Raw genomic sequence first — 72,089 nt, 5'->3', positions numbered from 1 at the left:
TATCTGAATCTTCTTGCCTATCAATGCTCTGAGCATGAGGCTGCATACCCCTTTTAAAAAAGAGTAATAGCAAGTGTTAAAGAATATTAAAAACTTGAGATAATCTAAATCAGACTCTCTTCTCGAAAGGTAAATGAGAAGGAGATAAATATTTTTCTCATTATGTGAGTGAATGTTACGGTATCTCCTATAGTCATCTGATGTCTTGCCATCAGTAAGAGGATGACTTTCTGAAAATGCAGGTGGGAGCTAGGTATTGCAAGGCCAAGACTGATGATAGTTCATATCCTTAACTTTCTAGGCACTTCAAACAGAAATTTTATCAAGTTCTGATATGACTCAGCTTAGCCTACCAGGTCTCCCCAAGTTGAGGTGGAGTCTGTTCAGAACTTAACACAAGAGGCACAACAAGTTATATCCTCCAAACACTCTGCTCTGCATTTGTCCTTGTCATTCCTTTCTCCTGATATGCTGTTCTCTCACCATGTTGGCTCCAAGGCAATTGGTTGTTAACATACACTAGCTATTATATGAGACTCAGAGCAACTAAGGGGTATAAATTAAGTGCAATTAAGAAGATTTGGCAGAAATGTGAAGTTTGGAGCATGCTGTTGTTTCCAAGTTTACTTACAACCAGTGCTAGGTTGAAGTCAGAGTGGTGATTTTGTTTTCTCCTCAGTTTTATCAATCATTGAACATTTAAAATCCATTTTTTGTTTGCCTCCAAAGTCTGCCACTGATCAACCTATAATTCCGTTTCTAGAAACAAATGATAAAACTTGAAAAAATAAATTATGCCAAAGCGCATCAGGACTGTGGTCAATTAACATCACTTGGCTGAACATAATCCATTTAAATCTCTGAGATTCATATCAAAAGCTTATCCTCTTCCTTTAGTTCTTTGATAAGAACTTTACTTCCTTAATTTCATCCTCTTTTTTATTACTAATAGTTCACCTACTTTTCATTTCTGTATTCCCCTCTGGTGCCTATCATAGTGTTTTTGTACTTAAAAACCAAATAAATCTTTCTTGAATCAGTTTGGGGAAGAATAACTAGGGAGTGATTCTATTCACATAGCCCCTATTACAGCCCTCACAAATAATATGTTAATTTTGTAAAGAGGGTATCTATTGCTTCTTGCATAACAATATGTTGAATCTCTAATAAAAATGAGCTTTGAAATATAATATTTGGGAGGTTAACTTCGTATTTTAAAATCCAATGGGTAGAATTTTGCCATGCATGATAATGCTCAGTCTGAGGCACTCCCTTCTTCCCCAAGAATGGAGAAAGTCATACTTTTATCCTTATTTCATTTAATAGAAATACAAATCAGCCCTCAGAGAATTTATTTCACCAAAGGTTTATTTTTATAAATTTAAACTACCACAACAATGTCACATAATAGCAACTTATATTCAAATGTAGGGGCTAAAGATTTTAGAGTTGTTTCATAAAAACAGAACCAGCAGACTCTTTTAAAATGTTTATACTTTTGACCTAACTATAATTTATTACTGAATAAGGCATGAATCAAAGTTAACCATTCTCCATATTTTTATTGTTTTAAAAATGTGTCTGAAATGGTGAATTATTTCCTCATTGGAATTTTAATCCATTACACATGTTCTATTTCATAAATTATTCAGCAAATAATTAATCTGCTCTTATGTGTTAGGCATTTCAAGTATATAATGATTAATCAGTTTTTGTCCATTCTGTTTAGTTGGGGCTCTTTGGTTTCAAGTAAAAGAAACACATTACAGCTGGCTACAGATTAGAACAATTATGGAGAAGGAATGTGAGAGTGAACTTATTAAACTATAAAGAATGGCTCATAGACAGCCAAGGGCAAAAGCTCAAGGGAATAGAGGTAACAACCACTGGGAACCCTGGATTTCTTACCCCAGGGTGGGGTTTCTTTTCCTTGCTTCGGATCCCTGATTTAAAATGGAGTAAATGACACAACCACACACTTCACTTCATAGGAAACCTTGATATATGCTGTGACTTCTGCTCTTGATGTTGCCTCATTTTCTTAGTGACCCAAGCTTTTTATATTTTTATATTTTTTTAATTTTTTAAAAAGATTTTATTTATTTATTTGAGAGAGAAAGAGAGACCACAAGCAGATGGGTGGGGGGGGGGGTTAGAGGAGAAGGAGAAGCAGGCTCCCCACTGAGCAGGGAGCCCACCTGGGACTCTATCCCAGGACTCTGGGATCATGACCTGAGCAGAAGGCAGACACTTAATCGTCTGAGCTACCCAGGCGCCCCTGACCCAAGCTTTTTATAGAGAAATCTGATTGTTGGGCATACTTTTCCAAACCAGGCCATTTGAGCGATAGGTCAGATCAGGAACTGCTACCCCTTTTCCCACAGAAAAAGGGCTCACTTGCTCAGCAGGGCCTGGAGGTGAGCAGGGTCTCCTAAGTGTGAGTAGGCTTTCTCATCCATTTCCCTCCAAAAGCTTATGATTTTGTTGAGGTAGGTAAGCCTGTTATCCAAAGCCTTCTCTGCATATTCAGAGGTAAAATCTAATTTTATCCATTTGTTTCTTCAAATATATGTTGACATAATAAAAACATTTTTCTATGTCACTTTCCAAGTAAAAATCTTAGCAGGTTACAGACTTAATTCTATTTTCTGAGATATTTTTCAACACTCTAGATAAGAATTTTTAAAACTCTTTCCTAAGATTTTATTTCAGCTTTGTGTATCTATCTTCATAATATGCTGGTACTGATATTTGCCTTTTAGTTTTGCTCTGGTCAAGACTGGGAGAAAAAACACATTTTTTATTTTTGCTCAAAGAAACCAGCAATAAACCATACTTTTAAATCTGGAGAAGTATTCAACACTAAAAATTTTTGAAAAATTCCATGAAGTTTATTTCTGAAGTTGTTTCCTTTTTGCCATTAATTCCTCCTGTATTGTTCCCTTCATGTTCTCTATTTGATACTGTCACTTTTACTATTTTATATTTTTAAGTAGTTTTCCATTTCCATTTATTTGGAAATAAAAATTTTATTTTATTTAAATATAGTATTTCAACTGTTTAATGGATAATCTCTCTTTCGTTCTTATTTTATTTAATGACACATCATATCTGTCTTTCATTACTTAAGCTGGTACTTTGACTATTTGGAAATTCAAATAACTGATTTCATTTAGATTTCAATTTTATTTACTTCTCTTTTCAATATTTCCCCCTCTGGGTTCCTTTTTGGCTCCGTAGGTGGAGACTTAGTGGCAGTGGATGCATCTTGGTTGGTTTACAAATGTAGACATTTAGGTAAATACATTACCCATAAGGAAGATCTGGTGACAAGGCATACCTTTTGTGAAAGATTATGTCGTGTTTTTTCAGTTTTTTGTCCTTTCATTTCCAACACTTAATATAAACATTTTCTTTCTTTTTTTTTTTTTTTTAAGATTTATTTATGTATTTGAGAGCGTGTGCAAGCAGTGGGGAGAGACAGAGGGAGAGAATCCTTCAAGCAGACAATCCCCCCCCCCCCCCCGCTGAATGTGGAACTAAAATCAAGAGTCAGACTCTTAACCCACCCAGGCACCCCATAAACATTTCCAAATATACCAAACAGTTGAAAGAAATTCAAAGGGAATACTCATATACCCACCACCTAGATTTAAACAGTTCACATCTCATTACACCTGATTCATTAGCTCTCTCTTCATTTACGTGTTCTCTCTCCATCAACCCAACTTATTCTTTCATGCATTTCAAAATTGCAGACATCAGTACTTTCCATCCCTAAACATTTTAGTATGTACTTCACTAACCCAAATATAGTAGTTATTATTGCTTCTGGTTTCTTTGAGGCAAAATTTACATATAATGAAATGCACAAATCTTAAATATATCATCCATGGAATACCAACAAACACATACCTGGCTGAATCCTACCCCTATCAAGATATAGAATATCACCATCACCCCCCATAAGTTCCCTTATGCCCCTTCTCCAGTAAATCTCAGCCCCACAGCCAGAGAAGGAACCATTGTTCGATTTTTTTTCACAATAGATTTGTATATGTAGTTGTAAGAAATCTTTTAAAATGCTTGTTTTTAGATTTTTATGAATGAAAAGAAACTTATTTTGCTTTATTACCATCAAGCTGTTTTTCTCTGTCAAGCCGGTCAATGTATTAATTGATCAGATTAATTTTATAATCTATTGTTTATACAAGCTTCAGTATTCTAGAAGTGGAATGCTAAGCAAACTGATTATTATATTTCTATTTTTCTTTCTTTTAATTTAGTTATCTCATTGTACAGTTGATTCCTATGGTATTTGAAACTATGATATCAATCAAATTGTGAAGTTATAATTTTACCAATTTCACTATTTTTATAAGCTCCATGCAAAACCATTATACCATTCAACCTATTTCTTATTAGTTCTCATATTGACTTCCTATATTGAGTAATTGTATAATTACAGAATTCTAAGCTTATCTGAAAAATAACATGTATCCTTCGGTTTCTGGTGTGTGTCTTCAGAGGTTTTAAAATAATTTTATTTAACTATTTTATAGGTTAATCAATTCACAGTAAATAAATGTGTATTATTCTTTATTATCCTGAACATTTGGCTTTGATGTACACTTTTTAATATTAAGTTTTACCTTAATGAAATGAAATTTATGTATTTAGAGAATGCACTGCAACAATATGGTAGATACCGAATGGAGATCTAACAAAAATTATGATCTAATTTTGTAGGGATGATGAAAGAAGATAATTGTGTTTAATTTATATAAAGCTGTATCTACTTATCTTTTAAAAGGAAGTCAAAAGATAATACCTAAAATTGGGAAATCAAGAAATATCAATATACTATAGGCTGTCTAACTGAATATAATAAAAAAAGAAGTATCTATATAGTCACCAAATTTAGAATAAAAGAAATAAAATTCTAGTGTTCTCTCACCTATAAGTACTATAAACTTACTTATAGTCTTATTAAAACATATTTTGAAATAGTATTTATGCCAAACATTCTGCAGTCCATGGCAACTAATGGGCAACTAATGTATAAGATATGGTCTTTAGCATCAAAAGTTTCTATTTCCACGTAGTTATCAATTGCCACAAACTCAGATTTTGGGGGATACTATCTTACAGTTATATTTAGATGTCTGTATTAGTGCTACTAACATATGCTGGGAATTTAGTGGCAGAAGATATCTTCTCCAGCTGATTTTACAAAGTAAGTAGGATTTGATTTGGAACTTGAAAAATAGGTAGAATTTTGACAGGAGGTATTCCAAGAAGAGGAGTATCATGAATTAAAGAAAAAAAGAGTGTGCCATCTAATGTGTAGTAGTAATGAAGTTTGCATAGACTAACACATTGAACTACAAGGATAAAGTGGGATGTGTTGGTTAGGCTTCTTGAATTGGAAATTAGGGGGTTTAGATTTGAACCCATAGGGTGGGTAGCTGCTGAAAGTTTATGAGTAGAGGAATATTTTGATAAAAAGAGTTGCTTACCACTCAGCTATTTTGAAGAATAATTGAACTAGAAATAAGAATCTTGTGAAATTATTCTAATGATTTAAGTATGAGAAAACAAAAATCAAAATTAGAAAAGAAGAAAAAGAAAGTGTGTGTGTGTGTTTGTGCACACATGTGCATGTGCATGAGACAAAGATAGAGGGAGAGAGAGAGAGAGATTCTTTCAAAATGCAAATGTGATTATGATTCCGTCATTTCCAACATTTCAATTGTTCCCTCTGCCTTCACGATATATGAATATTATCTTTGATCTTAACCTGGCCCACATGATTTTGCTGCACTGTATATTTCATTTTTTTTTCTGTTCCAGTTTCACTGGTCTCCTCTCACTTCCATGATGTTCCCCCTAGACATAAAGCCCAGATTCCCTGCAATCCTCACCCACACTTTACTCGTTGACACAAATTGCATTCTTTACCCTGTTTATGCCCATCACAACGAGAAACCCAGGCTTCCCAATACTATATATATCTCGGACTCTAAACTACTCAGGGCTCTGAATGTTGTCTTATCTTACCTTATCTCCCACTTTCTCCTTCTCGAATCTTTCTATTGTTCCCTCAAGAAATCATGGCTTATTAATAGTAAAATCTCCTTTACCTCAAACCTCAAACTTGCTCTGAAAGTTTCTTATTTTCCTGCTCTTATTAAAACCTCTTTCACCGTGGGCTGATTCTCCCATAGCCCTTGAAGTGCTTCCCTTATACTAATGCACCTAAAAATGAGGGAAGCATCCTGTGGTTCTTCACTGCCTCTTCCAGGCCATTCTCCCTCTCTTCTTTAAAACTCTCAGCATTGAAGCCCCTGTTTCCAAACTATAAGCACCCACTATCCCTCCTTATTGCTGTCGTGTATGGACTCATATATAGACTTCTGAGCCACTACCTATTTTTCCTTGCAGATTTCAGCTCCTGGACTACTGATAATTCTATCCACACTCTCCATTCAGAATTGGGATTGCAATATCTACCTAGGTGATCCTTTCAATATTCTTTCAGCTTAGGCTTTTTGTCCTCCTCTCTTACAGTGGTATGTCCTACATCAGGTCTCAGCCACTCATACTTGTGATTGGCTACACCCTAGATTTTGTCATTACCAGTAATTGCTTTTTCTTCATAAACTCAATTTCTGATACTCCACTACCTGACTGCTCTCTTCTGTCTTTCAGATCATTCCTTGTTGATATCCCAACTTGAACACTTTTTCAAACTTACAAGGATATTAAGCCATGAGAATCGATTTCAGTTATTGTTTATTTTTCCTCTCTCACTAATTAATGCCCTTACATCTTTGTTCTCCCAGCTTAGATTCCATGGTCTATCATTTTAGTCCTTTCATTGTAAGAACTCTAAAGTGCTTGTCCCTCCCTCTCCCACACTTACCTGGCACAATCTTAATTGTAGTTAAATCCAACTCTGCCTCCACACTCACAGCCAAATGAGCCTGGAGAAAAGCAAACAATTGTGCTGACTCTTAGCAACTAAAACCAAGTGGACTCTTAAAACTACACAGAAATCCCACACTTTTCCCTATTGCATTGGCATTGCCTTGAACATACACACCTACTTCACACCTTTTCTTGTCTCCTCAGATCTCTGACACACACTTCTCTTCACTATAATAGACCACCTATTTCACTGAAGCAAATGAAAGAGGATTTCTCAACATTCCCTGCTACCTTGTTTACCAGCATATCTACATTATTTGCAAACACTCTACCTTTTACTTTGTAACTATGTGTTCTTACATAAAACTGAGCCTTCTATAGATTCTATCCCCTCTTGTCTAACAAAGCCATTGCTCTGAAACACTGCATTAATAAACCTTTCCTTCTCTACTGAATTTTCCTCCTCAATATTCAAACATTATTAGTTCTTCCATTAAAAGGAAGGAAGGAAGGAAGGAAGGAAGGAAGGAAGGAAGGAAGGAAGGAAGGAAAGAGAGAGAAAGAAAGAAAGAAGAAAGAAAGAAAGAAAGAAAGAATTAGAAAAGAGAAGAGAAGAGAAAAAAAGGAAGGAGGGAATGAAGAAAGAAAGAAAGAAAGAAAGAAAGAAAGAAAGAAAGAAAGAAAGAAGAAGAAGAAGAAAGAAAGAAAGAAAGAAAGAAAGAAAGAAAGAAAGAAAGAAAAAGAAAGAAAGAAACCCTTGCAGTAGACCATGTTGTCTTCCAGCTACCACCACAATTCTGTTTTCCTTTAAAGGAAATTCTCAAAAGTGTTAATACTAGGCCCCAATTCCTCTCCATTTATCCTCTCTTATATCCACTGCAATTTGTGTATTACCCCACAAGTCCATTAAAATACTCCTGAGTGTGTCACAGATGGCCTCATACTGCTAAATGTAGCAGGGAATTCAGCCAACTGTATCTTACTTGTCTTATTGGTAGGAATTGTATCAGTTGATGATCTGCTTTTGGAATGTGGAACTTAATACTCAGACTTACCGTTCTGGCTTTCTCAGTCTCCTTTGCTCGCCATTTCTCCATTCCTCAACTTTTGAGTGTTGGCACACCTCAGCGTTCAGTCCATGATCTGTCCTTTTTAGTCCTTGGCTGATCTTTCATTCCCCCTAGCTTTATTGAGACATGATTGACATACAATTGTGTAAGTTTAAGGTGTACGACATAATGATTTGATATATGTATATATTGCAAAATGTTTACCACAATAAGATTAGTTGACATATATATCACCTCACATAGTTACAATTTTGTGTGTGTGTGTGTGTGTGTGTGTGTGTGAGATGAGGACTTTTAAAATCTACTCTCGGAAACTTAAAATATGCAATATAGTATTGTCGACATGCTGTACATTACATCCCCAAAACTGATTCATCTTATAACTGGAAGTTTGAATTCTTTCACCACTTTCACTCATTTCCCCCATTCCCCATCCCTTGTCCCTGCTAGCCACCAATCTGTTCTTTATTATTATGAGTTCAGTTTTTTCAGATTCCACATGTAAGTGATATCATACAGTATTTGTCTTTCTTTGCCTGACTTATTTCACTTAGCATAATGCCCTGAAGATTCATCCATGTTGTTGTAAATGGTAGGATTTCCTTATTTTTTATGGCTGAATTATCTATGTGTATATATGTATACATATATCCCATTTTCTTTATCTATTTATCTGTTACTGGACACTTAGGTTGTTTCCACGTCTTAGCTATTATAAATAATGCTGCAATTAACATAGGAGTGCAGATATCCCTTCAAGATAGTCATTTCATTTCCTTTGGATATATATCCAGAAGTGGAATTGCCGGATCACATGGTAGTTCACTTAGATGATCTTTTAAGATGGCTTTACTTACCATCTATGTTTCGGTGGCTTCAGATTTGTATGTCCCACTTATTTCTATATTTCCCACCTGTTTCTCTCTCCTGAGTCCCAGAAACATATGTACAATTGGCAATTTGACATATCTAGTAGGCAATCAAATACAACAAGATCAAAAACAGCTGTTCCTATAGTCTTTCAAACTATGTGGAATTTTTTCCTTCCAGTTACTTAGGCCAAAAATCTTGTATTAATCTTTTCTTCCTCTTTCCCTTACATCTCACATCTATTTCATCAGTAAATCCAGTTGGCTACACTTTCAAAATTATCCCCGTAATCCCAAAAATATTTCTCATAATTCTTTCACTACCAATCTGGTAGAAGCCACCATCATCCTCATTGCAATAATCTCTGATAAACTGCTATATTTTGGGGAGTGAATTAAAAATTGGTATTTTTTAAACATAATTTGTTATTTCTTATAGTCAGCCACTATAAAACAAGACAAATAGAAACAAATTTGTTTTTAATTAAGGAATTAAGTAGGATATTTACCAAATAATTTAAATATGTTATTTTTTTTACCACAGAAATGAAACTCAGCACAAAATTTGCTTAGAATGCTGTTATAGTTGATACAAAATGTTTGGGTCAAGGTTTCCCTTCTTATTTTTTTTTTTTTTTTAGAATCAATAAAAAATGTGGAATGCTTTAAAATCAATGAGATTTGCTGACATATATCAAATGTTCCTTAGAACTCCTAATGAATATACCCTAGAGTTTAATTCTAAAACTTTTAAGAACAAAGGACAATATTTTTAAAAATATGAAAAAGGAAAATAAGCGTAAGATTCAATCAGTGTAATAGTGCTTCCCTTTAATTCACGAAACATTTATTGAACTCTAATTATGTGCTCTTCCTATGAGAAGTACTCTAGAACCTTAACAGTGAAAACAATAAACTGAGTATACTTATACATCAGAATGTGTTATGCGCCCTAACAAAATTATAAAAAAAAAAAAATGCTAGGGAAGGCTATGTTTCGAATTGATTAGAAGTAAGAAAGGTTAAGAGCACAGTACAAAATTGTGGCCAATAAAGCAAATTACATTTTTTTCTAGAAAATAAGTAGCAGAGATCACAAGTCAAGGTCCTATAATGTTGAATGGAAGACATTTTTTACACATACACTCCCAACTCTCTGTAAATATATTGCTGGAAAACGAATCAGAAAGTGGGACACTTTAAAACGGTTTATAGATTTCTAAATACACCTGACCAAGAAGCAACATCAAATAAATTACAGCATTGGCCATCAAAGTCACAAGAACAGATATACAGTAATTAGATGCTTATTATTCAAGTTAAGTTAGCAATTTACACTCTTTCTTACCTACACACTCATATACACAAACATACGCATGAAGACACTGGAGCACACAATTACCATGAACCAATATTTGTAAAGAATAAAGACTGCTCAATTCTAAATATTGAGGAAAATATTGCAGCAATTAATCAAATCTGAAATAGGGCCTGAGATGGATAAAGAAAAAAAGATAAATTACAACAAAACCAAAATGACAGAAGGAAACAATAGATTCAATTCCCTGCTCCTATACCCCAAATTTTTTTAAAATATGGGAAAGAGTAATAGGTCATGCTTCTTTCTTTATATTTTATTTCTAGGTAATAGTACTCATGAGTTTGCTTAAGTAAGGCTAGATGTATTTTAACTTGTCATTTCAACACCCCATAATGCAGAGGCCCGAGCACTGAACTGAGCCAGGCATTCTGGGTACCAGGGATGATAAGGAATCCTGGCTGGAAAAGGGAATGGAGTCAAGAAATAATTCAGACATAAGAGGTGAATAGTCATCATTTTATCAGTATCCAGTTAGCTCCCTGGCTATTGATTAAGGTAGGAATTAATAAGTAACTTACCCATTAAAGGATTAACATTAGGGGTAAAATAACTGCAGCAAGTCCAACTTTCCCTGACTATCCTGGTTACAAATACTCTAATCTCCTGTTAGATGAGGACAAGGATATTTCCAGAGTCAGAGTGCCTATGCTAAAAACCCACTTCTGTCTTTTACTACGTAGGTCACTTTAAATAAGTTACTTAGCTGCTCTAAGTTTCTGCCTCTTCATCTATAAAATAAGTCTCTGTTTCTTCATCTATAAAATATGTATACTATATTAAATTTTTATTTTTTCTGAAATTGAATGAAAATAATATATATAAAGTTCCAGCAAGTGAATGTCACTTGTATCATAAAATCAGTGTATCATCAGCTGTTAAGAACTGATTGGGTATGTGGAGATAAAGAAGTCAACTGTATCTCCTATCCTTTTTTTTTCTTTAAAGATTTATTTATTTATTTGAGAGAGAGAACAGGGAGGAGGGAGAGAGAAACCTAAGCAGACTTTGGGCTGAGCACGGAGCCTGACACGGGGCTCGATCCCGCAACCCTGAGATCATGACCTGAGCCAAAACCAAGAGTTGGTTGCCTAACCCAGTGTGCCACCCAGGTACGCCTCTCCTATCTTTTTTGATTGGATAACTAGATGAACAGTGATGCCGTTCATGAAGACAGGGATAAGAGAAGACAGATACAGTGTGGACATGGGTTGAGGAAGGGTGTAGAGAAGAGAAAGATGACTCTAGTTTTAGGCATATTGTGATTAAGGTTTATAAGAAGTGTCGTTCACCACTTTCCATCTATATCCCTTTCTAAGGAAAACTACATTCAGCATGTACTATCTGCCTATTCCTTATTCAAGACCCATAGACCTAGCTGGAAAAGGTGGGCTTGGAAAGTTAGACCCCTCATTCAAAAATTGGGAATGAGGTAATTAACCTAAGGAAGTTGTGCTGAAGGAATATGCAGTCTTCGTGACTATCATGACCATTCACAGCCACACAGAAAGAAAAGATGATGGAGGAAATACTGAGAGATGATAGATAGATGATAGATAGACAGATGATAGATAGATAGATGACAGATAAATAGAGATACATAGAGAGAAAGGTAGAGAAACTAGCTTTGATTCATTAATTGCTGACTTTTAAAATTCCAGGTTCTTAGTGAGGGCTAACTGTACTTGCATCTATATTCTTATCTATGATTCCATCTTGAAAATAAGCCTCTTTTGCAACCAGATATGCCCTGACTAAAATACTGTGGGTAAAGCCATCTATCTAGCTGGTGTTCTCTGTTTTCTGTAATCCCCCAAGGGCTCTAATATCATTACCACATATGCTCAGTAAAATATTATAGATTCCATTTTAAAAAGATTAGGGTGATGATACTACAGAGAAGTTCATATCACACTCGTGTACTTTGAACTTAAATATGTATATTCCTCATTTCAGAGTTGGCCTGACATGAAGGGCCATGTTTATTTCATGGATTACAAAATTATATACCACTTAATCTAATCCTCCTCCCAGAAACGCAAGAAAAGACATCACTAAGCAGACAGTTTTGTTGCAAGCCCTTCTAACATAATGTCACATAAAGTTTAATAAAGAAACATAAAATGCAGTGTGCTAAGAAACCAAGAGTCACATAATTTCATATTTTTCTAAGTCCCATATTTAGTATTCCACATGTAAATGAGTCTTTGAGGAAAGGTGGGAGAGGTGAAGCCTCACATTAAGAGGCTAGCTACATCCTTATGCTCACACCTCTGTGGTTCCTGGTGGATAACTGATAGTTTCAAATACATTATTAAGTCATTTTTAAAGGCAGGCATTTTATTTGATTCACCTCTCCTTACCTCGAGACAATGGACACAATCTTAACCACAATAGGGATAATTTAAACATATCATTAATTGATTTATTACCAAATCTATATAGAAAGTGGCACTTTCCTATTTATGGAAAGTTGTGAGTAAGATGATGCAACTTCGTATAGAAAAATTAATGTGTTTTTTTTTAAGTTACACTTACTCCTAAAGATTTTGCCAATCTACAAATAGCCTGCAATATACATCATTGGTTCACTGATTCAAGAAAGCCTCTTCATAGCTTGCCTTACATGGAACTCTGGTCCAAGAGGTTCGAGAGGGTAATAGGAGACCCAGAGTACATGACCTTGGAAAGAGAGTATCATTGAATTGTGAGCTGTGGGAATTTAAAGATATAAGAGGTCAGGGAACTGGCTGTCATAGGACATCGAGACACAACAACTATGAAACACAAGAAAATAAGCTTTGTGAAAGAAGATATAGAGAGAATATAAAGATTGCAAGTGACTAAAAGATCTTTGAAACCGTTGTGCAAAATTTTAACTATTGATGAATAATAGTACTATGTGAGTGCTAGTATGGAGAAAAACTCACTAGGGTATTCTACCTGTAACAATAAAATGTTGCCCATTCAAAATTATAGTCCTCAGTAGGTCTTTATCATGGACATTATCAAGAGCTGCAGTTTTTAGCCTGTAAACATTGTATCTCAGGGACCTTTAAATCTCAAGGGAAAAACGCAAGTCTAAAAAAAAAAAAAAACACTATAAGTGCATTCTGTTTAGTATGATCATCTCTAATCTAGAATTTGAAAATTTCCTTCATTTAAGACTTGCCCTCTGGTACATGGGAACGATGTTACGTCCTCTGTGTACAGACATGTAGACATTGTTTTAGAGACATGTTAATTAGTTAGTTTGAATTATCTTGCTGACTGATTATAAATCTGAAATTTCCTCTGTCTTACAACTAAATATGATCCAATGTCATGTTTGTAAAGAAAAAGGCCATTGAGAGGTGGTGTGGACACATGATTCATGTTCTCACCATCTGTCATCACATGACTGGTCTGAGCCATCATGGAGGTAGGGTAGACTCATTCACTGGGATTAGAAAATCCCAAGCATTTATCCCCTTTGTCTGCAACAGAGGACATAGGATGGTGGAATCGCTCTACTCTAGGAACATTTTTGAAATTAAGCCTGGGCTTTATTTCTCCCTTCAAGACGAAGAGTGACGATTCTTCACAATAGAACACTCTTATCTCTTGACCCTGATAGGGCCACCAAAGTGACTCCCTAAGATTATGGCAGGTTATTTTTCTGGATATAGAGGGACAGAGAAAGATTTTTAGGGGATATTTCTTTCTCTCTTAGAAAGAACTTTTGTAAGGACAACAATGCAACATCTTTTTTCTAGTTCATTTTAATCAATTCTATATGGAAGTTATAAAACATTTATTGCCAAAGTTAAGACAACTTATTTTATGTTTCATTTTTTTTTCTTTATGATACTTGCACAGTTTGAAATGGGATACATTAAACTGGCAGAAATTTAAGAACAAAACCATATAAATGATAGTCAGTACAATGAATGCTATCAAGAGACTATTTCATTTGCTGTTATGATTACATCTAATGCAGTATGTAACTTTAAATTAAACTAAGACAGGTGCAAATCTAGATGCACATAATTTTCCCTCTGAGGACTGTGTGGCAATTATTTATGTGATGACAGAAATAATACTCTTAAATGTCATAATTCAAACAGGCTACACAATTTCAAGCCATTTATCATTTAGCTCCTTAAAAGCAATAATAAGACATTGAAACAGAATCATTATGAGTTCAAACTTAATGATCTTAATCATGAATCATGTTTTCTCATTGTGCAGATATTTTATTATTCTATATTTAACTGACAAATGCCTGAAGGAGACCAGGAATAAAATAAACCAACACCCAACATTTATTTTATGTAGCTTTCTCTCCCTTTAGACCTAAACAGGCAGGTGAAGTGTTCTTGTATTAAGAAATTTAAAAATAAATTTATTGTAGTCAGGGGTTAAGGTGTATGGTTTTCTTCTGTCTTAAATGTGAAGCCATGAACGGAGATTGGGAGTGCTGAGCTGGGGTACCACAGGGGGGAGAAGGAAGCAAGGTTCTCCAAGCCCCTGAATCCTTGTGGTGACTCCTGCTGTCGTGCCCAGCTGTGGTCACACAGCTCCACATGCCTATCTGCTGCATCCAAACAGGAGAGACTCGTCCTTCATTGCTTGTGAGTGGATGGATACCAGCCGAGAAAGGGAGGATTTCTAGACACTCCTGGAATGTATCACATAGTGCTTTATATTGCTATTACTTGTAACTTCCTATAGGGAGAGAGGCTGTGCGTGCTCCCCAAAAGAACTAAGGAATTTTCAAGCAGTCATTTCTGTAAATATTTGTTTAACTATCAGCTGTTTCCAAGAAATTTTTATTTCAGGACTCCAAGGGGAAAATGAGGCAAAGGTGAGGAAGAAAATGTCACAATATTGTTTTTGTTTCAAATTAGGTATTCTCCTAAAAATAAGGCAAGGGACTCCTTGAAGTCACTCTTGTGCTCCCTAATGCACCTAGGAGAGGTTTTGCCACAGGCTAGTGGTTAAAACGCACACTAGATGGAAAAGTAATCTTGGACTATGTATGTCTATACACACTTATATATAATAATATGTGTATATATAATTGTATAATAAATAGTATGTATATAAAATTTGCTATACACATTTGCCATATATATCTATTTATTAAATATATATATTTAAGTGCCAGTCATGATGGCAAAGGTAAAGATTTATGGAGTCGTATGCTGGCAAATGTTTAACCACTATCTCTTTGAAAAGTGGGTGTTGAGGGGAGGATGGTGCCTATTTAAAGGCTTTGCCAATTTCCATGGTGTAAATATTCCCCTATGTCCAGTTCAAATTACTACCCTGACCTCCAATAGCTTAAAAAAATTGCCAGAAATGTAACAATAGGGTCTTAGGAGCTGGTATGAGTGGGATCCAGCACACCATTGACTATGTATGTCTGTATCTGTTTATATATGTAGGTAGTTAGAATGAAAGGTATTTATTTAGGTAACAGTGTTTTCTGAATTTCCTAGGAAGTGATATTTTTGTGTCACATTACTCTAGACATTCCCATTCTAAATCGCCATTGGCTTTCTGTGACCTGTGTCACAATATAATGAATCAAATTATAATTGCATCAACCATGGATAGTTTATCAGTGTTCTTAAGTAGTTGGATACAATATATTGGACACAATTGATCTTCAGGCAAGAACACATAAATTATTTTTTAAAATTTAACTGAAAATAAAATAAAAATTTTAACTGACATATACATCTATAGTATACATACATATTTGGTTGGAAAATGGAAGAAATCTAAGGTTTCATTATGTGAAAGAAACTACTATTTTGTTGATACAAGAAGTTTTATTATTTAAAATACAACAACTATTCTCATTTCTGCTTAGCATTATCTTCAAAAACTCACTTTCTAACTCACATTCCTATTTTCCTTTCAAATGACCTTTGGCAAGAATAACCTTTGTAATTAAAAGTGAAAAACAAAAAAGAAAAATCAGTTTACTATATTTGAACTTTCTAATGTCCAGAATAATTTTTGTGTTATGCTTGGCACATCTTTTACGCTTTTTGAAGTAACTTTGAGACAGATTTAAAACATAATGTGAGGGGTTAAAAATTACTCAATCTGAGCGCTGAAGTTCTTCCAAGTAATTGAAGTCATTTCAGTTATCACTGACGGTCCAGCTGACTTTTGTGTAAGAACATTTGTAGGGGCCAATCAAGGCACTCTTGTTCTAATAGTGAAGCGGCCACTACACGTAACTGTAACAGGGAAATAGAAGAACATATACATTAACAGTGTGAATTATTTCTGTTATCTTAAAGAAAAAATTATTAACTTACGTTGTTTAATTTAAATTACTGTGTTAGGGGACCCCTGCTTCCAGGAAGCTGGAACAAATATAGCTTTTCCTAACTCTCCTTGTTAAGTGCAACTAAAAACATAAGACTCTGAAAGAGGGAGAGAAGGCAGACCAGCTAGAAAATTTGGTCTCCAAAGAATAACACTGGGGTGACTTCTCTTATTGTTTTGTTTTGTTTTGCCTCATATATACCAGATTTGGAGCTCAAGAAGCACAACCCAAAAACGCCAGGGGCATAGACAGAAAAAAGAGTTCCAAAAGCCTGCCCCTTCTAACAAAAGAGATAGAAAAAAAAGGCAGCCTAGCAAGATAGAAACCTTTTAGACAAAAAACACTGATCAAACCAAACACCAGAGAAAAAAACCGGTACACTACCACCCACTCCAGCAAAGGCTGAGTGAGGAGTCTAGAATTCTACCCTTGCCAGGCTGTAAGGGTAGAATTCTGCCCTTACAGGTACCTAGCCACCGCAAACTCTCCCACAGGGAGCCAGGATTTTCATCCCCATTGGGCATTAACATGGCACCTTCCTCACAGCTATTCCAGATGGGGGTGTCAGAGGAGACCTAGTGGAGAGTCAGGACGGCCCCGTGGCCGTCACCACGGCCCCGTGGCAAGGAGCCAGCCACAACAACGTCAGCAGAAGCCTCATAGGGAACAACCACACAAAATGCTGATGAAGATAAGGAAAAACTTGAATCACTCATTTGTTGCTAGTGAAAGGGTAAAATGGCAAAGCTAGGATGGAAAACTGTTTAGCAATTTCCTAAAAATCTAAACACGCAACTACCACATAACCCAGCAATTTTATCCCTGGGCATTCATCCTAGAGTAATGAAAACTTATATTTACACCAAAATCTGTACACAGATGTTCATAGCAGCCTTATTCTTAATAGCTCAAAACTGGAAACAACCCAGAGATCTTCCAACAGTTGAATCATTAAACCACGGTACATGCATACAATAGAATACTACTCAGCAATAACAAGGAACACACTATAGATACACACAACAATGTGGATGATTCTCCAGAGACTTCTATTGAATGAAAAAAAATCAATCCCAGAAGTTTACATCCCACATGATTCCATTTACATAACATTTTTGAAATGACAGAATTATAGAAAAAGAGAATAGAGTAGTGCTTACTAATGTTTAAGGAAGTGGAAGTGGGCAGAAAGTGAGGATGGTTATTAGAGGGCAACATGGGGGATCCTTGTGGTGCTAGAAATGCTTTGTATCGATGTTAATGTCCTGGTTATGATATTGTACTAGAGTTTTATAAGATTTTACCATGGGGGGGAAACTGGGTAAAGAATATATGAGATCCCTCTGTATTACCTCTTACAATAGCATGTGTCTCTACAATCTCTTAAATAAAATTTTTAAGTATTGCACTGTGTCTGAACCAGAAAGTGTGAAATGCAAATACTCTTACACAAATTCAAACATATTTGTCGGCAATATTCATATTACTTGCTTTAGTGTCCTGACTGTGGTGGAGACTCTTATTGGCTCATGTTAACCTTTCATCTGCACATATAATGTTCTCCTGCCCTTCTTTCATGCCACACAATCGACTCTTTGTTCTTTTTCCTTTATTTCTCAGCTTAATAGTACAGGTTTCTTTCTAGAAAATATAATTTTATTATTTTTTAATTTCCCTAGAGTTAAACATAATAAAATTTCATCTGCAAATTTAGAACTTTGTATTGCTGCATACCTATAAATAAACTTTAAAAATTATGATTGGCAAGTATTTCCAATTTTGTAAAAGCATAAAATGCAAACTAAAATTAACAGAAGAAGAACCATGAGAGACGATGGACTCTGAAAAACAAACTGACGGTTCTAGAGGGGAGGGGGTTGGGAGGATGGGTTAGCCTGGTGATGGGTATTGAGGAGGGCACGTTCTGCATGGAGCACTGGGTGTTATGCATAAACAATGAATCATGGAACACTATATCTAAAACTAATGATGTAATGTATGGGGATTAACATAACAATAAAAAAAATTTTTTAAAAATAGAAAAAAAAAAATAAAATTAACAGAAACATATCAATTCTGGCAAAATCTTTCCCATCTGTGTAAACAAAACTAGATAGTTATAAATTTAATTGAGGCAACAGACTGTCTTAACTAAAATAAATATGCAAAAGACCCAGTTAAGAGAAAGGTAAATCAGATTCCTTAAATTTTGCTAATTTTTATCATCAGCAGTGAATTTATTGCTTGTTGTTGGTAAAGTACTTGTTCTTCCCATTAATTCCTGTTCTTTGACCTTGGCATGCATGTATCTATGCTTCCAAACATTCCGCTATGTCAGCACAGTCTTTGATGTCCTGGATTCTCAGGGGATTTTCCCCCATTTCTATGATTTATTTTCTTCTTCATTCTCTTCTTGAGTTCTAGAATTATTTTTCCTGCATTCCCTCCTCCCACAGATTATCTAAGAGGCTGGGATTTCATTTCTCTAGAGAACAATATTTGGAAACTTTTTGTCCCTTGTTCTGTATACATAATTCTTTCTGCTATTTAAAAGGAGGCTTATATAATAACCAAAGGTAGACAATGCCCTTGCATTACTCACAAATGCACACATTGCAAAAATGAATTGTAAAAATTTCAAGCCCTATATATTGACACATAGTCTGGATTACTTTAAGTTGAAATTGACACCCCATAAAACTTGAATAAGATTATAAAGGTCATACAAAGAATAATCACTGAAACAACAATGCACTTATTTAGAAGCTGACATTTTTCAAAAAGTAGGCGAAGCAGTTTATAATAATTTTCAGACATAATAAAACCAACAAAACCAGAATAAACAAATCTAGCTAATGCATCCACTGTGGCCAAACTCACAACCAGGAGTTTTCTAGAAACCTGGACAATAAGGAAACATGAAAGGGCAGGAAATGTTAGGAAAAAAAATCTACCATATGATCCAACTATTCCACTGCCAGGTATTTATCCAAAGAATATGAAAACACTAATTCAAAAGTATATATGTACCCCTATGCTCATTGCAGCATTATTTACAATAGCCAAGATATGGAAACACCTAAGTGCCCATCAATAGATGGATTGATAAAGAAGATGTGGTCTATATATTCAATGGAATACTACTCAGCCACTTGTGACAACATGGGTGGATTTGAGAGTATTATGTTATGGGAAATAAGTCATACAGAGAAAGACAAACTGTATTATCTTACTTATGTGTGTAATCTAAAAAACAAATGAACAAATAAAATAACACAAAAATAAACTCATAGGTACAAAGAACAGATTGGTGGTTACCAGAGGAGAAGGTGGTGGTGATGGGCAAAATGGGTGAAGGGGATCCACTGAATGGTGATGGATGATAACTAGACTTATGGTGGTGATCACTTTGTAGTGTATACAAACATCAAATTATAATGTTGTACGCCTGAAAGTTATATAATGCTATATACCAATTTTACCTCAATAAAAACAATAAATACAAAAGAAAAAAAAAACAAATTCTCAGTTGGTACTAGATTTTTAAGAGGAAGTTAGCAGGTGGTAGAACCAGGTAATTTATATTTAAATGAGAACTCCTATATTCAAACCAAGATGTACCATGAATGATATCTTTAATCTGTAAGGAGTTGCTGGAGCATTCTGTTAAAAAAATTTTTCTAAGCATAAGTTTGGGTACAGAAGAAGCAATAGCATGATTGACAAATAATGTTTACCATGAACTCAAGCATGGAGAGAGGTAGCCCTTATATCTCTTATTTACCATTTACAACTCAGCCCACCAATTTGCTTCATCTATGAGAAAATCAAAGCCCAGATAATGATGTAAATTTTTAAGATCACATATTAAATATTTGACTTAGCCAATCAAGAAAAGGAGAGATTTTCAGGGATTATGGAAGTGCTAGATCATTAATAAGAGACAATGTTAGGCACTAATCTGGGGATGGATCAGAGAGTGGTTTTCTCCTCTTCCAACAGAGAGCCACAGGGAGTCCGCACTGAGAGATGATAGATAGATAGATATCACTCTTTCTTCCCTCAACATGGATCTTGGCATCTCTGTTGTGCATAAAACATCCCTCCATGTTCCCAGATTCAGCCTTCTCCATCCATCCATGTCCTTCCAAACCACTGAGCCTGACGCCCTTGTGCTCAGGATGAGGCAGCTCTACACAGTGGTTTCTAAGCACTTCTCCTGACCCAATAGCTCATACTAGGAGTTCTGACCAGCAATAATAACTCTTTTACTTGTGTTTTAATTGAAGTATAATGAACATAAAGTGTAATGTTAATGTTAGTTTCAGGTTTGCGATATAATGATTCAATAATTTTATACATTACTCAGTGCTCCTCTAGAGAAGTGGGCTCTTCTTTTAAATAATGTAAGTGTTGTTGGGTTTTAAACATGAAAAAATACTACTTATAAACACATAAATAATATGTACAGGATGGGGGATATTTTTAAAAGGCAGTGTTTGAAATATTTTCTTAACTTTTTATGTTGTTTAATTGCAATTGTCAGAACTACTACAGCCTGAAAATTCTTCATTACATTACATATATTCCAATATTGGCCTAACAGTGAAATCAAATTGTATTAGTTTTGCAGTATAGTAAGTCAGAACAAAACATACTTCAAAATTAATAATTGCATCAATGAGTATGTTGCAGAGGTAAAGATACTAAAACAGGAGAATTACACCACTAAATGTTTTATTAGTGGGGCAGGCAATTTCCTTAATTTAACCTATAATGCACTCACAAAGCACTTAGCTCTCTTAATGAACATATTTCCCATACTCTAGAGAATTTTGAAAACCTCCCGATTCAATGATTAAAGTGCTCAGTGAGATCCAAGCAAACTGACTTCTTATTCCTTATTCCAAAGGTAAATGACAAACTAGAGCAAACGAGGAACGTGAGATGGGGAATGGTTAATTAGTACCCAATTGCAAGTGCTTATATGTACATCAAAACAATTAACTAGCTGTTTTTTTGTTTTGTTTTGTTTTCATAAATAATGCAAAATATTCCAAGAATCAAGCAAATTTATACAAAATACAATAAATGTGACTGGAAAAGACTGAGTTGTTGAATAGTCAATTAACAAATGAATAAATTATTTCAATATTTCAGGCAAGTTCTCTTCTTTTAATCAGAAAGGTTATGCTTTAGTGACTGTTAAGAAGGAAAATTGTCTCCATATTTCACACATATGTTTAAATTTCATATCAAAGAAACAAGACAACATTATTTTTGTTGGGAAACACCTGTGATTAAGTTTACCATATATCATTAAAAAATCATTTAGCTGTTGGAATCTGAATATAAACTGAAAATTAAAAGGTGACTTTGCTGTGTTTCTAGATTAACTATTAATAGTTCAAAGAATTTAGAACTTTTTCAGCTGTCGCCAGATACTTTTAACAAGTAACATATTTTAATTCAGCAGAAAACAAGTTCTTTGAATTATGCCCAAAAATAATAAACATGTCACATTCTTCTCAATTGCATGATAAAAGAAAAAATGCTGGCAACATTGTTGTACAAATCTGCGTTACTAATGTGACTCTTACATGACAAGGATTTTTATGTAAAGAGGAAACAGATTGCTTTGCTTCAGCTTGCATGCCTATCTTGAATGGACAACTTTCCTTGGTAAAGCAAATTTGGTCAATAAATTTGTTTCTAGAATTTGCAAGCTGGAAGAGTTTAGAGGCAATGCACATATACTCTCTATTATGTTTTCTGTCTTGCTGTTCTCTTAGTTTATTATGTAAAACCATAATTGGACAGGAAAATAATCAGGTAGCCCTGGGTATGCCCATCCAATATAGCAACACCAAAATATCTTCCTCAATAATTTTTTTGATTCGTTTCAACCTCTCTGGAGCTGCAATATTAATAGTAAGGTAATAATATTTTTACCACCCCTACAGGATTAAAAGTTCCTTGAATTGAATTAATTGTCTTTTTATTTCCCTGCTTGTGATTCCTTGAAGATCCCTGTGACCCTTAGACCAGGTTGTTTTCCACACAGACTTGTTTATGCTGTTGAAAGAAGTGTATCTTCCAAACATGCTCAAAGATGTCACTAGTAGAACCTTCCTGTAAACACTTTGCTTACTCATTTTCAACATTTCTGGTTTCTTATCTAAAATGCTCTATTCTATTTAGATGGCAGATAATTAAATTTGATAACCAGTAAATATAATAACCAATAATTAAACTTAGTGTTAGTTTTAAACTTACTTTTATTAGGCCAAAACACATGAAAGTGCCATATTTAGAGTCAAAAATGTCCAACAATAGTCATTTTATGTTTTGACCTCATATTTCCTTCTTTACCATGAGAGGGACAAAATAAAATCAGAGACTTGGTCAGGAATCAAACAAATAAGACTTCAAATTATAACCCAGATGCTTATGAGCTACGTGATTGTGGATAATTATTTAAACTTTGTTCCTCCTCAGTTTTTTCATCTGAAAATTAGGGGTGTTAACAGTCTACACTGCATTGAATCCTAGTAAATATTAAAGGAACAAATGCACACACAGTGTTGTTACAGAGTGAGTGCTCAGAAAATGTTAGACTGATTACGAACATTGGATTTAATTAATATTTTGATTGTCCTTCCCACCCTTTTATTTTTCCTCTTGAATTTCCTGATGAGTGCTCCTGGTTTACCTGAACTCCTCTTGCATTCCTGGCCCATAGAATTTTCACAAAATATCTCATTTGTACAACGGACATTATGAGGTTTATGGGGTAAGAATTATTATTCCCCTTTTCCAAATGAGGAAACCGAATTATGTTGCCTTTTCAAAGACCACACAGAGAGTAAAACGCAAGGCCAGATTAGAATTCTTTTTTTTTTTTAAACCGTGCTGGCTTTTATAGGGTCATTTTAAATGGACATTCCTGGGCAGCAAATATTCTAACACTGATGACATTGGATTGACATGATCATTTTGAAGAGGTCTCCTCCTCATTTGTTATAAACTTCTAGAACAGTCAGCATTTATGTAGCAATTAATATATACCCATACTATATATTAGATGTATAGACTGTGTGCTTCTACTACATACATAACAACTCCATAAGACTGGCACTTTTATTATCCCTCCTTCACAGACAAGAAAACTGAGCAGTAGTAAGCCATGAAGCTAAGATTTGAAAGGGGGTCGTTTGCCTCCAGGGCATCTGCTCTTAACCAGTATGCGGTATTACCTCTTAGATAGTAAATTATACTGCAAACTTGACTGCCTTTAAAATTTTCATTGCTCCTCAAGCAGTAAGTTTCAACATGTCACCTTATTTCGAACAAAACAAAACCCCAAAACCAAAAACTTTGCCCTGTTGAAATTTTATATGCTGACTAGAAATGATTTTCTAGATATGTACTCTCACAGGCGAGACTGCTCCATAATTTGCAGAGCCCAGTGCAAAATGAAAATACAGGGCCCCTTGTTAAAAGGTTATGAAAAATTTCAGTTGGAATGTGACAGTAGAGCATTAAATCAAGTGTGTGGTCCTTTACAGTGTCAGGTCCTGTGTGGCTAAAAGGTAGCACATTCATTACAGGAGTCCTGCTCACAGAGCCTATAACCCTGACTCTGGCCTTGACTCTCTTCAGTTACCTCCTGTAGACCTGCGTAAAGACTCATAATAGGAATAGAATAGAAGTACTGGAGACCTTTTATTAAGTCCATCCCAGAGTCACTCTAGCTTCTCCATTAAAAGCATCCTGAGGCAATGGGATCTGCAATGAAGTAAGACATGGGAGGGAAGTAAGGCGACCAGGCCACAAGTCTGATCACTTGTATTATGAGAAAGGAGAAGTAGAGACCACTTTTCATCTTAGAAGTCCAGAGTCAGGATGTGGAGAGATGAAAGAGGAAGTTCTGGGGAACTTACACCACCCCACAAAGGGAATAGCACTTGGCTTTCATCAGAATGGTGCAGGAACTTATGAAATATATTCATATGCCTTGGTTGCCTGGAGGCAAGCCATATTAAGTTATGGTTAAATTAATAAGCCTGGCACTGGTCATCCAAATTCTTTGCTTTTTGCCCTTTCAAAATTACAGACAAAAATGATGTTTTTAGTCTTTTTTTCCTTTTAAAGGTAGAAAATAGCTGCATTTCTGAAAAATGGTTTTCATTAATTCTCGAACTTTGATTCAATCTGTGGTGTACATTAAAGGTATTGTCATTCATTTTTGTAGGCAAATAAGAATCAGAGCAGGTGGTTTTAGAATCAAAATATATAATATATAGGTTTAGACTCAGGTCCCTCTTCTTACAGATTCTGTGATCTGTAATTAACCTCTCTGAGCCTCTGTGTTTTCATCCATAAAATGGAAAATTTTAAAAAATAACAACCTTGGAGAGTTTTTGTAAGCATTCAGTACACAAAGGTGCTTAGTGCAATACCTAGAATATCATAAGAACCCAGCAATTGACGAGACATTGTTTGACATAAATACACATGCATTTCACATATAAATACATTTATATTTCATGCATGTGTATACTCTTAAGTATGTAATACATATGTGCATATACATAAAATATATTTTTTCAAGTTTCTAAGTTTTGGGCTCTCATATATTGGAGAAGGGGAAATGTTTGGCTAGAAGAACGGGCTGTAATACAGAGTTTCTCTTGGAGCTTCTGCCTGTCACTGCTAACTCAACATTCAACTTTACGGCATTCAAATGAAATGACTACTGCCTGCACAGCAAGGGACTTTCTCAGCATAAACCCAATGCTTCAAATCAAGCTGACCGAGTGTTTACTTGAATATGAATCTAATACAATCCTCAGAAAAAGCCAGGTGTGCTTCCTGTCTGAAATCGTGGTGATGTGCTTTCAGGTGCTCTGCCAGGCATTGACTGGGATGTAATGAATTGCCATGTACTGAGGTTATCTTGCTTAGACACCACCTCTCTCCCTAATCCCCAGCCATCTGATGTGTCTTTTTTATGTGTCTCTTGACTTTAATCACAGAAAATAAAATGGGAACTACCTGAAGCTCTAGTGTCCTTTTTGCTGGAACACGGACAGAGCATATACCCAGATTTGCTTTCAAAATTTGTTTTACAGCTCCCTCAAAATTGTTGATAACAGCTGCTTAGTTATATGCCCAATGTAGAATTCACTAAAATTGTCAAATTTGAAAAATAAGGCAAAAGCAGAAAAAAGCAGAAGCAATTGTATTTCCAATATAAACTATGCTAACTTTAAATATGCGAATCAACACGAAAATAACGAATGCTTCTCAGTTGTTTTGACAGTGAATGATTTCAACAGTAGTCTTTACAAACTCTATTTGTGAAATGTGTAATTTGTTTGTGTCTTGACTTCACGGGAAGTGCCCCTTGAACTGTACTTGGAAGTTTGACTGAATAAATTATTAACCCTCTTTGCATGATATGCAAATTAGACTTCACTACATCCAGGGGCACAGCATTGGTTTAGAAGCTGTATCAAGTTGCTGGCAAATAATTTCTGTCAAGGGATCAGGGCCTTCCAACGGAATGGTAAGTTATAATGCAACTCATGTCACCCAGGTATACAAAGTAATGCCGGGCTTCCCATTAGGGGTTGCTTTTAAAAGTGGCCTATGAGCAGTTAAGGTTTTAAGTAATGGGCAAATGAACTGTCTAAACTGTCATTCATAACATGTAGAACAACAAAAGAAACTGAAGGGAAGTCATAATTTTTTCTCCTACATTTATTTTTTATTAAATGTCATGTCTTTTGTAATTGCCAAATACTAAATTTATTTTACTTAAAGAGGTTTATCACATTTGCTAAATGTGACAACATATTGGTAACATATTTCAACAAAAAGAGTAATCAGGTTTATTTAAATGTAACTACTTACAGAAAAAAATTTAAATGTTTAGAAAAAAATATGTGAGAGGGAATCTCAAGGCATTCTAAAAATTAAATTTAGCATTCATGTTTGTAAAAATTACCGTTATGTTGGTAAAAATTACAATTGTTCAAGAGTATAATTCACTAAGGAAAAATGAGAAATTGCAAAAACATTGCTAATACCTTCCAGAACTTTTTATAATTGGTGAGTTATTTTTTTAATTCAGAAACATATAATTTGATACCTTACTATCACTTTTTAATACCTTGACTTATAATGTAAATTCAGGAAATATATTAAAAATGAAGTTATCAATATTAAATGATTGTACTTTTCTGTATGAATATATATTTGTTCATTCAAATTGTTTATTAATGAAAATAGCAATTAGCTAAAAAAAATACTCATATTGCCATGTAAATTTGCCTTAAAGAATCAGTCAAGGATTAAAATGCACAAATGATCTTTGTTTAATTGTGATAATTATAAGAAAAAACAATTTAAAAGCTAATAAGCTATCAAATGTATTTATAAATTTAAGCTTCAAAACTATACATTTTTAAAGGGCTGAATAGAACAACAGTGAAAGAAACATTATTCCAAATTAAAAATGCATACTACTGATCTACTTATGTGAGTAAATTCAATATTGCTTGTAATTTAATAATTCAACCGGTTTAGATATATGTTTGGATATATAATTAAAGATTTCACTTTAATTACGATAGCTAAAAAAACAGTTAAAAATAACTCATCCAACACCGCTATAACCTATTTATCATGATTTCTGTTTCCTAGAAATTAAAAATACAACCACTAGAAAATGGAAGAGAGAGTATTAATTTTTCATGAGGAATTTCCCTTCAATTGAGGAATTCCCTTAAAGGATCAGCTTATCTCATCAATTTGTAGAATTGTAACGGCCACACTAAAAACCACACTCAACTACAAACATCATCTAATTTGGACTCTAATACCCAGAAAATTATGGGTCGTGGTGAGGTTGAAAATGGCCGGCAAATATGACAGCCTGACATTTATAAACCACAGTTTATTAATATTAAGGACTTAAGAAGATTATTTTAAGAATAAAATAAACTTATCAAAAAGCAGATTATAAAATATCATAAAGAGCATGATTTCATTATTTGTAAAAAATAAATTCAAATAAATATTAAACTATGAGTATATCCAAATATTAGGAGTAGTTGGCTTACAGACAACTTTCATTTCTTCTTTTTGCCTACTTGTATCTTCTTAGTGAGTGTTACAGAATAACATACATTTTTTTTTTTTTAAAGGTTAAAGCAACCTGAGAAGCAGGACAAAGGTGACTAGCCATTCATTTTCCTTATTCCAGTTCTGGTATTCTCTACCCCTATTACCTCCCTGAATCTCCAGTCCCAGTGGACAGCTCAAAGCAGAAGACTTCTGCATGGCTTTAGCATGGCCCCTGACTTGCCCGAGTGGTAGTTATTGGGAACCTGGCAGATGGAGTTACACATGTCTTCATGGCTCTCTTTTCCTGCCATGGCAGTCAAACCTTCCCGCTGCACAGAAGCTACTGACATGAGTCAGAGCACTTAAGAACTGCATCATCAGAAAAATAAGAGTGAGGACTAGAAAAAGAGGAAATTCAAAATGAAACAAATGAGTCTTATGGAAGCTTTCTATTGTCTTAATATTCCACTGAGTTTGTGCATTTGCGTTTTGAGCAATCCCAAAATAATGATCTGAGCTCTGAGGAGCTCCAACATTGAAAGCTTGGGCAAATAGCCTACAAAGAGAGAAAGGAGGACTGTAAGGAGATTGCCATATCATAGAAGGCAAGGAAGAGAGTGCTTCCAGAAGTCTTAGAACTGAAAGCAGTGGGGGAGAGAGTGAAAAATAATAGTGAAAAATTACCACTGATCTATAAAAAAAGCCTATTTAAAAAAAAAAGACCATTAAACTTTTTGCTATATTTCTAGAAATCTCAGTATATCCAACACATGGTGATTTGGGGAAACAAATAGAAAATCCAAATAAACTGAAAGGAAAAAGGACACATTAAATATTATCTGGTGTCTCATCCCTAGTGATAAAACTCATACCTTGGTACATATCCTAGACTTTCTGATATTTATTAATTTCAGATATAAATTCCTAATTTTTAAATTAACCTTAATTAAAAAAAATTGATCCTGAAGATATATATGTAATTTTACCTCTGACAAATGTGTGTCTAAACAAAGCTACCTAACTACTACAATTGCCCATTTTGAATATTAGTCATATTATGTACAGTGTCAGATTTATAGTGAGATAGAGCAATGGGTTTATCTGACCTTAGAGGAAATATTTATAAAACTGTTTTCCAAACAGTCAAATGTTTATCTCCATCTCCATGCAACAAGCATTTACAGACCATCTCCTATCTGGCAGTCACTATGCCAGATGTAGAAGATAAACATGAATAAGATAAAGTTGCAAGAAATTCAAAGAAAGTTTACGAGGAGAACATAAAATATACATAAAATGGTGGGTCAGAGAGTCTGTCTTGGGAAACCCACACTTAAACTGAAGTCGGAAAGGAGTGCAGACATAAGGGCAGTGTACGTGATAGGGTAAGGGTCACAAGGGGAAAAAGTCAGTGAGAAAGGATTCAGTGAACTGAGCATTGGGAAAGTTCTCTGTGCGTTCAACGAATAGGAAGAAGAGCAAGGAGGAGAGTCATGCTAGGTGAGGCTGAAGTGGCCTACAGGAGCCAAATCATGCATGCCTTAAGTACTCATTAAGGATTCGGACTTCATTACCTAGACAGTGGAAGGTCATTTAAGTGTTTTGGCTGAGGAGAGTTAATATGATCCGGATTTTGGTTGTAGTTTTCAAGATTGTCTGGCTTTCAGGTTGAAGGGAGATTGAAAGGGAGCCAGAGAAGACGTGAGGAGACCATAGAAGATAAAATACAGTCTAAGATAAAGATCATGGTGGCCTGGACTAGAATGGTCATGAAGGGGACGGACTTCAGAAATAGCCAGACACCACAGGCAAACAAGACTTGGTAGCTTATTTGTTATTGGAGATAAGCTACGGCTGACTTCAAGGACGTTGCTTAGATATACTATAAGCTTTCAGCAAATTGTGGCCACTCTCATTATCATTACTAAGATTTTAAGGCTCATATTTAAAATTTTAAAAAATCATGTTTTAAAACTGGAATTATATTCAAATTTAGTAAAATAACCATAATTCTTTGACAATATGGAAATAAAATAAAATCTATTAAAATAGCAAGACTGGAGTGATAAGAATCCCTGTGTCCTCTCCCAGGTTGTGTTCAATTAAATCTAACTCAGCAGACTTGGTTGAACACCTGGAGACAGAAAAAAGAATTAGATGCTCCACTTACTTCATTGCACCATTTCTTGGCCTCTTTGCTATTTGTCAAGTCCTCTACGTGTGTTTCCACCTCCGGGCCTTTGCACGTGCTTTCCTTTATGTTTGAGACATTTTTTTACCATTACGTGACATGCATTTATTTGTTTCCTGGTTCTAGCCAAGAAAGTATAAATTGTTTGAGATTAGGAACCTTGACTCGGTGCTGTTATCCCCAGTGCGTAGCATATAGTTCAAAGGTATTCAATAAATATTTGTTAAAGTAATATATTAGTGACATACCTGTATGTGAATATGTATGTATATGCACTCCTTCCCAATATAATCAACTTTTTATAGTTCAAGCTTTAAGAGTTTAAAAAAACAAGAGTTTTTAAAAATTATTATTATTATGTTCTGTGCAGTTTTGTCTTTAGTCATAGTCTAGTGTTTTAACCTTCTCTTTTTCTTCTTTAGGCGTGGAACACAACTTGCCCAAATTGGCTGGCGGCAGAGGCTGCCCTGGAAAAGTACTACCTTTCCATTTTTTATGGGATCGAGTTTGTTGTGGGAGTCCTTGGGAATAGCGCTGTTGTTTTTGGCTACCTCTTCTGTCTGAAGAACTGGAATAGCAGTAACGTTTATCTCTTTAACCTCTCTATCTCAGACTTGGCTTTTTTGTGCACACTTCCCATGCTGATTAGAAGTTATTCTCGTGGAAAGTGGATACATGGGGACATGCTCTGTATAACCAACCGATACGCGCTGCATGCCAATCTCTACACCAGCATTCTTTTTCTCACGTTTATCAGCATTGATCGATACCTGCTCATGAAGTATCCTTTCCGGGAACACTTTCTGCAAAAGAAGGAGTTCGCTGTTTTAATCTCTTTGGCTATTTGGGTTTTAGTAACCTTAGAGCTCCTGCCCATACTTCCTCTTATAAATCCTAGCTTAGCTGCCAATGGCACCGACTGTACCGATTATGCAAGTTCCGGGGACGCCCGAAACAGCCTCATTTACAGCATATGCCTAACCTTCTTGGGATTCCTCATCCCCCTTTTGGTGATGTGCTTCTTTTATTTCAAGATTGCTCTTTTTCTAAAGCAGAGGAGCAGGCAGTTCGGTACTGCTTTGCCCCTTGAAAAGCCTCTCACCTTAGTCATCATGGCCGTCGTGATCTTCTCCGTGCTTTTCACTCCCTACCACATCATGCGGAACGTGAGGATCGCGTCACGCCTGCAGACGTGGAAGGAGTACCAATGCGCTCAGGCAGCCATCAACTCCTTCTACATTTTGACTAGGCCTGTGGCCTTTCTGAACAGTACCATCAACCCTGTCTTCTATTTCCTTTTGGGAGATCACTTCAGGGAGATGTTGATGAGTAAACTGAGGCACCAATTCAAATCCCTTACATCCATTAGAAGATGAGGTCCTGGACTGATGTTTCCATGCAGGGAAAAGTGAGATGCTTGTGTAACAGATTATTTTAAACGTGCCGCTGTAGGCCAATTACAGTTTGATTCAACTCACAGATGTAAATCAGGGAGGGATAGACCTGACACTGTTTTACAAACACGCTGCATCTGGAGTATGTGAAAAGAAGAAAATGGGAAGTATTTATTGGTTTCTTCACCCAAGAACTTAAAGGAGTTAGACTGGCATTGTCTAATGTTTGAGCATGGAAGTCCAAAACCCTGGGTGTTACAAGACTTTCTCAATCAGTGTAAAAGGAATAGCAGATAGATAAAGCATCAAATAGTCTGTATTTAATCACTGGTCAGATTGTAAAAAAAAAAAAAAAAATTGTGTTGGCAACATTCTCTATGTTATTCTTATTTGTTTGAGCTTAAAAGTTAATGTGAAAACTAAGTAACAGATTAGGCATACACTATTAAAGACTGTTGTTAGAAATTGTGCTCTGGAACAAAATTTAAAGTAAACAGTAGCAACAAGGAAGAAAGCAACTTGTTGAGTTCAATGATGCCTATATGACATTTCTTTATATTGATCATGAATTGGGGTCAAGTTTTAACTATAAGTCCTATTTTCTTGTATGGTTTTTAGTGCAATTAATCATATTAAATGGAACCTAAGGAGATGGTTCAACAAAGGGAGAGAGAAGTTTGAGCTTGTCTCTCAGGGAATTTAGGTGTAAATGATTGCTAGAAGAGAGACCATGGAGAGTTGCAAAAATCTCAGAGTTATAGAACACAAAGTGCCTATCAGAAAACCCAAAGCAAAACAAAACAAAACAAAACAAAGGTAAATGCTTTTGGACAACTTTATCTCAAAGACAGTGACTTATATCTGGTATGAGCTTTGTTTTCACAGAATATTACATAAGGCCATTGAAGGAAGTGTTCTAAACAAATGGACTTTATGAAATTGTAGAATATAGGGAATATTTATGTGCATATTAATATAAATTAATCGGATGCCACCACTCCACGCCACAAAACAAATATAGGAAAAAAATAAATGGATGCTACGTTAGCTTTTTAAAGTCAAATAAATATCGCATAATTTGCTTGTAAGCAACAAAATATGTCCAAGGCCATGTAGCTATGCTCTTTTTCTTAAAGTCATTAGCTGTAACGTGAAGGATACAATAAGCATTATGAGTACAAAGAAATAAAATTCTATTGTCCTTCCCGTTCTGAGATAATCTGGTGTTATTATATTCTGACATTACAAAAACCTAAAATTCTCCCAGTTAATGTTTCAGTACTTGAAGCTGCTGAGATATTATAAAAACACATTACTCACAAAGGATTTATTTTCTTACTTATTAGGCTTCAAGATATTTTTTCATGCCTTGCCTTTACTGTCAATATTTTAAAATTTTCAATGTGATTTCATAACTGCCTGATAATAAGCTGAAAACAGAATCTCCTGAATTTCCTCATCAGAAAAGGCCACAAAAGGGCCTTAGGAAAGAAGTATTTGCTTATTTCTGCAAACTTAGAAACATATAATTTAATCATAATTTGTATTTCATGCATGGGTTTTAATTCGTAAAGATGGAATTCAATTTGCCTCACCCCTACCCAAAGGAATAGTGGATTCTTTTAAGTAGTACAGTGAAATATTTTATGAAACCATAAACTCTCATATATATCTTGTAACCAAAATGTTAAGTAATTTCATAGCACATTTCTTAATCCTTTTCTTGCTCAAATCTATCATCTGGTAACTTAATCCTCAACAGACTAAAGAGACCTACACTAAAATTATATGAGCTATTCCATTTACTTTTTTTACAGGTGATTGTGAGAATCATAAACAATAAATAATGGAAATCCTTTTTGGGTTTGTAATTTTTGAAGGGAATGATGTTGGGCTTTTGTATCTTTTCTTTTTAATTGGTTCCTTATTGTTTTTAGAATCATGTCTAACTATCTGGCCCAGCATTTTGCAATCTGGGCCCACCTACATTTTCATATGTTAGATCCCACCACCGTTGTCACAAACTAAACCCTCCAGCCAAAGGCAGCTACTTCATCTCATTATATGCAGACCTTCCTTCACTGTGCACAGCTGGATGCTCACCCCTGTCCCGTCATGCCCACAAATAAAAATTTTAAGGTCTTTTAAGGTCCATGTCATCTGTCACTCCTTAAAGCCTTCCTTTAGATCTTCTCCTCCACTAATAGCAGAGACCTCAGACTGCTTTTAAGTACTGTTTTAATGAAATGCATTATTTTTTGGCCTTATAATATTGTTGTTTAGGTTCAAGTCAACTCTAAGGTCTGTGAATAGAAGAACAACATCTAATTTTTCATTGCCCTTCTAGCACCCAGCAAGGTACGTTTTAAATGGTTGTTTATTATGAATGAATGTCCTACAAACTAAATTTGAATTCAATGCTCCTTTTTAGTGTGCATAATTGAGCTACTTTCTGTCATCACTGCTTTTATAAGTACTGCTATTTTATATGAAGAATAGAGTGTGTAAACACAAACACGTATGCCAGACGCCATTGCCTTATTCCTTATATTTTCTTCCATACCTTTGAGCATAGCTTTAATTGATGCTTAAAATCTGTGTCTGCTAGTTCCAAACTTGGGCCATATCAAACTTGATCTCCATTGATTGCCTTTTATCTTAAGTATGGGCTACAATTTCCTGCTTTTTCATATCTAATAAATTTGGATTGTATTCTGGACATTTTGAATAATATATTGTAGAGTCTCTGGATTCTCTTATGTTCCATTGAAGAGTACAAATATTTTGTTTCATGGCTGAACTCAAACTCCAAACTCTGCAATCTCATTCCAGTTATTTTAGCCTTAACTGAGCTGCTTAGAATCTATCCAGCACATCCATCATTCAGAGGTTATCCAGACACTTGAGTAGAGTCAAGATGTGCAGTTCCCTTTCTATAACTCTCTCTTCTCCAAAATCCTTCCCTTTCATTTTCCAGTTGTTCAGTTCAACCTGAACTTGTCCTTTGCTTTCTCATGCCCGATAGGCTGTGGATTTCTTTCTGGATTTTAGCAGCCCTGCATGGCCTGATAAGGACCTGCACCCAGGCTAAAATTATTTTAAAATGTAGCTGGGAATGTCACCCAGTGCCTTTTACTTCTGCCATGTATTGATCCCCTTCCTGTGCCTTCTTTTGTTCACCCTTTAGTGTCTTTATGTAGCTGGTTGTTTATATGTTCCTGGAGTTTAGAGACATTCCTTGCAGGAAGTGTGGTTTGATAAGAGTTACTAGGCTATTACCAGAACAGAAAATTTTCTCCCTTAGAAGTTAATGAGCTTAACTATATAAGTCTATATCCTAAATGGTTTAAATTCCCACTCATAGATTCTAAATATTCTTAAGGGCTTACTTCATCTTGACCATCATTTGACTTTAGCCTCTGCATTTATTCATGCGTTCTCTTTTCCTTTGTACCAATTTTGGTTTTAAACCTAACCTCTGCAGTCATTTCCAACAAAAAAGTAAAAAACCAATAATTTTCCTGAAAGCAAATAGCATTCTCTGCCTATTGTCCTGCTTTTTTTGCCGGTCTCCATACCTTCCTCAGTCTAGGTCCTCACTCCATGCTTTGTGAAGAGTAATTTTGCCCCACTTGGAACCCTTGGTACTAAAAATATTGGAGTACACCATATTCCAGTACTCCAGTAACAAAGAATTCTTTTAAAACAAATGGGTACTTATTGCCTGGAGCACTGGGTATTATACGCAAACAATGAATCATGGAACACTACATCAAAAACTAATGATGTACTATATGTTGGCTAACTGAACATAATAATAATAATAATAAAATTTTTTTAAAAAGAAGAAGTCCAAGTGATCACCGCAAATTTTAATCCACTAAGGTATTTAAAAATCAAAGCCATTTACAAACCATTATGGAGCATTATTTTCAATAACAAAACAACAATGTGGGGAAGGGAGATTTTTAATTTTTTCCTCCTAAAAATGTAGTTTTCTTCATTTGAAATTTGACTTTTAAGACTGTGAAGAGTTTGAAATTAATTTAATGAAAGCTAATTTCAGCTCTTTCCATTCAAAGTGTACTAAGTTAAAATATATAAAAGTATGTGTTTTAAAGGTCTCCATTCAAGTTATTTGTAGCAAACTTTAAAATTGTTATCATAGGGGAGAGGATGAGGTTATTCATTCTTAATATCAGTTGCTGAAACAGGGCTATCTCTGCTTGCATATATTATATTGTACCCACCTCCTGTTGTTTCAATGATCAAAAACTAAGTAGCAAATATTTGGTGTGTTAGAAAAATGACACATTCTACAAGAGTTCTAATGTGTACATTAGAAACTATTACCTCAATTTTTGCTTCAATTTGTCTACAGCCAGGATAAAGACTCTTGCTTGGTAAACCATGGGGCAGGGCGGCATGCACTGTGTGTGTGTGTGTGTATGAAGGGTTCCACAGGGAAAGAACTCATCATCAGTGGAAACAGGTGAGTTCAGCCAATTCTTTTTTAGGACAAGGCCTTTGACATGAGAAATGGGTGATTCTGAGTGCAACACAATGTGGTTTACTTAGATTTTTTTTTTTTCCTAAGTCCCACATAGTCATGTCTGAGTTCTGTGGAGAAGAGAGGATTTAAGTTAATTGAAAAACAGTTGTTTCATTAAAATCTTTGTAAAACTTTGGGGCACAAGTAGCAGAGCTTTGTGAGCAACACCCTCCCAACACCCTCCCACCCCAAACTCCCACACACATTACCCCAAACCTCCATATAGTAGAAGGTAAAAACAGAGAAAAAAGATTCTCCCAAATGTAAACTTGGAACATCAGGCTATTTTGAAACTTGAATAATAATATAACATCCATTGGCAATGATGGTGGTTTCCATTGGAACTTTTGATGCCAGATCTAAGTGGAAGTACTTATCAGGAGCAAAGTGGTTAGTAAGATCTGTGTTCAGCAATCCCAGCAGGATGCCATGAGAGAGAATCTGCCAGAAGAGGAGAAGGAAGCATGAGTATACTTATGAGCCTAAATGAAACATATCCCAGTGGCCTTACATAAATACACACCTGGGCAGGATTTAGACATGCTGAGTAGGTGGAGCATAAGCAAGACAAAGCACTGATATTCTGTGATCTATTCATGCTCCCAAATTGGTGGACCTGGAGGAAGTCTTGACATACATATAGAAATTTGTTATATAGAGAGATAAATACATACATATGTAATACATTTAACCAGAAAGTAAAGCTCATTATATCAATCATTCAACCATTTTGTTCCTATGTCATGTTTTCTCATTAAACTTTTGTCTATACCAGAGATTGATGAGACAAACTGAGATGTGCCATGGGTTCTAAATACATTCAAAATCGGGGCACCTGGGTGACTCATTCATATATAAGCAGATGCTTAACCGAATGAGCCACCCAGGCGCCCCACCTCAACTGTTATTTTCAAATTCAGTTCCAGTACACTCCAGTTTAGTCAGTTACAATTTGTAAATATCCCCAAAACTGTGCTCAGTTATCAATAAATATACATTTTTATACCTATATCACATATAGATTCAAGTAAGAGCCAAAACATAATTTATTTTTAAGTCAGCATTATGTAAATGATTTCTTCTAGACAAAATACTCCTAACTCTAAATATTTTATTTTGTTAAAATACTGCATTATTTTTATAATTGTTTTCACTGACATTTAGGGAATAATGATACAGATTCAATGAGTTGGAAAGAACTATCACTTCTAAATGTCTAATAATTAGGAAAAGCACCATTCATAAAACCTCTGAATTTTTTTCGTCTCTGCTTTTTTGCATTTTTGGAAAGTACACTGAGCTTTTATAGAGTAATAAGGATGAAGCTCATAAAATGCTATCTACAAGGCTTATGTGAGCTTAAGGTACATTATAAGTTATAAATAACAGGTCTTAAAATTTAGATAAATAAAATGAAGAACTAAATAATTTCTATAACATATCATCAAACAAAAATGTGAAGTGATTGAGTGATCTTGGGAACAGAATGAAAAGAGTTTGTAATTTAGGCAGCAATTTGATAATGTAGAATATGGGTAAAAAACGGGGGATCAGAATTTTATTTTTTGTTTCATTCAATAATCGTGATATGCTTAAAAGATAAATGATCATTCATTTTACCAGATCACTGAATAATCACTAAATAGGTGATTGTGGATATATCTTGTTTATAGAATTGAAATGGTTTTACTGTGAAACATTAGTCACTTAAGATTTTAAGATTAACCAGAACTATTGAGGGATTATTATATATGATGTCTTAAAATAGTCTTCTTAGGGTAAGTGTAAATTACAGGATATGATTTTTTTAAATAATTTCACTTACTCATGTGGAATTTGAGGTGATAAATATGGAAACACTTTGCTGGCTACAAAGCCCTGAATGAATGTTCTTTTTTTTTCCTTTGATTTTATCTTTCAGTCATGTACTTGTTGTTTTTCCTAGACATGAGTGGTATAATGCATACATTTGCAGAGAAAACTGACATCTGATATTTTTGATAGCTAGGAAATATTTCTGTTGTGGTACAGATAAATATATAATTAAAATATCTACATCTACATATAATAAAATTTCAAAGAGAGATCTAATTAAAATAATGTAAATAAAAGTGCTTCTTGAACTAAAAAAAAGAGAAACATTAGTCATTTATACAAGCATGTATTACTCAAAGTTTCTCAGAAAGAATAAACATACTTGGTTTGTTGTCTCATCTTTCACAATTCAGAATTACTTCATTTTTAAGAAATTCTCCTTCCCTAAGATGCTATTCAAAACTATTTGTATATCTAAGAATGTCTAGCAAATTTTTGCTCACAATTCTATGATCTATAAATAATGATGAAAGCACATTGAGTATTTGTTTTCAATTATCCTGAAATTTTTAACTGTTTATTTTGGAGCAAAAAGTAAACTCGTAATAAATAAACAATAGTAAAATGAACTCTCAATGTCCCCATCACATAGCTTCAATATATATCAATGCATGGAAGACCTTGTTTTATCTGTACCTTCATCATTTATTGAAGTAAATGCCAGGCATCATATCATTTAATGCATAAATATTTAATATTTATCTCTAAAAGATAAGAATTCATTTTTAAAATAATTATGTGGTAGAATGACTTATTGTTTTCATGTCTTCACTTCTCTTCTGTTGTAGGGTTATATGTTCTTGATCTTTCCATGTGACTTCGCTGTTCCTCCCCTCTGGACAAAGTTTATGTCCCTACCTGTGGATATTGAACTTGGTCATGAAAATAGTTTATAATATTAATGACATGACATGACACCAGCAGAGACTATGTAGGGCTGTATGATTAAGTTTGGCCTGTGTGCTCCTGCCATCTGCCATTAGAAGAACATGTAATCTAAGGGGACTAAGAAACTCATGCAACACAGGCTGAAGTGGAACCAGCAATACAATGCAAAAATTTGGGGGACAGAGAAACACATACTTGTTGAGATTTGAGATTTAGATTTAATTATTGCATCTGAAATTTCTTAATATTTCTCCAATGTCATCATATATTAAATATCCAATTTTAAAATTTTTAATTCTATGAAAAATGTGATAGATATCATATAATGTATGATGTATATATATATTAAATGTATAATGTCCATGTATATATGTGTGCGTATATATGTACAATATAGTATATGTGTATAAACCAAATTCTTTTTTCAGTTTTTCAAATTAGAATGACATGTTATACTTGGTTAATGTCTCTAAAATCTCTAGGCATCTTCTCCAGTTCTTTTATTTTATTGTAATTTACTTGTTGAATAAATTAGGTTGTTTTTCCTGTAGATTTTGCTGCAGTCTGAATTTTTCTGATTATATCCCTGTGACTGCCACTTAACATGTTCCTCTGATTACTGGATTTTGAATATGGAGGCTTACTCAGTTTCATGCTCACTTTTGCTTGGTTGCTTCTGTAAGATGACTTCACAGATGCTGCTGTGTTCTTTCATCAGGAGATACATGATGTCTAGTTTCCTCCATTTTGTAATGTTAGAAACCCTTAAAAATGAATGAATTGATTCATGAATCTTTGTAGAATTGAAATATGGTAATATCTTAAATCTAATATTCCTTCTTTACTTATTAACTATAATACTCCTCTAAAGAGGCATTTTACATATCTACTATTCCCCAGGGGTAGCCAAATATATGTAGAAGAAAAAGGATAAATGCTTGTTCTTTTCCTTCATTTAGCAGTTTTTAAAATAATAAGCTGCATTTTCCCATATTGACCATATTAAACTCATGGATTTAAACTTTGTGATATGTTTAAACTTATTGTAGTTATATCTTTGTTTATGGTCAAATTGTTCCCTTCTCAAGTAGGCTCCTAAATATTTTGGTATGACTTTTTTGGTGTTTTTGATAGTTCCCTTGCTATTTGGTATGCCCATCTTATACATTTCTTATTACTGAAATCAACCATTTATTAAGGAACTCTCATTCTTTTTAGTGAGACATAATATTTCAATTTTAGTGCTATTTGTGTGTTTATTCTAGACTGCTCATTTTTCTAGGAATTTTACTGGATAGCATTTTTTAAGATAAAATACATTATAAGAAAAAAAATTAAGATAAAATATACCATGAGTTTATATTGTCTTCTTTTTCCAGAGCTAAGAATCCTGATTCTCAATAACATGAGGAATGATAAATTTACGAAATCACATAATTTTCTCGTTTGTTTTTTCTAGCTTACACGTAAGTTTCATAATGTCAGCATCAACACTACCACAAACAATATGATTTTTAAAATTCTTTTAAGATACATATTTCATTTTGCAGTTATTTTTGTCCTTAGAATATACCTACCAAAGATGTATAATCTGTGACTGTATTTTGAAGTCAGTTGGAATAGTTTGTTTCAGTGTAGTTATATCAATAACTGGATACACTTTCATTCTTTGTTTGCAATATACACATGCATGTTAGATAGTTTCCAAAGATGGCCTCCATCAGTTCTTTTCTTACTGGTCATATGTGCCACTCTCCTTTTGAGAGATGGAGTTTATTTCCCCACACCTTGAATCTGGGTTGGCCTTATGACTGCTTTGACCAGTAGAATGTAGCAGAAGTGATTTCCTGGGATTTCTGAGCCCAGGTCTTAAGATAACTGATAGCTTTTGCTTCTTGTTTCCTTCTTAGGTCTTCTTGGAACCCAGTCCTCAGGCCTGAGAAAGTCCAAAAAGCATTGATGATAGACCCATGTGGAGAAGAATCAAGACTCCTGGTGAGAGTCCCAGCTAAGCTCCCTCCCCTGGCAGGCAACAACATGAATGGAATCATTTTGGACCCTCCAGGTCTTCCAACACCCCAGATCAAGAGCCTGCTATTCTGAGTTTTTTATAAAGTCAATTTAAAAATTGCCCTATATTTCCTGAGATCTCCTGGCTCTGCCCACTCACCCACTCATTTCTTTTATCTGGAACTTTCTTTTCATTACTTCCGTTGACACTGTTCTTTTCAGTTTGGATTCTATACCCAGAAGTTTGTTCCTCATCATAGTTGAACTTTATCCTAGAAGACAGCTTTTGTTGAATAATTTTGAAAATTCATAAGACTGAATTGTTCTAGCAACCTCACACCTGACTGTGGACCCCTTGTGCCAACTTAAAAATCTACCTCCCATCCCTAGTTGCAACTGATGATTTTCAGATTGGCCCCTCACACCTTCAGTGAGTAATTACTGGCAATTTGGGGGTTCTCATGTTTTCAGATCCATCAGATACTTCATTATTATTGTCACCATTTCCCCAGTTGTATTGTGGAGTTTGTGGGGATACTTGGCTTCTAGTTTTGTTGTAGATGTTTGACAAGGAATTTGGGTTTTTGTTATCCTAGTTGCTCTATCTGTTTTCAGTGGGAGCAAATTGAGGAGATGACAACATTCTTGCTATTATAAATGTTAAATCAACTCATACCACAAGTGAAAAAAAGGTAACATAGAAGAGAATTTAAAAGAAAATCAGAGAGACCTGAATTATAATTTTAGTTTTGCCACTTACTAGCTATGTGAACTTGCAAAAGTTTTTTAGTATCACTAAACCTTAATTTGCTCTTCTAAAATAGGGGTAGTAATGGCTTTTTGCCTCATAGTATTGTTGTAATGGAGATAGTGCATGATGTACCTAACAGACTTAACACAGTGAACAACACATAATAAGCATTCTGTAACTTTCACCACACTTATTATTTATAAGTGATTTCGAACGTCTCTATGAGACTCCTAAAATTTGACATTAGATCACATCTAGAAATAGTACAGAAGAATGTATATAATTATTTCACTCTCTTCCATGTTGGTACATTGAACACTTTCATCGAAGAAGGCCCAGAATAGCAGCAGAAACATTCTACATAAAACAGTAATTATCAGGATAATTATCATTATTATTGAGCACTTATGTTGTGCTTAGTGTTATGCATCTACTCATACATTTAATCCCTATTGCTACCTTTAAAGTAGTATATTACCTCTTCCATCTCTGTGAGGCAGATTCCTCCATCAGACGAATCTGATAAACTGCCCAAGTTAAGCACATGGAAATTTCATGTCTGCTCAGTTGGATTCCAGAGAACTCCATGCTGCTCTTATACAAGCAACAATAGAAGGAACTTAGCTTCAAGAAAAGAGGAACTCAGTATAGCGCAGAGAAGAGTAGATTTGGATGTTATTTGCAAATATTCAAAATAATTTCATAGGGAGGAGGAATTAGATTTAGTCTGAGATGCTTTACAGGACCGAACTTGTCTAGTGGTTAGGAGGGAATTGAGGTTATGTTCAGTTCCAGACAAGAACAAACTTTCTATCCTATGAATATCTGAAAATTGGATGAGCTGCCTTGAGATGTAATGTGTTCCTCATCATTGGCTATGCCTTGTGTTATTGGAGATGCTGTGAAAAGTGTGCATGTCTTAAATGGGCCTGGATGACCCCTGAGTTCCCTCCTACTTAGAGAGGCTATGACTGCGGGTAGTGCTCCAGGCATAACAGAATCCTGGAAAAAAATAATCCCAACTTTCAGGCACCTGAGCTTAGTTTAGACAGTCATATCAAAACAAAACAAACCAACAACAACAAAAATCAAAATCCAACCTTCAGTCTGTACTGAAACCACCCTGTCTTATGATCAAATTGCCACTGTTCAGAGTTCTTTAAACCATTTAAAATTATACAGATGTAATGTCATCTAACATTTAAAATGTTTACCATTTGCAGGATCTAATGATTCTAATAGCTCCACGTGAATTAAATTATTTACCCCTCCTAGCAAATTCACAAGGTAGGTATAGTTATCATTTTATAGATAAGGACATCAAGGCACATCAAGGGTAAATAACCTGGCAAAGGTTACAAAGTTAGTAAATGAAGGAGAAAAGATTTGAGCCTAAATAGTCTGACTCCAGAATCCACACTCTTACTATGCAATGGAAGTGACGATAATAATAATAGAATTAATATTAGCTACCAAGATCCAAATATTTTCTAATTTTGTGGAGCTAAATCTTATACCACCCTCATGATACTCATCATCTTTAATCTTATCCATAACTCTAGGAAATACAGCTGAGAAGACTAAGCCATAGCACAGTTATGTATCTTGTCTCCACAAATTGTAAATGGATGAAGGATTTGAGCCCAGGAGTGTGTAGTTCTAAAATCTCTGTCCTGGGGCATATGGGTGGCTCAGTTGGTTGGGGATCTGACTCTTGATTTCGGCTCAGGTCATGATCTCAGGGTTGTGAGATGGAGCCCCAAGTCTAGCTACAGGCTCAGTGCAGAGTCTGCTTGTCCTTCTCCCTCTGCTCCTCTCCCCTGCTCTCTTGCTTTCTCACTCTCATAAATAATAAATAAATAAATAAATAATATCTTAAATAAAAAAAATAATAAAATCTCTGTCCTTAAATATCATGCTTTCCATATAATTTCATGCAGCTATGGCCTACCTACCCCACTGATCATTTTCTTCTGGTGTCATTCAACTCTTTTTTTTTTTTTTTAAGATTCTATTTATTTAAGAGAGAGTGAGCAAGAGAGAGAGCATGAGCAGAGCCTAATTCCAGGACCCTGGGGACCATGACCTGAGCTGAAGGCAGACACTTAACCAACTGAGCCACCCAGGCGCTGCTCAACTCCATTTCTCTCTCTCTCTCTCTGTCTCTGTCTCTCTCTCTTCTAGAAAACCCTGCCTTTAGATATCCATTCATGTCAGTGTGACAGATAGGCAGCCCCAAAGCAAATCAGCACATATTGACTTAAGAGGTGACTCTGCTTCATGGGCTCATCCACACGATCCTGCTCTGGTTCTCCTTTAAGCAACCTTGTACCAGTTACTGTATGGCATCACCTTTCAGGGAAGGTTATTTTCATTGACTACAGTTCAAAACTCCTACCTGAAGGACAAACAAAGATGGTGTGAGATTTTAGGCATGAATTAATATCTTATTTTATTTTCCCAACACCACAGAATTTATAACAGGCTAACATTTAGATAATTTTTTATATATAAATCTAGCTCAGACTGGAAAATCCCTTTTTGCCACTACCTTGATATGACTTGTTGATATTTATGTCCCGTCATTTTTCCTTTACATCATTAGCACTCTGCTTTTAATAGCCAATGCTTAATCAAGTTGATTTAAAGGTTCACCGTCCAGATGTTGTTTTTCATGAAAAAGAGTAAAAGAAAACAGAGCTGTCATTTCTCTCCTAGCATAATTTCAGAGGCTGAGGTGCTGATGACTACATGCAGAATGTGCAGAGACCCTTAGAGACTCTGGCGGCCAGGACAACCATTAGCCATGCTAAGTACGTTAATAAGGAATAGTGCAGATAAGGCTTTCTGTTTTACTCTTGATATTTGGTTTTTTTACCAAAAAGTGATGTTGAGGGGCACCTGGGTGGCTCATTCAGTTGAGGATCCGGCTCTTGATCTCAGCTCAGGTCTTGATCTCAGGGTTGTGAGTTAAAGCCCTGCACTGAGCTCCACACTGGGCATGAAGCCTACTTAAAAAACATGACGTTGAGTAATAATCTGTTGTCAACAGAAGCTTCCTGATTTTCTTTGCTACATTAACTCTTCTAGGTCATAACTAATGACTTTCTCATGACCCTGAGTTTCCTGGATTTGTTTACGCAGGGCAACTGAACAGGTCATTTCCACATATATCTTAGAGTCTCAATAATGAAAACTGTCTCAATTGATAGCACCAAAGGTTATGAATGAAATTGATAAGGAATATAAAAAACGTGAATATATAAACACATTTCTACCATCTGTGCTACTAGATGAAGTGATGCCACAGGCAATGCTATTCAAAGTGGAATACAAATGAAATTTGAATCATATGACATTTTACAACAGATTTTCCTTCCTTAGAAATGCCTTAGTCCAATATTAAAATTAATTTGCCTTCTTTAAAAACAAAGACTGGGGGGCGCCTGGGTGGCTCAGTTGGTTAAGCGACTGCCTTCGGCTCAGGTCATGATCCTGGAGTGCCGGGATTGAGTCCCGCATCGGGCTCCCTGCTAGGCAGGGAGTCTGCTTCTCCCTCTGACCCTCCTCCCTCTCATGCTCTCTGTCTCTCATTCTCTCTCAAATAAATAAATAAAATCTTTAAAAAAATAAAAATAAATAAATAAAAAATAAAAACAAAGACTGGCATAGACAACAGCATATTATACTGGGTAAGGATAACAAATTGCCTTGGGATTCATAATTTATCTTGAATAACACACACACACACACACACACACCATCTTGTGAAAATCAAGAATTGTTATATTTCTTTTTGTTAGTTTATATATCATATATCTTAATTTCTACATCATTACATAAATCCAAACTATGAACCTTAAAACAGCCAGTTATTTTACCAGCAAAATGGGTTTATTTGGGTATAGCGGAGGAATTGCAACTGGGAACATGCAAGCTATGACAAACCATAGGCAAGTCTGGAGATCAAAGGAAAGGAACATTACTTTATAGAGAAAAGGAGGAAGTTGGGAGGGCTAGCTGCTTTAGAGAAAAAAAAGTCTACTGGAGGAAAGCAAAAGTTGAGAGTAGTGATGATTTTTCATTGGCTGAATTATGGTATTTTCTTATTGGCTGAGCTTGTTGCTGGGTAAGGAAAAATTCTTCCCTTGTCTTTCTGAAGTAATAAAGTAGGCTTCTTCTCTTTGCAAATGCAAGGTATAGTCTCTTCTTGTTGAAGTCTGCAATTCTGCAACTGATGAGGAGGAGTGGTGGAGGGCGAGTCAGGAAGACCTTTGAGGTCTTCTTTATGCAGTTTCACAGAACTAAGTCAGTTGTTACATACATTAAAAATTTCACATAGAAACCATACCAAGAGAATAGCTAGCAGTAAACCATAGACTGGGGCTCAGATTCCAGACAGAAGTTAAGTTACAATATTGAAGGAAAAATGAGGGTCAGGAAAACTAATAAGGGTCAGAAACCAAAGGCAAGCATTTTTTTATGAGTTAGGGAGCACTGTCCCTTCTGTAGACACCCTAGGAATCAGAGAATAGGCAGAGGTCAGACAGCTCCTATATAGGGTCTGAGGATGTTAACTTCAAATCCTGGTTCAGACAAATATACCTACATAGCTAGAGGCAAGTGATTAAATATATCTCAAGCTCATATTCCTCATATTAAATAGGGATCACAACACTACTTTGCAGGTCATTCTGAAAATTAACTGAGTAAATGAGTATCAAGTGCCAGACACATCATAGAAACTCAATAATTGTTATTTTCTTTAACCAGGATCAAAACAGAAGAAGCAAAATAAGTACAAATTGAGATAGTAACTTGCACTTCAGCAGTGTATCATGGGGTATTCTACAATCTCTAGACTATTCATGACCCCTTTTGTTCAACTCAAACAACTGAATTGCTCACAGTAGCTTGCATTCTCTAGGAGAAGAATTTTGATAGTGAGGCCTGGTGGAGGACGATTCCTATGAAAGGAATGGATACAGCTTGTTGATTCTATACTTTGTTTTTACTAGCTGACAGACTGTTCACAACTCCAGGAGGCAGAGCTGTTAGCCAAAGGTGAGGTTCTTTTTTTTTTTTTTAAGATTTTATTTATTTACTTGAGTGAGAGTAAGAGAGAGAGCACGCACAGAGGAGAAGCAGACTCCCCATTGAGCAAAGAGCCTGACGCAGGGCTCGATCTCAGGACCCCAAGATCATGACTGACTAAGCCACACAGACACCCAAGGGTGAGGTTCTAAGAGTAACCATCATGTTCAAAGTCAAGTCAAAGACAGAGTTGGAACTGAAAGAGTGGTTCTTAAGGCATCTCTACATAGATAACTATAAACTATGATCCATTTTAATAGAATCACAGCCCACAAAAGTTTAGAAATAAAAGTTACTGTAATAATCACTCAATTTCAAAAACAATATCAATGACATCCAAAGGCAACATGTTTGATTAAAATATAAGTTATCATTTTAAAACATAAACTTGATAACTAAAAATTATTTAGGATTTGAAAGAACTAAAGAAGCTAAGTGCCCTCTCACTACAAATATTGTTATGCCATAACTAAAGCTATCTCTTCATTTGTGTTCTCTCCTCTTGATGGATTTTATTTTTATTATTTATTATTTTTTATTATTAACATATAATGTATTATTTGTTTCAGGGGTACAGGTCTGTGATTCATCAGTCTTACACAGCACTCACCATAGCACATACTCTCCCCAAAGTCCATCACCCAGCCACCCATCCCTCCCACCCGCCACCACTCCCGCAACCTTCAGTTTGTTTCCTGAGATTAAGAGTCTCTTATGGCTTGTCTCCCTCTCTGGTTTCATCTTGTTTCATTTTTTCCTCTCTTCCCCTATGATCCTCTACCTTGTTTCTCCAATTCCACATATCAGTGTGATCATATGATAATTGTCTTTTTCTGATTGACTTATTTTGCTTAGCATAATACCCTCTAGTTCCATCCACTTTGTTGCAAATGGCAAGATTTCATTTTTGATGGCTGCATAATATTCCAGTGTGTGTGTGTGTGTGTGTGTGTGTGTGTGTGTGTGTGTGTGTGTGTATCACATCTTCTTTATCCATTCATCTGTCAATGGACATCTGGGCTCTTTCCATAGTTTGGCTATTGTGGACATTGCTGCTATAAACATTGGGGTGCAGGTGCCCCTTTGGAATACTACATTTGTATCTTTGGGGTAAATACCTAGGAGTGCCATTGCTGGGTCATAGAGTAGCTCTATTTTCAAATTTTTGAGGAACCTCCATAGTGTTTTCTAGAGTGGCTGCACCAGCTTGCATTCTCACCAACAGTGTAGGAAGGTTCCACTTCCTCCGCATTCTTACCAACATCATGCAGCAAAGGCAGTCCTAAGAGGGAAGTATATAGCAATACAAGCCTTTCTCAAGAAACAAGAAAGGTCTCAAATACACAACCTAACCCTACACCTAAAGGAGCTGCAGAAAAAACAGCAAATAAAGCCTAAATCCAGCAGAAGAGAAATAATAAAGATCAGAGCAGAAATCAATGAAATAGAAACCAAAAGAACAGTAGAACAGATCAACAAAACTAGGAGCAGGTTCTTTGAAAGAATTAATAAGATTGATAAACCCCTGGCCAGACTTATCAAAAAGAAAAGAGAAAGGACCCAAACAAATAAAATCATGAATGAAAGAGGAGAGATCACAACCAACACCGAAGAAATACAAACAATTACAAGAACATATTATGAGCAACCATATGCTAACAAATTAGACAATCTGGAAGAAATGGATGCATTCCTAGAGATGTATAAACTACCAAAACTGAACCAGGAAGAAATAGAAAACCTGAACAGACCCCTAACCAGCAAGGAAATTGAAGCAGTCATCAAAAATCTCCCAACAAACAAAAGTCCAGAGCCAGACGGCTTCCCAGGGGAATTCTACCAAACATTTAAAGAAGAAATAATACCTATTCTTCTGAAACTGTTCCAAAAAATAGAAATGGAAGGAAAACTTCCGAACTCATTTTATGAAGCCAGCATTACCTTGATCCCAAAACCAGACATCAAAAAGGAGAATTACAGACCAATAACCCTGATGAACATGGATGCAAAAATTCTCACCAAAATACTAGCCAATAGGATCCAACAGTATATTAAAAGGATTATTTACCATGACTAAGTGGGATTTATTCCTAGACTGCAAGGTTGGTTCAACATCCGCAAATCAATCAATGTGATACAATACATTAATAAAAGAAAGGACAAGAACCATATGATACTCTCATTAGATGTAGAAAAAGCATTTGACAAATTACAGCATCTTTTCTTGATTAAAATTCTTCACAGTGTAAGGATAGAGGGTACATACCTTAATATCATAAAAGCCATCTATGAAAAACCCACAGCGAATATCATTCTCAATGGGGAAAGACTGAGAGCTTTCCCCCTAAGGTCAGGAACGCGGCAGGGATGTCCACTATCACCACTGCTATTCAACATAGTACTAGAAGTCCTAGCCTCAGCAATCAGACAACAAAAAGAAATAAAAGGCATCCAAATTGGCAAAGAAGTCAAACTCTCACTCTTTGTAGATGATTGATGAACTTTTATTTTAATTCAGATATCAAGATTTCAGGATTTAAACAGAAGACTGAGTCTGAAAGACTTTGCTTTGCTGATGCAAAATTCATAGTCACTGAGATAAATTCAGAGACCTTGTTTGAGAGCAAGTCTAGATATGACTCCTGTTATCTACTGACTTAATCAGGAGCAAGACCTCTGCAGCTGTAACAGAAACTTCCTCTTATAGATAAAAATCTGCAGCTTCAGCGCCAGCCCTAGGTCCAGCCTCAAACCCAGAAACCCCTCAGGAAAAGACCACACCTGGGTCCCAGCCCTAGGCCAAGTCCTATATCTAGGCCCAGATCCAATCCAGAGTTAGGCATAATCCCAAACCCAGATTTAGGATTAGGCTTGTCCCAGCCTCAGCTTCAGGCCCCAAGTCTAGCCTAGGACCCAGACCCATGATCCACAGGCCCACCGCAGACTTAGACCCAGGCCCAGCCATAGGCCCAGATCCTGACATGGGTTCCACAGCCTGGCTCCTGAGCTCTAATATCTTTTCTTTGCTCTATTGCCTGAGGATTCACATCTGTGCTAAGGCAAACATTGTCTCTTTTAAGATAATGGAATGATATGAAGAAGGAGAATAGTTGAGTTATATTTATTTATTTTTTAAATCCATTGAAAATCAGGCAAATTTTTAATTTTTTTGTAAATTTTGTAAGAAGGTACACCAGTGTCTTTTTGTTGTTTTGTTTTGTTTTTTTGTTTCATTTTACATTTGAAAACTTCATAATTAAACTTTCCTAACAGGTGTTTTAATATTTTTATTCAATGTGCCATCTGACTCACTACATAAACTGTGATTAGTTTTGTGAGCCTGGTCACCCAAAATATATAGTTGATATCACTCTAGTGGCACTGATTCTGTTTGGCTTTATTTATTACACAGAGCTCTAAGATCAATGGAAGTGGGGTGAAAGTTCCCACTCCCAGACACAGACAAACCTCTAAGGTCTAGTCCTATGTCCTATAAGGCTCCCTTTCCTAGTAACAGGTTGAATTTCTGTCTCCTTTGACTGAGAAAACCACCCTTAAATCATCATGCTTTCTTCCTCTGAGGATTGCTAATCTGAAAGCTTGGTGGTCTTTGCATTTTAGGAATTTGCTCCTTAAATACCCTTTATTTCTCATAACTCTGGCTCTTGTGCTAATAAGATTTATGATTTAAATTTAAAATTTATTTCTTATTTATGCAATTAGGACTTTTTTTAACCATATGTAGGAACCAACTGACAATTTGTTTTGAACTCTATCTATTCCCCTTCTATAGCAATAAATGCCCAGGATCCATTGTTGGGACATTCAGCCCATTTGAGAAGGTGGTAGAAAGTTTCAGATATCACCCCAATATTCATTCTACTACATTTCTTCCTCTATGCCCTCTTCAAATACTATTTACTTTAGTCCATCTTGAATACTTTCTTAGAATTTGGAAACTATTGTCTTTGTTCAGAATCCATTTCTTCAAAACATCTCCATGACTAGGCAAGATTTTGTGGATCTTTGAAAGATTTCTCACCTCCATCCACTGGAGGTCACTGTGTATTTATGCAGAAAGCCTATGAATTTTTCTGTTTCTTTCCATAAGTTGTCAATTCCAGATTGTTTTCATTCCCTTCTCTTTTCTTGAGGGGATGACATAAATTATATTTTAGAAGGGATTCAGTACTCATTGGCCTACACAGAACGGTATTCTTTTGCTTACTTTCTCTCAGTCCTATCCTGGGGTTTACTGCTATTTGTTCATAAAACTTGAGCCCGCTTATACCCACTATCATAGCATCCTCATCCCCCTCTACTTTCACTCTGCCATGTCTAAGGTCACTTCCCATCCTCCTTATCCCATCTGTTAAGGTCTGTTCAAATTCCCAATCAGCTTTCTTGTCCCCCTTCTCAAGGACACCAAGAACTCCTCTGCACTAATCCAAAACTGTGAAAGACTTAGGATAGGATATCTGTGGCCATCTCCGATGAAACATCTCTGATTCTACTCTTCTATTGCTAGGCAACGATGACTTTGGCTGGGAAGATGTACACTGAGCAGACTTAACTTTGAGCCTTGCACTCCCTCAGGCTTCATAGAAAACTTGTCTCACATCCTCCATATCCATGTTATAACTTGAAGGAAGGAAAGAATGGAGAGTACAAAAGTCTTCCTTTTTAAGAGCAAAGCAGGCATTGCTTCCACTCCTTTCCATTGGCTAGAATTCAGTCCCACCCTCATTCTTGGCTATAAGATGAGAAATATAGTCTTTAGTTGGTAGTCAAGGGCCCAGCTAAAACTCAGGATGTTTTATCACTAAAAAAGATAAGGGGATATTTGCTGTAATGGGGCAAATAATGTTTTTGGCATCAGCTGTTGTTATTAGCAACTGAAACCCAAAGACATGCTTCCTGTTCCAGTCATCAAGAAGGGGTCTTTGATCGGATAAAACTCTAGTACAGTATTTCTCCACCTTGGCACCATTGATGGTATGGACAAGATAATTCCTTTTTGTAGAGGGGTAGGGAGTTTTGTGACCAGGCTCACAAAACTAACCACAGCTTATGTAGTGAGTCAGATGGCACATTGAATAAAAATATTAAAACAGCTGTTAGGAAAGTTTAATTATGAAGTTTTCAAATGTAAAATGAAACAAAAAACAAAACAAAAAGACACCAGTGTACCTTCTTACAAGCTGTTCTGGCATATTTAGCAGCATCTCTGCCCTCTCTACCCAGTAGATAGTAGTAGTGTCCTCCCTCACCCCCCAGTGGTGACAAACAAAAATGTCTCCAGGTATCGCTGCATGTGCTCTGGGAGCAAACTAGTTCTGACTGGAAACCACTACTCTAGCTGTACATGCTATCTCAGAGAGCCTCTTCTTTTAATGCATATTCCCCTTGTTTTCAATTGAGCTATCCCTGAGTGTCAGAATTTTCAACAGGAGTCAAGTTAATCCTATCCCTTCATCATTTTCACTCAGTTAACAAATATCTATTAAGCACATACTAAATACTAAATTAGAGACCTCATGCTGATTGATGGGCAAATATGGAGATTAATTAGGGAACTATGTCTTCAGAGATGCATAGTCTTATAGGGAAGATCCTTGAGTGTCAGAATTTTCAACAGGAGTCAAGTTAATCCTATCCCTTCATCATTTTCACTCAGTTAACAAATATCTATTAAGCACATACTAAATACTAAATTAGAGACCTCATGCTGATTGATGGGCAAATACGGAGATGAATTAGGAACTATGTCCTCAGAGCTGCATAGTCTTATAAGGAAGATAATATATGTGAACTATTACATAGGCTAAGAGATAAATAATAGCAATAATACATTATAGAAAGTGAGACATGTCCTCATTTTACCGACTTCTTTAGAACGTGCCTGCTGTCAGTGTAGCTGAGATGGCAATTTTTATTTTGTTTGCTGTCAGGATGACTGAGTTATCACCAGAACCTTGGGTCTTCTCCACATGATGACCTTAAGATGTCCTTCTGTAACCTTCCAGAGAATGGTCTCATTACTTCAGATGTTCCCTCCTTACTTCCATTAGAAACCAACTTAGAAAAAGGAAAATGATATGGTAGTCTGAAGATACATTTAAGACTATAGTACTTCATATTTTAGTCTGGGATCCTTTGGTTGCAAGTAACAGAGATTCATAAAAGTACTTCAGGCAAAAATAGAGAAACTTATCAAAAGGTTACAGAGTTATTTCTATCTATTACTTCCATTTTCCCAGAGGAAAGAAGTACATTCAGATTTTATGAGAAATCTTTCTAGTGTTCTATCTGTAAAGGCTGGTAGAGGACTGGTTTTGCCAGCTTTCATCAAGTTTGGCACAGATAAATCTAGTATTTATCTTCAGAATATGGAGACAATATGTATCTATTGACCTGAACTTTGAAACTTGAGCTGTAATTGTAAAAGAACATGAAAATTGCCATAAAATATGTTTTCCTTACTAGTCTGTTTCTTTCACTAGGATGCATTGATCTTTAAAATCTAAAATAAAATCTTTTCATTTAGTAAGAGGATAATTCTTGTAACTGGTTATGCAAATGTTAACTATTATAAGAAACTTTCTTTTCCGTTTTACTTTTTATCACTTAAAAATCTAATTGGTATGCTTCCAACTAATTTTATTTAACTTGTTAGATGAGCAAGTGAGGCTGGTACAGAACTTAAACTGAAGAAGATTTACACCAAAAATTAACCTAAGAATTTACACCAAAGTAGAATTTATTAAAGATCTACTCTCTTTTAGGTATCCCAGTTTCTGAGTTCTTTTCTTCTCTTCTTGATGTTTATACCTTGGAGAATTAAATTTTGGAGACATCCTTTTCCACTCTGCCCCACTTACCCTTAATAAATCTGCTAAATTACTCTGATCAGAGAATCTGCTTCCAGAGAAACTTCTAAATGGGAAAAACCCACAAAACTCCATTTCTTTGACCACAGTAGAGGGAACTAGGGTTCAATGTTTGACCCAATCAGTTTCTTTCTCAAAGGAAGTGTTTGGAGTAGGATACTCCAAAACAAGGATAATAATCACATATTAAAAATGTTTGTTATGTGATCAGCAAAGAAAACAATTTCAGGCTATAGGATAGAGCACAGTAAGCAAGTTCTTAGGAGACCAGGCATATGCCCCTAGAGGTCCAAATGCATATGTGAATGTAATGGCTTAAGCTGCTCCTTATCCAGAAGACTGAGTAGATGAAAAGCTTGCTGAATTAGTCCATATTGGCAAAGATATAAGAAGAAGCAACAGTAGTGTAGCCTTTATTAGCCTGGCAAGGTCATATGAGTTTCTTATCAGTCAAGGGATGTTAAGTTTGAGCCATTTCTCCAGCCCCCAGTCCGAAGGGCTTTAATCTAGGTAAGATGACCCCAGGAGCAAATTGGAGCTGTGAGGTGGTTGGAAAAAGCCTTACTGGAAAGCACATGACACATACTAGGTAACTACAGTGAGGCCCTTCAGATAGGTCCTCCAAAGAACTCATACTTGCATCCATGCAGGCCACTATTAGGAGGCCTGCTTCCTGCAAATGTAAAGCCCAGGGACTGCAGCAGGCTGAGTTATGCAAAAAGATCCTTGCTTCTTTCTCCTAATCCCATCTCTCCACAATCTGATTTTGGAGGAATCTGAAGCAGAAGACGAAAGAGATTAGAGTCATAAATCAGGAAAGGCTTTGAATTTGGATTTTCAGTGACATTTTCATTTAGGTTGGCCTAAAATTTTAATATTAAAAAGTGATTATTAATTATTGTGATAATATGTTCTAATAACAGAGTATGGCTATACTTACTCACATGATTGTTGAGACTAACAGATGTCAGAAGACCCAAAGAAGTCATTTTCAACATGGTTTAGCTAGTGTTTCCAAATGAGAGGAGTCTGATGTTTAGATAATTTTGATTTCAGTGACTCCTTAGAATGCATGCAATAGATGGAGAGAATAATAGGAAAGCTATGCGGTAAGAATGTGCTATTCTCTAGAATGAGAATTGGTTGTTGGAAAAGGGTACAGTATAGAACATTGTTATGAGATACTTGGCCATTTAAGAAAAAAAAAAAAGAAACATGGTTAAAAAGCCATCAGACCATGTTAAGGACCTGGTAACCATCACAGTACTAAGTTTTGGAATCCACATGAATCTTGAGAAACCTAGAAAGATTAAAAATAGATATTGACTAATATACTAAACAAATGGACTAAATCTGATCAATATACCTTGATGTTAGTATGTCCTGGGCTTTCTGGCAGAGATAGTGCTTCTCACTGTTAAAGCATGGCTATTACGAGGTTGAAGGAGATGAGAATTTAGTACTAATTTGTCCAGAGGGAATTTTTTACTGTCTGAAAGAGCACATCAGGACTTCTCTGATATCATCTACCTACCAGTGACTGATGTGGAATCGCATTAAAGGTGTTGGAATATTTAGATAATATGATTGTATTTGGAAAGTCTTTGGGGAGATGAAAACTGAAGCCCTAATGTTAGACTATCTCAAAGAGGCAGAATAGAAAATGTTCCCTAAGAAGTATTAGTTCTGCTATGCCTAGGCCTCTGTTAATTATGTAGCAGTCATAGTTTCTCATCAGGGGAAATTTTGTCCTATCTGCTAGCTTCCACTCAGTAGATTTAGAGAAGTGAAGATGCATTGAAAGTACAGCTGGTGTTTAAAGCTGTCAATCAAAGATTACACCTGGTTCCCATGTCTCATACTGATTTGACTTGTGAGCATTTGGTTAGCACTAAGCTCGCTCCCATCTGTAGGATGATGTTCACAGCAGCTTTGTGAGGAAGAGGATTGACTCAGTCACCTCCAGTGAAACCTGGAACAAGTAGTCTAAATCCTAGGCCAGTGATTTTCAATCTTGGCTGATTATGAGAACCATCTGGGGAGATTTTTTAAAATTCAGAAATTCTAATTCAAGTAATGTTTTTCTTTTAAATGGTCTCCGGGTGACTTTAATATTTTGCCAGGGTTGAGAAACCTCTGTCTTAATCAAAATATCTTCATTTTAATTCTACCAATTTTAATAAGCATTATATCATTCATTGATGCTGACTCATAGGTCTTATGAATGGTATTATAGTTTTAAAAATTAAATCACTGGGTAAAGAAAATTGTGGCATTTGCTAGTCTATAGCTAAAAGCTCAATTCCCCATTCATAAACTAGATTTTTTGCACTGAAGTGGGCTACATGGTTAATTTAAGGTGTATATATTTGGAGGGTCTTTTAAGAGTAGACTGGTAACAACACTTTTATTTCTTGATTATGTCCTTCCTTGTCCTAAACTGGATGGGATGATACTATAAGGTTAGCTGGCCAAAAGTGATTTAATCACTCGTTAACGGCCAGGGTTCAGCCAGAGAAGGCAAATGTTCTGTAAGGCAGTCTTCATTCTCAGACCACCGACACCCTTCATTTGGGGTATAAATCGGATGGACCTCTTAAAGCTGGGAGGGGGGGCAGAGACATGATCGAAAATCTGGGGCTTTCCCCAGAGATTGCACCAACAGAAGCTGAGAAATATACATTTAAATCTAGTGTCTCTCTAGATGGAAAGAAAAGACTGAAAAAGAGACCCTTTGGGTAGTTTTGGAGGTTCAGAGGAGAGTGGAATGAGAAATATTAGCACTCCTGGCAGGATAGCTCTAGATCTTTCCTAAAAGTAGGAGAATCCTATTCTAAGGATGGGAGAAATTATTTAATGGTATGTGACATAGTGTACTGATGCCTAGCACGTGGGCTATGGAAGCAGTTGGTATTGCTTTAGAAATACTGCTCCCTTGTGCTGAGAGTGATGCATGATGAATTCAGTGCTTTAAGGAGGAAACATGCCGGAGCCAGTCAGAAGGCACAATTTGGCTTCACTATGGCAGAGGATGTTTACACAAAATGTGACTCCTTCCCCTGAGAAAAATATCACCCAGCAAGTCAGGCTATCTAGAAAAGCCACCAAAACCTATAATCAGTATGCATTGATTTTCTGTCTTTAGTACCAGAAAGACAAAATCTGGACAATGTTTTCCAAGTTAAGAACCACATTATAATTGCTATGCTCAGGAAATCCAACCTGAAATTTCCCCACCCCATTGAAGGGTGGAGGTTTTTTTTGTTTGTTTTTGTCAATTAATCTGGGAGTATTTTTACTTGGTGAAGATGTGAATGTCCCTATCTTTCCCAAAGGGATCCACAACCGAAGAGATTTAACAAAATTTCATTAATCATACAAGGAACTCTCCAATGGGGCAAAAAGACAATAGATTTCCAAGTCAAGACATCCAACGTCACTAAGAATGTTGCTACTGGATTCCTTCTCTGTCCTTTAATGGTACCCATCTACCTCTCATTATGGACTGCTTCTCCTACACTGAAGGAGAAACTAAAAAAGACTTGTCTAAAGGCTCTCATATCGGTTCATCATAGCAATGAGATAGAAAAAAATTCAAGATGCCCTGTGCAAAGGCTTGCCACAGAGTTGAGTTTTGGATAGACATAAAATAATTTATGGGTAGAATCAAACTCATGTCAGAATGTACATCAGTTGTGATTTCATCTTATACATACAGTAGAGCCAGAAACTGAGAGATGAGAGGTGGATCTATTTAAGGGGATCTTAAAAGCAATCTATCAATCACGAAGCTTCAGGGAAGAAGCTCCACAGCCCCACTCTCACGTGCAAGCTCAGGAAACATACACAAAACCTATGAAAAAACTTTATTATCACTCCTCTAACTTTGGAAAATTGTCTACTTGTGTTACTCAGTTTCTAACTGTGGGCTCCCCAGGACTGTGGGGCTGTCTTAATAATTTGCTTATCAGTAGAACTTATTACTGGTTCCGTCACAAAGGAGATGCTCAAAATATTTGTTGAATATTTCTTCTCTCCTACTGATGAAGCCGTTAATATTTTTACTGAGTTAGGACTATTTAAAATGTTTTTCAGATAAATAGTTTCAAAATCTCCAATTTTGAGTAAAATGTCGTCATTATAAATGATGTGGCTGGGCATTTTATTGGCATTTTTTCTGTCTCTGTTTCTGCTGAGCTCCCTCAGCAGAAAGTCTGAGAACAAAACAGCAGAAGGCAAGAACTTGTAATTTCCAAAGCAAGGCTGAACACTCTATCCAGAACCTGCATAGGAGGGGCTAAAATATGCAGTATTGACTCTGAGCGTCCCACCCACCTCAGCAGTACCAAAGAATGGAGGTCCAAAAAGCCAGGGTGTTAGAGGAACAACTGATATGTTGACAATTATCTGGAGGAAGAGGGGCTTTCTGGAGTATCCCGAGGGCCTAGATAGGATCACCGTTGCTTAGGAACACAATAGAACCATCTGACTCATGCCTGAAAAGAAATCTCCAGGGAGAGGTTGGCTGAGATGGTTTGTAGCACTAGCAGAGAGATTTATAATAGCTGTACTCCCAAAAAGTGCTTGCTTTTCTGCCGCAAAAGAACCCACATAAGGCATTGGCTTGGGGTCTTTATTCATGGGATTCTGCCCAAGGGGGTTTCTGCCGGGGATATAATCTGACTAGAGAGAGGCTGAGGGGAGATCAGAAATTGTCAGTTAAAGGAGAGGCCACTACTTTGCAACAGATCAGCAGTTTGGAGGGACTCAGTCAATACTAGCTTTGTAACTTTGGGGTTCCAGTGAAGAATGAAAATGCACGGTCTCTTGTTTAAAAATTATTAAAAATTTTAAAGTGGTAATGACAGAGCATTAAACCAAGCACAAGGTTTCTCTAAGCATATGGTCTGGAGAGCTACACAGGTCTCACACCCATGAAGCTGGCAGTTCCAGTAGTATAATCACTCAGTTCCCAAAAGCTCCCAAAAGTTGCTTCAAGAGAAATAGGTAGATTTAAACTTCTGCCACAGGTGGAGATAAACAGTGTCAGATTACAGAGCTATAAATAAAAGAAGACATCTCCTGCTTTTTACCTCTCTTCCAACCCTCTAGGAGTCAGAGGCTACCTTGGGAATGGAAAGATGAGTGAAAATGAGGGGGTGCCTGGGTGGGTCTGTCGTTAAGTGTCTGCCTTCGGCTCAGGTCATGGTCCCAGCGTCCTGGGATCAAACCCTGCATCAGGCTCCCTGCTCAGTGGGGAGCCTGCTTCTCCTTCCCCAGCTCCCTGTGCTTGCATTCCCTCTCTTGTTATCTTTCTCTGTCAAATAAATAAATAAAATCTTAAAAAAAAAAAAAAAAAGATGAGTGGAAATGAGGCATAGATAAGGAAATAGATCTGAATGTTTGTGACTACCGCACCACCTCTCCCCAGTGCAGGCTTCCAGTGGGAAGCAGACAAAATGAAGGGAGAAGTTTAAGTTTGGAATATTAACTATTATACAAGACGCACATTTGATTCACTGAAATTAGATAATTGGAGGGAGGAGATAAAAGTAACTCGAAAATCTCTTTTAACATCTGAGAAATTATGGGACTTGCCCAAGATGTTATCTAAGTGGTGATGAAAAAGAAGCATACCAACATAGAGGGTTTGCAGGGCAGTGATGGGAAAGAATAAAGGCACTTTATGAACATACCCCCAAAGAATTCTGTTTGTTCACTGTAATGCTTACAACTATATTTATTTACTCAACCTTCTGTTGAGTAAACATACACACTTGCACAAACATGCATGCCCACATACATGGACGGACATTAAGATACACTTACATGAACCTAAAGGATGATTTGAGGTGAAGAAATTGAACTTGTGACTTAATTGGGCAATGTTTCACAATTATATCTATTATAAGCCACAGCAAAAATAGAGCTAATAAAACAAACAAACAAAAAGAATGTGTACATTTAAAATATCTTTGTTGTTGTTCTACTTACATGAGGGAAACTCCCTGGGCATCTGAACTATGGAGGTGGGGGATTATAACTCTAGACCAAAGTAGACATACAGAAAGCCATTTTGGCCAAGTGTTTAATTTTAAAGTTGTAATTAAATCAGCTGTACTATACAGACAAATGTGCTTTTACTGCCCTCAAGTGGTTGTAATTCATCACTGCAGTATCTCTATTTCAATACAATGTTTCCATCACAATCACATCTTAGAGGCTTTTTGACAAAAGACATCTGAAATAATCATCTTTAATTCTCAAATATTTTCTAAATAATCAAATAATAAAATGGACAAATTAGTTGCATTGAAATATTTCCACTCTGTACAGATTTGCAAAATTGTTAGTTTTGTCTTCTTTTTAAATTTATCTGTAACTTCTAAGTTCACTGGGTAGGAAAAGGGTTTGGGGATAACTTTACTTTCCAAATTAAGCACTGAAAACAGTCTCATTTCATACAAATATTTAGAGGGTGTATACCCTCTTTGACATCTTCTAAGCGCTGTTTGCCTCTTTCCCTTCTACCTCATAGGAAGCTCACCTTACCCTCCCTGAGTGCTGGGTCTTTGTAGAATTGGCTGGTTGATCCACCATGTTGCTGCCTTGGCTCCTCCTTGACTGTTTCAGATGGTGTCAACTCCTTGAGTCTCAGCCATGCCCTCCCCCACCAAACCTGGTCTAGGGAGTTGCTTGGACATTTAGTTCCTGGCATTTATCCTCAACCATGTGGCAGGGCTATTCCAGGTCTTCTGGTTCTCAGCAGCATTTTTCACATGCCTCCTGAGGAAGCAGAGACATGTCTAGATGCCCTCACGTCCCAAGAGAGCCTGTGTTGATGCAAGAGATCTATCTTACGCCCTCTTTTTTTTTTTTTAACATTTATTTATTTATTTTGGAGAGAGAGAATGCAGGGGGGAGGGGCAGAGGGAGAGAGAATCTAAAGCAGACTCCCCACAGAGCACAGAATCTGAAATGGGGCTTGATCACATGAGCCGGAGATCATGACCTGAGCCAAAATCAAGAGTCGGAGGGTTAACCGACTGAGCCACCCAGGTGCCCCTCTTGCGCCCTTTTGTGTGAAATCTCCTCTGCATCAGAATCTCCTAGAAGACTTACCAAAACCCAAATGTCTGGAAAAAAAAAAATCACAGATGTCTGCCTCCCCCCACCCCTTGCTCTCTCCCTCTCCTTCTCCCTCTCCCTTTGTCCTCATTCGGTAGGTCTAACAGGTTTCCAGATGATGCCAATGCTGCTGATCCCAACACCCTTTAATTTTTTTATTTTTTTTAAAGATTTTATTTACTTATTTGACAGACAGACAGAGACAGCTAGAGAGGGAACACAAGCAGGGGGAGTGGGAGAGGGAGAAGCAGGCTCCTGGCTGAGTAGGGAGCCCAATGTGCAAGGAGCCCAACTCGGGGCTCGATCCCAAGACCCCAGGATCATGACCTGAGCCAAAGGCAGACGCTTAATGACTGAGCCTCCCAGACGTCCCCCAACACCCTTTATGAACTGTTCACCTAAACCCGTACTTTCCTGAACTGTTCACAAGAAGGCCCCCCTTATCTGCGGTTTCGCCATCGGCAGTTTCAGTTCCCGGCGTCACTCTCCGAAAACAGGTGATTCTCCTGAGGAATCAGCAGCAGGTCAGTTGCAGCCTAACGCTCCCTCGCGCTGCCTGCGCCACTCCCCTCTCTTCATCTCACGTAGGCATTTGATCATCTCACATCATCACAAGAAGAATGGTGAGTAAAGCACAATAAGATATTTGGAGAGAAAGACCATGTTCACATAGCTTTTATTACAGCATATTGTTATTACTGTTTTATTATTAGTTATGGTTGTTAATGTCTTACTGTGCCTAATTTATAAATTAAACTTTATCATGGGTGTGTATGTGGAGAGAAAAACACAGTATATGTGGCGTTCGGTACTATCCGCAATTTCAGGCATCCACTGGGGTTCTTGGAAAGTATCCTCGTCGGTAAGGGAGGGACTACTCTACCCGCAAGAAACAATACAGTTTATACTTCACATGGGGTAAACTTAAGGGATAAGCCTTTCTTATGGAGAATGCTCTGGGTGTGTGTTTGTTTTTTGCTTGTTTGTTTTTTAGAGAAAGAATGAGAGAGAGAATGTGGGAGAGAGCACGAGGTAGGGGTAGGGGCAGAAGGAGAGGAAGAGACTGACTTTTTTTTTTAAAGATCTTATTTATTTGACAGAGAGAGACACAGCGAGAGAGGGAACACAAGCAGGGGGAGTGGGAGAGGGAGAAGCAGGCTCCCCGCAGAGCAGGGAGCCCGATGCGGGGCTCGATCCCAGGACCCTGGGATCATGACCTGAGCCGAAGGCAGACGCTTAATGACTGAGCCACCCAGGCGCCCCAAGAGACAGACTCTTAAGCAGGCTCCACGCTTAGCGAGTTGCCGGTCGCTGTGAGCCTTGATCTCATGACCCTGGGATCATGACCTGAGCCGAAGCAAGAGTCAGGTGCTCAACAGACTGAGCCACCCAGGTGCCTCATGCTCTGGGTGGATTTTTTTTTTTTTTAAGATTTTATTTATTTATTTGACAGACACAGCGAGAGAGGGAGCACAAGCAGAGGGAGTGGGAGAGGGAGAAGCAGGCTCCCCACTGAGCAGGGAGCCCGATGCAGGGCTTGATCCCAGGACCCTGGGATCATGACCTGAGCAGAAGGCAGACGGTTAACGACTGAGCCACCCAGGCGCCCCGTATTAGTTGATTATTGACCATAGTTCCATCTGCTACCTTAATTTCCCTTTGCTGTGTAAAATAACATATTCACAGGTTCCAGGGATTAGGATGTGGACTTCTTTGGGTAGCTGTTATTCTGCCTGTCACCACCTGTCTCTCCCAGATTTCGGGGGTGGTTTGCCCTACAACCTGAGGCCTCTAATAGGTCTAAGAACAGTTGCTAATTTTCTGTTTGTTCAATTTTCTCTTCTTCAAGCACAGTAGTAAACTCTTCTAAGTTGGTGTTAACATTGGAAGCTCTTCTAAGCTCTTTACATATTGGGGTTAACACTGGAAGTAGTGAGGACTTTTGCATATGAGGTCTAGAGTTTTTAAGTACCAGTAACTGATTCTCTTACATCTTTTGTCTTCAGCATTAGATACAAAGGTTTTAAGAGAGAGGATGTGGAAGGAAGTTAATCTCTCCATTGTAACCACTTTGCTTTAAATTTGAAGAATTTAGAGCAAAGGACAGAATACATAAATTTACATTTCATAGAGTGTTCATATAGTTTTTTGAAAATAAGAGGACAGTTGGAGCATACACTGAGAAGACTATGACTGAATTATAATCTGAAAGCCATGCCTTGTATTATGTTTTATATACTCTGCATTTCAAAATGTATATTCTATTGCAATTAATTAGGTTAGTCTGGAAAATTTTTTTAAAAACCTAGAGATCATCATTCTAGGGAAATTAAAAAATGTGTATATATCACTTAAATTACTTTCTTACCATAGACAAAGAGTATGTTTAAATGTAACTCTAAAAGCCTAGGGTTTAATATGAATCTGTTAGGAACAGGAAAAAAAGTTTAAAAATTACCCACATACTGTGATTTCCTAGACATTGTTGTTGAAATGTACGTGATGGAAAAGACAATTGCAAAATGACATACAAGTATGTTAGGAGACATAACATGGTTTTATTGCAATACAAAAGGCATTATTGCATTATTATATATGCATTATTACCAGGATCCATAATTTGATGATAATTATGTTAACTTGTTCTCGAATCTTTTAGACAAATGTTGATGTACTTTTTTTCATTTCCCTCTGGCAAAACATCTCAAAATAAAGTCTCCCCTTTCTTGTCTTTTTACAGTGTAACCACATAGCCAGCTGGGGAGTTAGGAAATATGGTAAGTTGTGAGGCATCCAGTTCCTTACTAGAGTGTATTCCTCATCCCATTACATCAGAGGGTACAAACTGGCAGCCTCAGATAAAGTTGGGTCTGCAGACACATTTCCTTTGGGCCATATCTGTTTTTAAAAATTAAATTAGTTTCCAACATTTAAAAATCAGAAGATTCAAGTTTTTAAATTTTGGATTTCCAGTTTTTGTATTAGAAACACATTTCCATCAGTCAACAGAAGACTGATCTGAGGAGAAATTCTCTTCTTGGGAAGGGGCCCAGAGAGTCACAGGATGGCATGCTTTTTCAGTTGGCAGAATTCCTACCACTCTGTATTAAATTTTACCCAGTTTATGCATTAGTGTCCCCTGTAGGCTTTTGAGTTTGCATTGCCTGACATGCCTCTGCCACTTCAGTCCTGGGTTCAGATCACTAACATCACCATCTCTTTGTAATGGACATGAGGATGGAATTACATGGGAGGGACTATCCATAGAAATTCCAATGTGCATAAACAGCTGAATCTGTTAATCAGTGTTTGTAATGATTGGTATGCTGTAAAATTTGTAAACCACAGTTGAAAGGAAGTCTTGTAGCCAGATAATGTCTGACTCATTTTTTGTAGTATGACTAATTATACTATAAAAAGTATTTTTAAAATCCAGTTAGGATTCTTTGGGCTTATGAAACATAAAAACCACACAAACCCAAATGGATTTAAAACTAAAAGTCAGGAGTGAGGGTTGGAATCTAGGAGAACATTTAAGAAACCAGTAGTGAGAGCAGCAGAATTAAAAGGCTGATCACTCTGGGTTTGCATTCTCTTTCTTTCTCTTTCTCTCTGTAAGTGTTTCTGCTTCTTTGTGCATTTCTTACGATGCCTATTTTCACTCACCTTTCTTTCAATTACTTTCTCCTTCCGATTTTAACCTTCACACTGCCACACTGGGGCCACCCCAGCCATGACCTTTATCGGTCACTATTGGTTGGTTCTCCAAGAAAAGCTCTGATTGGTCTAGCTCACCGTTTGAAACCAGCCACAGAAATCAGAAAACAACATGCAGCTTCTTGATTGGTAGCTTTTGGCTAGGAGCATGTCTTGTCCAATCAGTCATACCTAGTGATGTGTTAACATTATTGTAAACATCATCACTGTCATCTCTTACCATCACAGTCAGTATCACTGCTGACATTTAAAGGATACTTACTATGTGCCAGACAATCTCCTAAACACTCTAGACATGATTCATTTAATCCCGATAACAACTTGGGAGGCAGATACTATTTTGACCATATTTTATGGACGAGGCCAGTGAGCATGGTTGTGCATGCTCAGCAGGAACTTGAAGGCAAGGGCAGTTTCCCTTCCAACTAGCTGAGGGTGGGACAAGCAATAATAGACATGTCTAGAACAAATTATTTTCCCTTTGGGCTTGCAAAATAGGAGGTTCACAGAGAATTACAGGGTAATCCCTTCATTGAGAAATTACTAAAACTGGTTTGCAATTTGCTTTGTTTGCACAGTTGTGCATCTCTCTAAATGTTTTACAGGCTGGTACAGTCAGCATTTGGGACAGGACAAATCCAGAGCCAGATTTTAAAGTATATAGAGTTTTTTGCTCCCATCGCCCTTTCCATGCTCCCAGGTTCCATGGAACTCCTTTCTTTCTAGCCCCTTCCCCTTTCCTCAGTCTCTCCTGTTGCTAGCTCCTTGAAGGTGGACCCATTAGTTCCCTCCTCTAAAGACTTAATCTCACCCTCAGATTTATACCACACCGTGAACATGGGACTTGACACGGTTGGGCAGTGGCCAGATTGGGGGCATGCTTAAGAATGAAAGTTTGCTGCTCAATCTGAAACACCTGGAGAGTCACTGGATTTGTGCAGACTTGGTGTCTAAAGACCAGTGGTGAATTCCAGGAATAAACGTGGCACCTCAGTTAAGGACCAGCAATCAACATAAAGTCAAAGGGTAGCATGATGGGTGATGCAAACACATCTAGGTGCTCCAAGAGGGAAGGACTATGCAGTGGGAGGTAAGGTAGAGGCCAGAGGGAGCCTTGGGGTGAGTGAACATAGCGAGATAGACCTTGCCAAGAGAATGCTGTGCCAACTATCTTATAACCACATTCCCTTGGGTATGTTATAAATTCATTTGTTTATACCACAGACAGACTTCTTGAACATAGCTACATGCTCATTGGACTACCGAAGACCACATGCCCCAGATTTCCTGTCACTGGGTGGTCTCAATAGGCCTCTGCTCCTTCCTTCCTAAAACAAATATTTATTGAGTCCTTCCCACATACCAGACACTTTTCAGGTGCTGGGGATCTAGTGGTGAATAGAACAGTAATACTCCTTACCCCCAAGAAATTCACATAACAGAGGAGGAGACAGGCAATAAACAAAAAGTCTGCCTGGGATTTCTATTGGCAACATTTACGTGACAAACTTTTTGGACATCAAGTCAGGCCTGACCAAAGGTTCCCCATTAAAACAAAAGTCACCTTGCAGCTTCTCTGTAAGCCTAGTGGGTAAGCATCAAGCTAGCTCACAACTCCCTCCTAAATACCTGCTTCCTTATGTTTCTTTGTGGATGAATTATGTTTCCTGGCCAACTTCCAAATTTTTTTTACACTCTTAGTATCGAAATACTCTTTTCTTCTTATCCCTTTTCTTCTTATCCCAACCAGCCTTCAGAAATAATCTGATGTCAGTCATGTGTACCTTAATATGAATTTAAATCATCATACCGTCTTTCCTAGGCACACGGTCATTTTATTCTTAGTTTGGAAAAGTTGAATGAGAGTGGCTTTCCCCTACTACAGAAATTTGAAAAGTCGGGATAGAGATGAAGTGACTACCAGGGAAAAAGCCTGTCAAAATACACATCCCCTTTATTACATGTGAGGCTGGCCTTCCTTCAGTGTTTCCTCTGGTTTTAATTAGAAGCAGAAGTACCTCACACCTTCTAAAAATGCTCAAGGGTAATGCAGAACTAAGTGTCTTTTCCTAATATTCCCAAGCTTAAACTGCCCAATTACAGATGCTTGCCAGCTTTCTTTGTTAGTACGGTGTCAGCTTCCAATAAAGCAGGCTCATGTGGCGCGGTAGCAGGCTTCTTAGGGATGAGACGTGCGGCTGGAGGCCCCTGACCAGTCTCACTTGGGGGACCTTGACTAGATAGGCAGAGGGTCCAAAATAAATGTAAGTAGCTGAAAAGAGCAGTGTCTGCTATTGCCTCATGTGGAAGTTAAGGCAGAGGGCACCTATCTATTTCTGACAATTTAAGACCTCATTAACTAGGTACTGCTTAGGGCAGTTTAATTGTGTCGAAAGAGAAAGCACCCATCAATGCATTTATTAGGTGTATCCCTATTATTAGAACCTTTATATTTCATACTTTATATAGGGTGGAGACAAGACCTTGCTCTATAAATGATCAGGAAGGTGTTTCTTGTGTGTTTAAGTCAGACTAGAAAGTGTCCAACTATGGACTAATGGCAACCCAGTCTCTAAAAATAAACTCTGTGTCTGTTACTTAAAATGCTGGCTTCATTGAGAATCTATTTTACATGATTTTTCCATGCCCAGAAAAAAAGAGGTGTGGTTCTTACTGCAAACAGTTTTTGAAAATCTATTTGATGATTTTGTAGGACCCATAAAACGTCTAAGGATTACTCATATTGCTGGCTTCAGAGTAACTGAAATGATCGTAGTGATGGTTTTTTAACTCCCTACAGATGTTGGAAAATTACACGTCTAGTGCTTCATAAAAATATCACTCTACCTATGCCCTACTCCTTTATTTTAATGAATGGAATTCTTTAAACAACTGGAATTATGCATGTTAGGTTTCTCTAGGCAATAATTAAGATTAACTAATTGTGCAGAGCTCCAGAAAATTGAAACTGAGTTGCTATATTTCGTGAACTTCTATCAAAATGAAAAAAGGTTTTTTTTCTTTCCTTTTTCTGCTTTTATTGTCCCCTTTTTCTCCTTCTGTTTTATCAAAAGATGGATAATGATGCTTATGTTGAGGGGTTGGGGAGAATAGGGCAATTTTTTTCCTGTTAGAATATTTTCTTATGAAATCAGATTCTGTGAAGCAAGAAGTAATTCAAGAAGAAGCGATACAGCCCACCTTCCTGAGGTTTCCTTCCCACATTTTACACATGGGCAACTGATGCCCAGAAAGATGACGTCATTGACGAAGGTGACCAGTCAATTGGGAAAAGAACAAGGACTAGGAAGTATGTTCCCCAGACTTCTGGTCCAGTGCTCTTGCCACTTGGAAAGAACAATGGTGGGACAGAGACTTTTATGAACATAACAGCAAATGAGCAAATTTCTTTAGATCTTTACATGATGCATTGTTTATAGCAAAGCCTTTGGAAAACTTACATAAAGGAGGAAGAACTGAGTCCACCAGCTGAAAAAGAAAGAGAGAGAGAGAGATTTCACTTGTAATATTTTGCTGATTGTATACGGAAAATTCTGGAGAGGTTAGAATGGACAGCAAGCACTTAACAGCAGTTGAGAAATTAAGCTGGCCCTCAATACATTTCCCTACTAGTGAGTGAAATCTGCACCAAAACAAGCATGTGCACTGGGTATTTCCAGACCCAGAAAGCAAAAGTTTCTCTCTTCAAGCCATTTAACTATCAAAGTTCCTGCTTGAAACTAACCAAAAGTGACTCTGGATAAGTTAAATCCAAAAGGAATTTCTCAAAAAGCTTGTTGGGTACTCACAGAATTTGCAGCAAATTTGGAATATTAGGCTCAGAAAACAAGCAGGAACCAAGAAAGACTGAACACCAGGAACACAGCTAAAGTTACTCCTCAGGAAACATTGGGATGGCCATTATGGCCACAGCTGCAGGATACCAGATATCCCCCCCCCCCCCCCGGTCTTGGACATTTTCTGCCATTGGCACCATTGCCAGCGCTGACCCTGGAACTGTTGTCTCTGCTATTTGTACCAGGACAAAATCTCCTTTGTCCCTGCATCTTTGCATCACTCACTCCAGAGTGGATTTACTGGTTGAGAGTGTCTGACTGGCAATGTCAATCTTATATGTTTTTATCCTAGCTGCTGCAAAAGCAAGTACCTGCCATTTCCTTCTTTTCTGGATATCGAGAGTAATAGGTAATTCCTTACCCCATTCCTTGCCCAGGAAGGGCGGGGGTACACATAATAGGCAGCCAACATCACCAATAATGCCAGCTTAGTAGATATCCAAGGCAAATTGTGTTAATATTATGCAGTTAGGATGGGAAAAGATGGCCAGTATTCAACAATATCTACATAATAAACACTTAAAATTGTAAAGAAGAGAAGGAGCTGCATAACCCAATCAACTCTTTGTATAACAAAGAGTTGTCCCCTCCTCCAAAATCTAATCCAAGCCTTCCACTACCTGGTTGCATCACCTTAAATAAGATTTGTTCTTGTAAAGCAAGGTGGATACAAGAACACTGGGTAAGCCAGGGCTGTATTTGTTTGTGCATCATTAATATCATCACTGTTATATTTTCAATGATGTCATTTGCATCATCTGGCAGGCTTTGATTTCTAATGCCTAACTTGTTACTTCCTCTAACCTGAAACTTTTTTTTTTTAACCCAAGAAACTCTGAAGATGAAGAAAAACAAAAAGATTTTGAAAAGGTTTAAATATCCAGAAGTCAATTTCAGAGTAATTAATTATATAGAATGAAGTGCTTGGCTATGACATAATATTGAAGGGGGTCTTTTATCTTTCTCTGATCTTATATCTATTCTTTCATTGTTTGCTATGGGAATCTTGTGACTCTAATGAAAACACAAGACCAGGAATCATGTGGTTCTATACTTTTATGGAAAGTATATGATTTGGAAGACTGGACTCTAATTTCATCTCTGCCCTAAATCCTAAAATCCTAAGTAGAGTTTGCTTTAAAGGACAACTTAACTGTGGGCTAAAGTGAGAAAAATGAAGCCAGCCTTTTCGTGTTGATCCTTGCCACTCAATTCTTTAGATAGGTAACCAACCTTGAAGTTACAGAGGGGTCCTTCTTTATCAGGAAGCAAGGGGAATAATTTTCACAAATCTGTAGTATTTATGGAGCTTACTTCTGGACAATGATGTATTTTATAAATAATCTTTGCACAGTGTTAATTTTCTGAGAAAAACTCTCATCCTTATCATCAAAGCATATTTCACTATGATCCTACTTTTTCCAAATGTGAAATTTACAAATTGTAACAATCAGTCAATGCACACCAGCTCTTATGATGTGCCCAAGATCATGTGTTAGTGCCTTAATAATCATATTCGTAATACTGCATATAGAAACCAGCTTCATAGAAGAAAATCCTGGTATATGGTGGCATAAATTAGAAAATGCACCAGAGAATGATTTCTAGACATATTAACATTAAAACATTTGAAAAGATTAATCATCAACTTGAAATATGAACATTCTACAGAACACCTTGTGTCCCCTTTTGTACCTTCTCAGGCTAAGTGTTCTTAATGGAAGACAATAAGAAGTGTGAATGGTCAGCAATATTTATGCTAATTTTTGAGGTAAAGAAGCTAAATAGCTTCGAGTAATTTTTGAGCAAAAATGACCATGCATTCTCAATCATTAGTCATAGGGAAAAGGGAATAAGAACAGTTGGAGAATTATTTAAATAGCACTTTATATTCAATCATTTTAATTAAAAAACATAAAGAAAGTAAAGTATTTAGCAATTTAAGCTCTAGATAACTGAAATTTGCCTTTGGTATTTCATATACCTGTCAAATTGTGGATAAAAGCTGTAGTTTCTTTTTCTATTTTTTACTACTCATCTTTGGCATTTAGCGTAGATTACCTAATTATTGGGTGTGGATGTCTGTGGTTTGAGCTTTTCTCCTGAGAAATCAATATTTACTTAATACTTTTTTAAGACCAAATTGTTGTCTGTTTTTTCATGGTGGTCCTGATACTTTCCAATTGTAAAGTAAAATCAGCTGAGATTTAAGAAATTCACAGAGAACAGAGAATTTTGTTTCTTTTAGAATTGAAACTCAGGCTGGTCACAGCCTCTAATCATCTTTTTTCCCCTAAACATAGGGTCATTTTTATTTTGGAGAGTGATCCCTGTTGAATCTATGAGTCATTCTAAGACAAGTTTTAATGTGAGCTTTTATTTCCTCCTAATAAAACTCAAAGGGGTGTCCTTAATTCTCCAATCTCCACTACCCACACAATATTATATATTCTAAACCAAGATTAAGAAGGTGAATGAATTCAGTCCTCATATAAATGAATCCTTTGGTCTTTGCAAAATCAAGCCAATTCATCCTGAGCCAAGATGAAGAATATATTATTGTTCTGATATATTAAGCCAGCTTTTTTCAATTATTTAAAAAATACCGCTTTAATTAGAAAAGCATAAAATTCAACTTTAAAATATTTTGTTTTAAAAAGTCGAAGAGAACATAAAGAAAGATTATCATCCTTCATTTTTCAGAGGAAAGTGATAATAATAATTTACTGAACCATTATCCATATAAAATAAAGCCCTGGAAAAAAGGTTAGAATTTAGACAATCTTGGCATCGTTAGAAAAATAGGAAAGCCACATTAAAACAAAAAAACAAAACAAAACAAACAAACAAAAAAAGAAAAGTTTTTTAAAAACTAAAAACAGACCAGATGTTGACTGCTGGATGTCAATGGCAACAGGAGAAAACAACACATGTGGATTCAATGTTCTTTTTGCAGACAGAATCTCAGAAAAAACATATTTTTGAAAGATCTGACCAATTATGTTTGACTGTAAACCACTGTCTAACACACCCTACCACATTCCTATGTCTGGAAAAATAGAAGGGATAGAGATGAATAGGCCTAAGGGATAGGCCCAGACTTCAAGGAGAAGAGTCAGCAAATTACCGGTAATTGAAATAAATAAAAACTCACACTGTATGGGTATAACTCACCATTAGCATCATACCACATTTTCATCTGCCTGTAGGAAAACTGGCTAGATATTTCATGACATATGTATCAATTATTGGTATAGAAATGAGAAAAATAAGTCTTGAATTTACATAATTGGTAGAGAATCACCCAGCTGGAAGGTTAAAAATGGGTTTGATATTGACTGTATTTTTAGTCTTCACAAACCTGTTCCCTTTTATATGATCCCTACCTTATTTAGGGTTATTTTCAACCAGATTCTAAAACCTGTCTAGGAGATATAAGAAAGAAAAGCCCAGAATGGATTTCTGAACCTGAGATTCTTCATTAGGTTTTTTATTTGCTGCTTCATTTCTTTATGATACTGAAATTCAATTCCCTGGGCCTTTTTCCCCAACAAGTATTCCAGTAACTGGTAGTTAGGTCATGGGGCCATGTTGTAATCTAATAAAAAGGAGTGGAAACACAGAGTCCCTTCTTAGGAGGACTTCACAGTCTAACACAGGAAGGACGGAAAGGTAATTAACCAAGATAATGTAGGGTAAGCAGCTGCTGAGAGACAGGAATGCACAGGAAACGCTGAAAACACAAATATGTGCACTTAATCCAGCAGGGTAGGGTGAGGTGGGGTGGGGTGGGGGACACAGAAGTCTTCCCCTAACAGGCATCTAAGAAGGAACCTGCAGGCCTGAGAAGTCCTGAGAAATCCCAGAACCTGTAAGTTGTTGCATGAAGAGAGGAGATTTGTTTTGTTCACTGATCTATCTCCAGTGCCTAGGAAAGTATGGAGCACAAAGTAGTTCAAGGCCACGAATGATTGAATAAATAAATCCAATAATTTATTAATGGCCATTTTTGACTGTTGAATGAGAGACTATTT

General features: G+C 36.4%; 1 protein-coding gene and 1 long non-coding RNA gene across 4 annotated transcripts; one reads left to right on the top strand and one right to left on the bottom strand.

The window, feature by feature from the left end:
- Positions 1 to 26,076: 26,076 nt before the first annotated feature.
- SUCNR1 (succinate receptor 1) lies at positions 26,077 to 33,408 on the top strand. 2 transcript variants are annotated; one of them, XR_013446920.1, is made up of 3 exons: positions 26,077 to 26,146; positions 27,789 to 27,817; positions 30,322 to 30,424. XR_013446920.1 is itself a non-coding variant. In XM_036096152.2 (2 exons), exons 1-2 carry the CDS (start codon positions 26,144 to 26,146, stop codon positions 31,273 to 31,275), a joined length of 957 nt encoding a protein of 318 aa, XP_035952045.2. In that variant the 5' UTR covers positions 26,077 to 26,143; the 3' UTR covers positions 31,276 to 33,408. The 2 variants fall into 2 exon arrangements, 1 of the variants encoding a protein (XP_035952045.2); XM_036096152.2 differs by lacking the exon at positions 27,789 to 27,817 and having other exon boundaries at positions 30,322 to 33,408.
- A 2,724-nt stretch (positions 33,409 to 36,132) lies between these two features.
- On the bottom strand, positions 36,133 to 59,968 carry LOC144379927 (uncharacterized). Of its 2 annotated transcripts, none has more exons than XR_013443467.1 (4): positions 59,906 to 59,968; positions 39,269 to 39,372; positions 36,369 to 36,472; positions 36,133 to 36,286 (listed from the first exon to the last, which is right to left on the bottom strand). It is a non-coding gene; the product is annotated as an uncharacterized LOC144379927 (long non-coding RNA). The 2 variants fall into 2 exon arrangements; XR_013443468.1 differs by lacking the exon at positions 59,906 to 59,968 and adding an exon at positions 40,186 to 40,240.
- Between the last annotated feature and the right edge of the window lie 12,121 nt (positions 59,969 to 72,089).

The sequence above is a fragment of the Halichoerus grypus genome, chromosome 1 (genome assembly GCF_964656455.1).
Source record: "Halichoerus grypus chromosome 1, mHalGry1.hap1.1, whole genome shotgun sequence".
NCBI classification, from domain to species: Eukaryota; Metazoa; Chordata; class Mammalia; order Carnivora; family Phocidae; genus Halichoerus; species Halichoerus grypus.
Note: the sequence above shows the minus strand (reverse complement) of the source record. Positions and strands in the feature narration are given on the sequence as shown.